Consider the following 72,089-nt stretch of genomic DNA (forward strand, 5'->3'; position numbering starts at 1 on the left):
ATGTTAGCATTAACTTCAAAATTCAGCTGGACATAGGAAACATACATCGTATATATTTAGATACATAAATCGATGCATTGTATTATATTGAGATAATTGTGGCAACTGAGTTACAAATACAAATTGTCAGTAATTGTTTATCCCGGATGTTAGCATTAACTTCAAAATTCGTTAAACGTCAAGTATTATTGGTTTGTCATCTGAACCCCGAAGCGAAGAGTATTGTTTAACATGTTTATTTATACTTCTCTAGAAAAGATGCAAATAATTAAATGGTATTATCAATGTAATTCGTTATCAGAATGTGTAGATCTATTTGCTAATACTTTCGAAAACTAGACCCATACCTTGTAGACAAACAATTGCAAATGTTATAAATAGTTCTAAAACACAATATTGCTTAAAAGATTGTACAAAATGTCACAAAAGAAAAGAGATGTCCCCGGAAATACAGCAGGAAATCGAAAGAAGGGATGAAGATATTTGTTCTACAATTGAGGTAGATAACTCCAGAACCACCAGAAGTGTCGCCAAGGAGTTGGAGGTTTCGCATACCACAGTTCATAAAGCTCTAAAAAAATATGGCTTTAAGAGTTTCAAATATTCGAGAACCCAGGAGTTATTTCCCGGAGATCATTATCGTAGAATGGAGTTTTGTCAAGCTGCAATGGATGCATCTCACGAAAATGATGATTTTGTAAAAAACATTCTTTTCACCGACGAATCGTCATTTTCTGTACGGGGTCATCACAATCCTTCCAGAACGCGGTATTGGTCTCAGGAAAATGAACATAGAAGCATTGTACATCGGACTCAACGCCCTCAAAAACTTAATGTGTGGACAGGCATTTTAGGTGACCATGTAATTGGTCCATTTTTCATTGCGAGAGTTCTGAATTCAACTAAATATCTTGCTCTTTTACAAAATAGCATTATTACAGCTATTCAGAATCTCCCAGATGTACGTTTAGAAGATGTCTGGTACCAACAGTATGGCTGTACCGTTCATAATGCGCGTATCGTGGAAAATTATTTAAGCACAATTTTTTAAGATCGCATTATAAGAGGAACAAGCAACCAAATTAAATGGCCTGCGAGATGTCCCGATTTGGCTCCCATGGATTTCTTTTTCTGAGGACATATTCAATTCACCATCTATGGCAACGATCTCGAGAGGGCACATAGTCTAGAGGATGTGGAAAATAAAATAAGATGTAAAATATAATGTATTGTTCGATTTTCAATTACTTTAAATTAATTATTTATTTGTGTTTAACTAGTTTGAATAATAATTTTTCGTTTTTCTTTGGGCTTAGTACACAATAAAATTTTTTAAAGGTTATAACTGCATTTTAATAACTTTAAATTATTTACGTAGATTTCCGTAGCAGAAATACCTCCCTCGATTCACGCGTAATAGCGTCTTTTTCATGAAAGAAAATTCTACCAAGAGTTAAAAAAATAGGCTTGGTTTCCTGTAGGCCTATTGGGGACGATCTTTCCACAATAGAAAAGATCAACGCACTGGCTAGTTTACCTCAAGTGGTGTGAAAACAGCTAGATATGTTTTTAAAGGAGAAATTTATTTTACTCAAAGGATTATGACCGATCAGAGGTCACAAGTCAAAGTATCCTCAAAATACTAGGGTAGCCACTTGAGGACACTTTTGCCTTTGACCCCTTACACGCAAAAACCGCCGTTCGTGAAGTCACAATCCTCGTTTATATTCATTTCGACTGACACAAATAAACATCAAAACATGACAATAAATAGTAGCTGAATATTTTTGGCCTGAGGGAATGAGAAAACTGTGTCTGTTTAATTTTGTAATTAGTTTTAAATAAAAAATATTTTAAAAATTAAAGTAAATCATAATATTTGTTTTTGAGATATTTATGGACATTCTTGCTTACAAATTCACTTATTCTATTCGTTGTAACAACTCTATTGCATCAGAAACTCGAACTCGAACACAAGCTTCAACTAACACAGATTAGCGCAGTTGCCACACTCAACTTAATGTACGTTGCCTATGTCCAGCTGTACGATTTACGTACTGTATATTACAATTCAGTGTGAATCTACATATTTAAATAAACAATGAATAGAAAATAAAACTAAATAGCTTTTTGACTTGGCCATTTTTAATGACATTAGTGAACTTTAATTTTGTTTTATTTATTTTTTACAAATTTGGGTGTTCAGTGGGTGAATAAAAAATTGTCAATTTTAATGTGGCGGAATTCTTCTGACTGGCCTACAATTTCCAGATTGTCGTGACATATTAATAATTGGAACGGGTTCGTTATATTGTCAGGTATGTTAATGGACAAAATACGCAACCCAAGAATATAATGCAGCAGTCTGTAACGATTATCTCTATTATTTGAAGAGCCCTTGGAGAATACACGTATGCTTGTTTTTATCGAGAAATCCTTAATGAAAGCAAAGGTGATTGGTGTGTACAATATAATCCAATTAAATATCAAGAAAAAAGAAAAACCAGTGCTTCCTGCGACGATTTGACACAATAACATTGAATTACGTGTTAAGTCTAATGACTTATTCATTAGTTTTTGTATTTCAGTAGCACATGCTACTGCATTTCAATTCTAAGTATCAGGTACAGGTTGTACAAAATTGCAATTACTGAAAAAAGTAAACCTGTGTGGCCAGTAAATTCAATACACGAAAAAAGCCAAAAATGTATAGTCAAGCTGCAGAGACAAAAATGAATGATTTTGTGAAGAAATAAAAAATATTGGTCAAAGGGTACTAGGTCTGGATCCCGCGTATAAAAAAAAGTTGATTAATAGCAAGCTGAAAATTTGTTAATAGGTTAAGGGTGTCTAGTCGGATAAACTTTGATATATGGGAACACTGGAACAGGGGCAGTTTTAATTGTGGAACAGGTTAAAAACTTGGAACGGTCAGACCACGAAAACGACACATGTATTTTGTCCGATAGAACAGACTTAAACTCTCCGAACAGAGATTAAACTCTCATGCAAAAATCAGACTGCTATTTATCACCAAATGGGCGATTTAATGAGTGGAACATGTAGACTATGTCAAATGACAGGAATTATGACAGGTGATATATAGCAGTCTGATTTTTGCATGAGAGTTTAATCTCTGTTCGGAGAGTTTAAGTCTATTCTGTCGGACAAAATAAATGTGCCGTTTTCGTGGTCTGACCGTTCCAAATTTTTAACCTGTTCCACAAATAAAACTGCCCCTGTTTCAGTGTTCCCATATATCAAAGTTTATCCGACTAGACACCTTTAAGCTATTAACAAAATTTCAGCTTGCTATTAATCAACTTTTTTTTCATACGCGGGATCCAGACCTATACCCCCGTTCACAGATTGGTCAAAGGGTACCAGAAATTGAAATCCCAGAATACAATTTTTTACGTTTTATGTGATTAAAAAAATAAGACTCAGCGCAATTTTAACCCTCCACTCCTCCTTTCCCCCACCCCCGCCGAAAACCTAATTTTTTCAAGGATCTTACTCGTAATCAAGGATTTTACAAAATATGTCAATTACATATTTATAGTTACGTAGCTTGTGTACTGAAACTAATTTTTTTTAAGAAAGCCTGTAACTTTTTAGGAGATGGCTGCAGGTATACATATTTTTTACGCCTAAAACACTGGTTTCTTACGGGTTTTGGAGATTTCCCCATTTATATACCTAGACTTCAAAATAGATTAAATTGATTGATTACGTTGTATGTGATCAAAAATAAATCCACTTCCCTTTCCCTCTACCCCACCGTCAAGAACGTAATTATTTGGTTTTTTTTAGGCGAGATGCAACCAATTTAAAAATTTCAAAAAATTCACACGCATAGCTGATGCTTTTATAGTCCAGGAACCGAAGCTTTTCACCTAGCAATTTTTACAGAATGGATCGATTTGCTTGAAAATTTGAGAATAAGTAGTGGCTAGTCCAAGGATCAAAATATATATGATGCCAAAAGGCGCTTTTACCTTGGGGGTGGTTGCCGCCCCATCTCGGAAATGGAAACTTTTTAATATATTTTGATCGCAAAAGTTGATAAAAACTTTCATTTTAAGCACAAAATGTTCTATACAGTTTTTTGATAAAACTAATAGTTTTCGATTTATTCGCATCGAAAATGTTAGTTTTTTATCGAAATAATCAATGTTTTTCGATATTATACTCATTTACGATTTACTCAATTTTTGCCGTAGAAAATTTTTTTAAACCAACGTTTTGGTGTATATGTAACCTATAATTTCGTATTGAAACATTTTTTCGTATCTCCGATGCTAATCTTTCTATTATGAAGAAAATGGCATTTTTTACCAAACTACAAAAATTCGTTATTCGTTTTAACTCCAGTTTTTTAAAAACTAATCATTCTAAGCCACTTAAACTTCTGGAATCTATTAAAAGTACATAAATGAAGAAGAATGAATAGGGCCAATGACTAAGAATACCGCTAACTTACATTATTATGCTTTCAATTGGATTTCTCCTTTTTTTTTCAAAAAAATATATTAATTTTTTAACCGTGACTTTTTTATTTTTTATCCTAGAAAATTTATTAAAAAAGAATTTTGTAGGTTTTTACAAGATCTATAAGCCTATTAATATTAAATCCTTTTAAAATCCATAGTTTCAAAAAGAGGTAACTTTGAAAGGGTTGGTAAAGGTGGTTTTTGCATGTTATTACAAGCTTTAATTGTCAATAGTTCACTTAATTTTTTACGGTAGAAAATATTTTTGCAAACTAAGTTCTTGAGAATTAAATAAGCTACAATTTTATTTTTAAATATTTTTTCATATCTCTGATGCTAATCTTTCTATTCTGAAGAAAAAGGCATTTTTTACCAAACTACAAAAATTCGTTAATCGCTTTTAACTCCATTTTTTTTTTTTTAAACTAATCATTCTAAGCCGGTCAAAGCTCTAGAACCTATTAATAATACATAAATAAAGAAGACCAAATAAGGTTAATGACTAATTTTAATTAGGGTGGTAAGTAGGGGGAAGTATCCGATCACTTTTTCGCTGAAAAAAATAGGGAGTGACATTCTTTTTATTATAAGTCACTTAATTTTTGAGCTAGAGACTATTTTTTTATTTCTTAAGATATATATTTTCAAATACTTTAAATTAGTTTGAACAAGTTATTCTCGAGAAATGCATAGTTTCCCGGCTTTTGACTTTGAAATTATAATATTTAGCATTTGACGAAGAAGAGCTAACATATAATAAAGTATAGCTTGATTACTATTGGTCTTAAAGAAAATAAAAAAAGGGTTTTGTTTATTTTTTCAAAAGGTACATTTTTGTTAAGTAAAGTTGTTTTGATAAAACGAAAACTTTTTGAGTTATTAGCAGAAAACTGGTTAAAAACATTGATTTTTTCAATATAAAACTAACACTTTAGAAAGCGAATACCTAAATCGAAAATTATTAATTTTATCAAAAAAATGTAGAGAACGTTATTTGCTTAAAATGAATGTTTATATCAACTTTTGCGGTAAAATATAATAAAAAATTTCCACCCCCGAGATGGGGTAGCAACCAGCCCCATGGTAAAAGCGCCTTTTGTCATATAGATTTTGATCCTTGGACTATCCACTACTTATTCTCAAATTTTCAAGCAAATCGATCCATTCTGTAACAATTGCGAGGTTTTGTTCTATTTTAAGCTTCATTACTTGGACTATTAGAAAACATGTCTATTTTTTGACCCGTAGGTTGAGTGTACATAATCTCAAAAAAAAAATATATTTTTTAAGCGGATAACTTTATTTTGGAGGTGGCAGAAGGGGTAATTCTTTTTTATTTTGTTGTATTTTATCAAAACCTATATTTCTAATTTTTTATCAGACTAATTTTCCGTAAGGTTCGCCATCTTCAAAAATCCAAAAAGCAGATTTTTTAGGGGTTTTGTATTTCCCCATTTTATAGACTTCAAAACAGATCAAATTTATTTTTTACGTTCTATGTGATCGAAAATAAGACTTAGCGCAATTTTAACCCTCCACTCTTCCTTCCCTCTCCCCCCATCGCCACGAACGAAATTGTTTGGTTTTTTTAGTTGAAAATCAATCAATTTAAAAATTTCAAAAAATTCACATACATAGCTGAGGCTTTTATAAAACATGTCTATTTTTTATAGATCAGTTAGTAGGTTGAGTGTAAATAACTTAAAAAAAAAATTAAACGTATAGGTAATTTTTTGAGATGACAGCAGGTTTAATTTTTTTTATTTTATCTGAATAAATTTTACCAAAAACTATATAATTTCTTTCAGATTTTTCGTGTGCCACCTTCAAAAATTCGGAAAACTTTTTTTAAGTGGGTTTTTGTGGATTTTCCCCATTTTATTGACTTAAAAATAGATCACATCAAAGTTTTTTTATAGGTTATATATAATTTGAAATAACTAAGTCCTCAAGGACATTTAAAAATGGGAGAAGCGCGTTCAATCAAAAAAATATACGCGTGTTAAATATAAAATAAATAATACAGTGCGGTTGACAAGTTGTAAGCTGTATTTCAATTTTTTTCTACTTAGAGCTCTCGCAATTCACATAATTTCAGAATTCAAATTCAAAATTTTACTAGAAAAATAATTTTGCCGAAAATTCAAAATATACCACTAAATTTAGTTTTTCATCCTCTTTTCAACTGAAAAATCCATTTTAAAAAAATTTAATGTACAGGGTGTTGTTTTTGGGTCGGAATATTTTTCAAATATTTTTTAACCAGAACCTGGATTTTTTACAATTGTAAATAAACTAATTTATTGTACACCTTATATGATATTTGCGTGCCAAATATAAAATAAATATACAGTGTGATTAAAAAGTTATAAACCAATTAAGAAAATGGCAAAATAGATAAAACACCCAGTATCTTTGTTATTAATGGAGTGAGATCCATTAACTATAGTATTTTTGAGACAGTCTAGTGTCCTCTTTCTACAGTTGACGTATGTTACTTTCCCAATGAAACACCCTGTATATTTATAAAAATTTTTGGTGAATCTATTTGTTCTATCTATCTTCTTTTATTTAGTCTTATAATTTTCTTAACGTTTTTTCTTATATTATTTTATTATTAAATAAAACATATACTATGGTGCCACAATAATGTGCGGTCTGCCGTCGCGTTTCTGCTATAGCTTGCGGTCTACCGAGGGATGCGATATAATATAACCTTTATTATATTATTACATTGCCGGCAAAAAAATATGTACAAATACATTAGCTAATTTTACTAATTAGCAAAATACAAGGAAAAGTTATTTGCCAGCAATTTTATTGCTGGAATCGAATCTTATTATTGTATGTATTAATAATATAGATATGCAAAATCCGCAGATAGTGTGCTACTTTTTTTATAAACAAAATAGCGCCCGAAAATCGTGTTTTTTTTTTCAATTTTTGCTTTATAACTCCAAAGATTTTAACTTTAGACCAAAAACATCCAAATAAAAATTCACCGCAATTAAATTCTGCATAGAGACGTGTTTTTTCCGATTTACTTCGACGAAAACTTTCCCTGGAAAAAGCGGGTTTTTCCAACAAAATCTTTAATTTTCAACTAAACTTTTAGATAAGTAGTTGTTAATCAATAATTAAATAACTTGGTAACGTAAAAGCCCTTTCCGTATGTATTATAATTCCAGAAGTCTATGGAAATTGAATGAACAGTTTAGCAACAATTAAAATGTTAATTAAAAATTTACGGTCGCTATAATAACGACAATAATTATGATGCATAAGAATAACTATGATTTGAAATTGAAATTGGACTATTTAAGCGGCCTCAGGAATATTTTAAAGTTATAAACAATTTTTTGGTTTATAAACAAATAGAATATCTCGGGAAATATTAAACTAAATTAAATTGTGAAAACGGTATTCGAAAGAAGCGGCAGGACGCTTCTTTCAAAAGAAAAAACGTTTAATTATAACGAGTGATTCCTGAGATACAACCGGTCAAAGTTGACCGGAATTTACGGCAAAGATATAAACAATAGGATCATAATTTTCAAACCATCACCTTTTTATTTTTGTCCTCTTTCTCTACACCAATTTTCATATCTTTAAAATCCTCATAACATATATTATTATAATAAAAACTATCGATAATACGTGTGAAAATTGCCAAAAATAGCAAAATTCCAATCAAAAATTAGGTTGGAGAAAATGTAACCCTCAAAGTTCAAAATTGGTATACGTTAACAAAATGAATTTTCTCGGCTTTCCATGGAGCAATTTCCTTCATTCTTTTTTTGTTCCCTAATAACTCGAATAGAGCCATCGAACTAACGCATTATTAAATGTCAAACTTGCTTTTGTTTTGTTATAATAGATTAATTTATTTATAAGAACAAAAAATTACATATTTTTTCCAGTTGTAGGCTTTTTTTAGATAAACTTACTACAAGTGTACCTTTTAAAGTTAAAAACATAAATATTCTCATTTGAAAGCTGTATAATTATTTAAACAATTTTTATTTAAACAAAATAAAATATTGTGTTATAATAAATAAATTAATTTATTATAACAAAACAAAAGCAACTTTGACATTTAATAATGCGTTAGTTCGATGGCTCTACTCGAGTTACTTGGGAACAAAAAAAGAATGAAGGAAATTGCTCCATGAGAAGCCGAGAAAATGCATTTTTTTTAACGTATACCGATTTTGAACTTTGGGGGTTACATTTTCTCCAACCTAATTTTTGATTGGAATTTTGCTATTTTTGGAAATTTTCACACGTATTATCGATAGTTTTTATTATAATAATATATGTTATGAGGATTTTAAAGATATAAAAATTGGTGTAGAGAAAGAGGACAAAAATAAAAAGGTGATGGTTTGAAAATTATGATCCTACTGTTTATATCTTTGCCGTAAATTTCGGTCAACTTTGACCAACCACTCATCATAATTAAACGTTTTTCCTTTTAAAAGAAGCGTCCTGCCGCTGTCTTTCGAATACCGTTTTCACTATTTAATTTAGTTTAATATTTTCCGAGATATTCTATTTGTTTATAAGCCAAAAAATTGTTTGTAATTTTAAAATATTCCTGAGGCCGCTTAAATAGTCCAATTTCAATTCTGAAAAGTAGATTAGATAGGTATAGTGTATTTTTATGAAAAAATCATAGTTATTCTTATGCATCATAATTATTGTCGTTATTATAGCGACCGTACATTTTTAATTAACATTTCAATTGTTACTAAACTGTTCATTCAATTTCCATCGGCTTCTGGAATTATAATATATATGGAAATGGCTTTTACGGTACTAAGTTATTTAATTATTGATTAATAACTACTTATCTAAAAGTTTAGTTGAAAATTAAAGATTTTGTAGGAAAAACCCGCTTTTTCCGGGGAAAGTTTTCGTTGAAGTAAATCTAAAAAACACGTCTCTATGCAGATTTAATTAAGGTGAATTTTATTTGAGTGTTTTTGGTCTTCTCTAACTCTTTCGGAGTTAAAATCTTTGGAGTTATAGAGCAAAAATTGAAAAAAACACGATTTTTGGGCGCCATTTTGTTTATAAAAAAAGTAGCACACTATCTGCGGACTTTGCATATCTATATTATTAATATATACATTCATAAGATTCGATTCCAGCAATAAAATTGCTGGTAAATAACTTTTCCCAAAAATGGCCTATTCTCCGATAATCAGCCCAGACTAAAAGAGAATATTTGTTGTTTGTTTGGGTTTATATGACTGCGGACACTAAATCCATTCGCCAAATTAAAAGAGAATAAAACGCGTACTTATATTAGTAGACTTATTATTTTAATTTTAGAATAATGAATACTTTGTCGCATCAATTTACCTACTATTATTTTGTTTCAGAGTAAGTCAATTTTGTGGCTTATTCCTAATAGTAGGGGAGTAAAGTATGCTAAATGTGCAGTCACTCGGGCGTTATGGGCACCTATTGGGTTGTGAAGAGTAGGTCCTAAAACTAAAAAAAGTTAAGTAAAGTTTTCCATTTTAGTGGGCGCTTGCCATTTTTTAATTTAATTTTCCATTTCCAACAATCGTTTTTTCCGATTATAACGCCATCTATCCATAATTCGAAAAAATGTTTCGAATAAAAGTTACTTATTTTTACGTAAGGAATCCAAATCTGCAATAAAAATTGGGGAATCCTATTTAAGATTTTAAAGTAACCCCCCACCCCACCTCCGTGGGGGTCGGGTTGGGTGCCATTTGACAGATTTTTCAAAAATATTGAATAAGTGTATTTTACAGTTTTTCGATCTGATGTTCATTTTGCGAAATATCGCGGGATTCGTATTTAAAATAATAAAGTTGCCCCCCACCCCTCTCAGTGGGAAGTCGTATTTGGTATCATTCGATAGATTTTTAAAAAATATTGAGCACATAATTTTTAGTTTTTCGATATGTCATTCATTTCGCGAAATATTCGCTTTTTTCTTGTGAAACTTTGGGACTCGCCCATTTTCTTTACGATGAGCTCAGCTGCGACGAAAAAATAACTTTTACCAAAAAAAGTTTTGTACTTAATGTTTTCAATGTAAATTTAGATATTATATTGCAACAACTTACTAATAGGTTTGTTGGATTAAGATACATGTATAATAGGTTTTCATGTATATTCCCAAACAGGCTGAAAATGCGAGCATTATCATAACGAAAACTTTGTTTATATACCTATTTAAATTCATAATATAGAAAATTGCTATTACGAAAAACTGTTTAGAATTAAAAATTATGTTTTAATGTGCAAGTACATCATTCTAATTTAAATGTTGTGAACTATAAAGCGAATACCTCGAACTACCTCGAATAAAATTAATAAAATTTGATTCATGATGGTTGCATCATAAATCTTAGACCAAGAAGAGATTTTTATGAAGAATAACTTTTCTTCGTCAAATTAAAAATACAAGAGTTATAAATGAAAATGATGTTGGTAGGTATTCATAATTTGAGAAAATTCGTCAAATATTTTTTTCCATTAGAAGGATGTAATTTTATATATCAGAACATACTTTTTTATTCCAAACCACATTTTAAATAACAATTTTCCAATATTGTAAAATAAATAATACATAGGTACATGATAAAGATACTTTTTACTGATGAACTTTACTTGGATCTACAGACCTAGCGAGTCTCGTAAATTCCACGGCTTTGCGCCACGCTTCACGCAACCGTATTTGCGTACTTGTGTTTTGAGTTGTGTGCGCTGGTCGCTGGTCGAGTGGAATTATAGACAATTTACCAAATTTAAATATAATCGTTTCTACTGATTCATTATTAATATAGTATAATATGTATTATTGCTTTCAAAATATACTCAAATTGTATTTTTATACATTTATTACACATATTATTTTATGTAATAATTAAATTCACTATAAAATGTCATTTATATTTTATTAATAGCTAAATAATTTAAAATTTAGTTTGACATTCACGAAGTGTCAAACTCAAATATAAATAGGTAGGGGAGCCCAAGCAGGGATTTTTGCAGTTACTCGAGCGCATCAGATTATTATATGGAAAGAAACCTGGTACCCTGTAGATGTACCTCTACCATATATTGGCTCTTAACACAGGGGAATTCGTTAAGGGGGGCCCGAAAAAAAAATCTATCCTTAAAAAAACTCGAAATTGTCAGATTAAGATAAGGTAAGTTAAGTACATGCAAAAGAGTGTATATTTCAAAAATCTGACGATTTGAGCGGGGCGTAAGAAAGTGGGTGAGTCCCAAATTTTCACAAGAAAAAAGCGAATATTTCGCGAAATGAATGACAGATCGAAAAACTAAAAAATATGTGCTCAATATTTTTTAAAAATCTATCGAATGATGCCAAACACGACTTTCCACGGATAGGGGTGGGGGGTAAATTTAATATTTTAAATACGAATTCCGAGATATTTCACGAAATGAACATCAGATCGAAAAACTGTAAAATACACTTATTTAATATTTTTAAAAATATATCGAATGGCCCCACACAAGACCCCCCACGGAGGTGGGGTGGGGGGTTACTTTAAAATCTTAAATAGGAGCCCCCATTTTTTTATTGCAGATTTGGATTCCTTACGAAAAAATAAGTAACTTTTATTCGAAACATTTTTTCGAATTATGCATAGATTGCGTTATAATCGGAAAAAACGATTGTTGGAAATAGAAAATTAAATTAAAAAGTGGCAAGCGTCCACTAAAATGGAAAATGTTACTTAACTTTTTTCGGTTTTAGGACCTTCTCTTCACAAACCAATAGGTCTCCAAAGCGCTCGAGTGACTGCACATTTAGCATACTTCGCTCCCCTACCATAATAACATTTGCTTTGCTTAACAAATTCAGATTAAAAAAGTAGCCTACTTCCTAATCAAAGATTTCAGCTGACGTTTAGTACCTGGTAGGAGATAACCGGATTGTGACGTCACATTTTAGATTTTGAGGTCGATTATCTCGAAGACGGTTAGAGATATCGAAATGCCGTTTTCATATTTGGATTCAGAAGACAAAACTACATAAGAATCCATCGATACATCTGCTCTAAGTATTGCAGGAGCGGCAACGCAATAACACACAGACTTTTGCAAATTTATAAACGAAAAGTTTTCGTTGAAAATCTATTAAGACTAACTAATAAAGAGTTATTAAAGAAAGGCCAAAATTGTTATTTACACTTATTTTAGTAATTATACTGTTATTAGTTGTCGTTATGTTTATAATACGGGGCCCACAAAAATTGTCGCGGGGGCTCCGCAATCTTCAGCTACGCCACTGCGCATACTATAGTAATAGCACCCTATGTTTTATTGGTATGATATTGTTAATTGTACACTTAATTTATTTTTATATTAAATTTGGTATAGATTCCTAAAAAATAACAGTTATAACTGTGGCAAGATGTCATTTTTATCAGTGTGTAAACGGTGTTACAAAATACCTAAAGTGCATTAACGTCCTCATCAAGTTGGCACCCGCCTTTCAAACCTCCTTAATTAGGGTTGATTAAGAAACGAGATAGAGGCCCAAAAACATGAAATAATATCTGCCCTTTCGGTCTTCCAGGCCGGTTTCCTTTATCTTATCGGCTATCAACAAACGTGCGCGAGTCAACAGTTCAGAACATCAATCGCAAGTATAAAAAATGTGCCCAAGGATAAAATATGTGGTGGCCATTTAGTGTTTAACTACCAACCAACCTTTAGGATACATTTTTGCAGAAATTCCGTAGTTTATATTATACCGAATAGTTTAAATTTGTAAATAAAAACAAAAAAGATTTTTTTCGTTATAAAAAATAAAATAGTTATTTTCCTAACAAGTGCAGAAAGTCATTCTTTTCCGCACGCGACTGCAGTTTGCCGAACGACGCGAAGCGGGAGTTCGGCAAGCAGTCGAGTGCGGAAAAGAGACTTTCTGCAAGAGTTAGGAACAATATTTTTTCTAAGAGTCTTTAAAAAATTACCAAGTCTTAATCAATTAATTTAATTAATATGAAAATACATACACAAATTAATTCTTTGGCAAGGTTGTCAAAACCAAACTTTCAATATAATTAGTTAGCATGACGACGATCTTGGTTTGCATGACGATGATTCAAAACGACTGTTATTGTCTACCGATTTGACTTTCGAATATTATGTCAATAGTACATTGTTTACCGGGTAGGAAAAGCTTAACATTCCTGGACGACTGTGAAGATTGCTAAGTCGAGGCGCAAGCCGAGACTTAGCAACACAGAGTCCAGGAATGTGGCTTTTCCTACAAGGTAAACATACTATTTTTCCGCAAATCGTTTAAAATTCGACAGATATTGATTGATTTAAAAAAAAAGCGATAATTTTATTCCCAAATAAATGGTGCTTTGAAATTCCTAATAAAATTACTTGGGTTACTATGGAAACGTATTGAGGTTGAATTGTCAAACTTGACGCTTATAAATTTAATTGCTGGTGTTCTCGAAAGTAAAATGATAAGTGATGATGAAATTTCCATTCCTGGGACTCCTCCAGAGCTGGTTGAGGCAGTGAATACTGCTTCATTAGAATTATTGCCAAAGAAATCAAGAGAAAAGTACGAAAATGCATACAGACGTTTTATGGATTATCGCATGAGTAAAAATACGAGTTCTTTCTCAGAAAATGTTGTAATGGCATACTTCCTAGACCTTTGTTTAAAGATGAAATCTTCAACATTATGGGCCAATTATTCAATGCTGAAGTCAACCCTTGCACTTAAACACGCTGTAGATATATCTACATACTCAAAACTTCGTTCTTTATTGAAACGGCAAGCTCAAGGTTATAGGGCAAAGAAATCTAAGATTTTAACGAAGGAGGAAATTGAAAAATTTATCCAGGAAGCTCCAGATAAAGAAAATTTAATGATTAAGGTAATTTACAAGGTTTTAATAGCAATGTGTTTTCTATCATTTATGTAGAACACTAACAACTGTACGGAAATATCATTTCCTTACAGTAAGGAAATGACATTTCCTTACAGTAAGGAAGTCCTGACTTTTTCTTCAAGAAATTTTGACAGGAATGTCAAAATTTCCTGGCGATTTGCGGAAAAATAATTTTATTTCATCGAATTGTCGCGTTAATTTCATTAAAACAGGAACACAATAAGATATATTTGAAATAAATTAGTAAATAATATCTAAATATTAGTTAATTGCATGTATTATAATTACTTTAAGGCCATATTAACATATCTAAATTATCACGCGTGCGGAAAAGTAAAAACCGCGTGCGGAAAAGTAACACGCGTGCGGAAAAGTAACACGCGTGCGGAAAAGTAACACGCGTGCGGAAAAGTGAAACTTTCTAAACAAAAATGCGTGCGCGAAAGTAGACTTTTTGCACGCTCGTAGAAAAAATATATATTGGTTCCCACAAAAACTTATATAGAGGTAAAAGAAAGCTCCAAACAATTATTAGAAAACTAAGTACATAATATATAACTTCTTCTTCTTCTGTAGGTGCCATCTCCGTGACGGAGGTCGGCACGTGCCGTGCTATGATGCGGCGAGGCAATCGCATCAGGCGGCATCACAAGCGGAGCGGCATAATGAGTAAAATAAAAAAATTGTCAGATTGTGTAAAAACGTCGTCAGAAACTATAAAAAAAAATTAAAAGTTAGAGACAATATGGCTAATGACCAAATAAAAATTTAATGAAATTGCAGAAAATTTTGATATAAGTTCTGAATTTCCAGCTGAAAATGAAATTAGAGCCAGGAGGAAATAGCGTTGATTTGACTACGAAAAATATGTGGAGGAGCTGTTAATAGATGAAGCTAAATTTAAAATATATTTGTTCATCTATACTTTAAACATTGCCGTTCATTCTTTGATTGATCGATTTTCGCTTCTAGAAACTCATAATAAAAATTGTTAATTTTTATATGATATTTTTAAATTGAGGGAAATAGATGATGAAACACTAGAAAAATATTGTATGAATCTTCATTCAATACTTTCAATAGAAAAAGGAAAAAAATCTGATGATATAATGATCTTCTAATAGAAGAATTGCGTGATATATTTCAAATGAAACCATACTCCATGAATCCTTTATAGGGGTTTTGAACTATTTGTGCCAAAATGACCTAATTTCTTTATACCAAAATGTAGTTGTAAACTAAGAATATTATTGACACTCCCTGTCTCAGTAGCTAGTGGGGTAAGAAGTTTTTCAAAATTCAAAACTATTTACGAAGCTCCATAACACAAATAAAACTAAAAAATTTAGCATTTATTTCAATAGAGCTCTCACTAGCTGCTACACTTGTCTCTCTCAACTAGACTACACACTACATCACTCTGATTGAGTTTGCCAAAAATAAAGTCAGAAGGGTAACATTATAATTTTTGTAAATGTTATTTAAGAGCATAGGCGCAAAAATTTGCTTGCAATGCTTTTTAAATGCATTCACTTTTTTTCGAATCCTGAAAAAACTAACAAATATTTTTGAAAAATTTAGACGCAGATTGAAAGATTACATTATTGCCGAGGGCCGAAAGTCCCTTATAATAAACAAAAGGTTTCTTTTGAAAAAGATATTTGTAATTAAAAATTACACTCAATTTTCTCTTTTTTTTTTCACCCTGTAACTTATTCAAATAATTATAGAGATTTTCACGAACGTTCGGTCCTTTGTAATAATGTAATCTTTTAGTCTGCATTTAAATTTTTCAAAAATACTAAATAGTTTTCTCAGGATTCGAAAAAAATGCATTTAAAAAGCATTGCAAGCAAATTTTGCGCCTACCCACTTAATGTAGTGTTAATATATTTCATTTAATTTAAAGTATGTTTTGTTTTTAAAATAGAAGTTTTCGTTCATTTTGTCTAGTTTCTTTTAATAAAAATAAAAGTTAGGTAAGTTTCAATAATATTTAAGGGGTGACATTTCGAAAACTTGCATCATATTGAAAATATGTACCGCACGGCTCTGAAAAGTTCATTTGATGTATATCCGTACCATTCTCTCTGGTTGCGCAGTCACGATATTCTGCGTCTCCTGTGCTTCTTTTTCCTTGAATCTTTCCCTTTATAAACAATTGGAGCAAGTTATATCTCTCTCCACGTATAACATGTCCAAGATATTCCAATTTTTTTATTTTGATGGTATTTAAGATATCCATTTGTTTATTCATCTTTCTCAGAGCCTCTTTGTTTGTGACGCGTTCCGTCCAAGATATTTTCAGAATTCTTCTGTAAACCCACAGCTCGAATGATTCTAGTTTTTTCATTGATCCAGCATTCAAGGTCCAAGCTTCCATTCCATAAAACAAAGTCGAGAAAACGTAGCACCTAGCCAACCTAACTCTTAGCTCCAACTTCAAATCTCTTGTGCAGAGCTTTCTTATTTTGTTAAAATTTGTTCTAGCCTTTTCTATTCTGATTTTGATTTCCTGTAAGTACTCTCCTGTGGAGTTGATCATTTACAAGGTAAGCATATTAGTCGACTCGTTCGATATTGAATCCGTTTATGAAGAGATTCTCGTTATTTGTTTGAGTTAACATCTACATACTTTCAATTTTAAAATTTCTTCTTATTCAAGTCGCCTGTTCGTTGCGACCGTTTGCTATTAAGATGATATTTCTGATCTTGCTTACGGCACTTCTGAATAGTTCGACCGATGTGAGATCGAATCACTTCCGCAGATTTTGGAGCAACGAATGTCTTCTCCTACCTGGCCCCGCTTACTGTCTATTTTCCTATGGATAATCAATTGCAGTAGATGATACTTATCGTGTCTCAATATGTGGCCTAGATATTCAAGTTTTCTTTGTTTAATTGTGCTCACGATTTCTTTCTCTTTTCCTTTTCTGTAGATTACCTCTATGTTGGTGTCACGTTCGGTCCAGAATATAGATACTGAGAATGCGTCGGTACACCCAATTTTCAAATGCTTCTAGTTTTTTCATGAGCGTCCCTGTTAGCGTCCAGTCCTCCACTCTACGCCATTATAAGATCAGAAAAATGTAGCATTTAACTGCAGTTTTAGGAAAAGAAACAAATTCTAGCTTATGAAGAGCTTGTTCATATTGTTAAATGCTGCTCTAGCTCGTTCTATTCTGGCATTAGTTTCTGTGGCCTGTTCCCATTTTGCATTTACGTTGGTGCCAAGATATACCTACATAAGATTCTATAATTATATGGTCAACTAGTAGATATGTTGTTTATTGATAACTGTTGAGCAGGTTGTTGCTTTTTGTCTTCTTGAAGTTGAAGCTTTAAGCCTTATTCCTTACTAACTAAATTAACCATTTCCATTGCCTGTTGTAGGCCTAATTCATCTATGCTACTGGCAAGGATCACCGTGTCATTGCCATATCTTATATTGTTCGTTTACTCACCGTTTATTTTTATGCCTCTTTTGCATTTTCCATACATTTTTTCTCTTTCTTTCTCCCCTTCCTTATACCCTTTCAGGTGTCGGATTTGGGTTTAGTTTAGCTACATATTCACCCATCTCTTCCATTCTTTTCTGTCTTGTGCTATTAGTTTCATTTCTTCTAGCGTTTTCTGTTTATTTTTTCCTGCTTCTACTATTTGCTGTATCCATTTTTTTCCTCGGTCTGCCTTTTTTCTTTTTCGTAATATTCCCTGTTTCGTGAATTTTCCTTGTTAATCTACTAGGTTTCATTCTCATCAGATGTCCATACCAGTTTAATTGTCTCTTTATTATTTAAATTCATTATTGGTTCCTGTTTAGTTATCCCTCTTATTACCGAATTTCTTATTCTATCCCATTTGGTCTTTCCGGCTATAGCTCGTAGATGTCTCATCTCAGTTGCATTTATCCTACTATTATGCTTTTTCTGTAAAGTCCAATTTTCGCTCGTATACAGTATAGTCGGTATCACAATCGTATTATATATTTTAATTTTTGTTTCGTGGGACAATTCTTTTTTCCTCAGAACTGGCGCTAGTGCGTAGTTTAGTTTGTTTGATTTTTTAGTTCTGTTTGTTATTTCGAGGTCTATTTTCCCATAATTGGTAATTATACTTCCAAGATAATCATATGCGGTAGCTATTTCTAGTTGAGTATTTTTGCATTTTATATTTACTTCATTTTCTTCCTTTTCGCCGATGACCATAATTTTACTTTTCTCGATGTTTATTTCCATTTTTAATTTCTATATTTCTTCTGTCCATATGTTTATAAGTTTTTGCATTTTTGTCACGGAATCTGCTATAAGGACTATGGCATCCGCATACAATAAGGCTTCTATTTTTATTGGCTGTATGTAATCTTTGGTATCCTATTGTTGTCTGTATTTGGTTCGTTCTTTCTCCAGTATTTCTAGTCAATTCATTCATGACTATTATGAATAGTAGCGGACTAAGACTGTTTCCTTGTTTGATACCTCTTTCCCAATTGAATTCTTCAGATCTTTCTCCTGCTATACACGTCCTTTTACTACTCTGTATATACTTTCAATTATTTTTATCAGTGTAATTGGTACTTTCATGTTCTGCAAGCATTTCCATATAATTTTTCTTTCTATAGAGTCGAATGCTGCCCTTGATCTATATGAATGCTAAAATGAGCTTTTCCCCCAAATTAATACTTCTTTCTATTATATTTCTAATGATGTAAATGTTATCGTTTGTCTGTCTTTCTGGTCTGAACGCTACTTGTTCTTCTCCCAGTTCTTTTTCTACCTCTTGTCTTAGCCTCTTCTCTACTATTTTCGTGTATATTTTAAAACATACCGATGATATGGGCCATTCCACGAACATACGCCTGTTTTGGATTACTTCGACAACGAATATTTTACTGTGCAACATAAGAAGTACGAAAGTAAATGGCGCTAATAATTGTTCTAATAAACAACAATGTAATTTGCAATTTACTTTCGTTCTTCTTATTTTGCACAGTAAAATATTCGTTGTCGAAGTAATCCAAAACAGGCGTATGTTCGTGGAATAGGGTATAAACATATTGCTCTATATCAGCGTTTCCCAAATGGTGGGTCGCGACCCGGTACCGGTCCACGAAAGAAAAATGCCGGGTCGCGTCGTCTCGCTGTCTCACATCTTGCATTTTAAGGCCGCGCTCTGACTGACGCTACCGCTATCTTTGTGATATTTTTGACTTCTTGAACAATGTAAATATGACATTACAAGGTAGCAATGTAAGTGCATTTAGAGTACAAGAGAAGATGGAAGCTGCAACATCAAAACTTAATTTGAGGACACGTCGGACGCAAGCAGGAAATTACAAAGCTTTTAAACAGCTAACAGAACTACAGAAAGAGTATAACGTGAATTCATCTTAGGATGAGATATCAGTAGCTTTCAAGGAACACCTGTTCTGGCGGCAAATCTGAAGGAATATTCCCCCATCGACAGCAACAAAGTATGGATAAGGAATCCAATTACAATGGACAGAGAATCCGAGATAGTCCTTCCTGATTTAGATGATTACCACTGATAGATTATTGCCTGCCTTGCCGCCAGGAGTACCCAGTTTTAGCAGGAAAAGCAGGAAAAAATTTCTACTTTCTTTTGTTACGACCTATAGGTGTGACGCGGGGTTTTCAATACTGGTTTTCCTCAAAAATAAATACATATAGAAATCGTTTGGAAGGACCTGAGGATAATATTAATATTTTTTTCCTCCAAACGTTAATTTTTTAGTTAACCAGAAACAACCTCATACTTCTCATTAATAAATTATTTGATTTTTATTTTGTTTTATTACATTTTTGTTTGAGCTAATGATTCTTTATTAAAATATATAAAACTATAATAAATATTTAAATAACTATATGTTTTCTTGTACACACATACCAGGGTATACAACAAAATGTGTGGGTCACGAAGGATACGCACAAAAATAACCGGGCCACAGAAAAATAAGTTTGGAAAACGCTGCTCTATATTAATTTTCGCAGTTGACGTGTTCTCCCTTTTATGACTATAAGGTTACTTTGCCAGTTTTTTGGGATTTGCTGCTTTTGCCATGTCTTTTTGTATATTTTCAACAACCAAGTTTTTTGGGATTGCTGCTTTTCCCATGTCTCTTTGTATATTTTCAACAACCAGTTTATCCCTTCTTCTCCCATCTACTTGACCATTTCCGGGTCTATGTCATCATCCCTTCTAGCTTTACCTATTTTTACGTTTGATACTTCCTGTATTACTTCTTCTCTACTTATTTGCTCTAATTCTTTGTTCTCGTTATCTTGATATGTTTCATTTCTATCATCATCTATTGTTTCATTTCTAAATTTGTTTTCTTCTTTTCATACTTTAGCTATTTGTTCTGGATTTGTTTGGATTTGGTTTGTTGTATCCCTTACGGCTGTTATTTCTTTATGTTTTCCTTTCTTCATATATGTCTGATTGTTGTCCAGAAGCTTCTATTGTTTGTTACATAGTTTTCCTGTAATTCTTCTCCAAACTCTTCCCACGTCTTTGTTTTTGCTTGTCTTATGGTGTTTTTCGCTAATCTTCTCAGCCTTTTGTATTCTTCTTTATCTTCTTCCAGCTCTGTTTCAATGTATTTTTTCCATACTATTTTCTTTTTCTTCACTGCTGTTTTAACCAACAACTGTTTTTTTTTATTGTTCCACCATCTCGTTCTTTTATGTTGTTTGTTATGTTTTCTGATTCCACATATTTCTGTTGCTGTAGACTTTATGACTACTTTGAAGGCGTTCCATCTTTCCTCCAGTGTCCATGCCTCTTTTCGGTTTTCTAATTGTCTTAATCTCTATTTGTTTCTTCTTTGTAATGTTCCCGCACCTGTTCTAATTTGAGCTTATTTACTTTTACTCTTTGGTAATCTTTTCTTTCCACCTCCTTTATTTTTTCATCTTCGAGTTTTGCAGTAGGTAACCATCCTGTGCTCTGTAGCTAGTTCCGGTTCCTTTTCAGTTAAGACGCTATGCATTTTATCTTCTAGGTTTCTCGTATAAACTATGTAATCTATCAAACTTTTCGTTCTTCTTTCTTCCGCCACGAACGCCATACATTTTTTTTTAAATATTTAATATTTTAAATTATTTAAATATGTATTTAGGAATTAATATTGAATAGAAGTGGGAATAAAATACACCCCTACCAGACAATCACTTTTCTACCAACCATATTCCAGAATTCCAAAATTTGAACCAGTACAACAGTTTTAACTAAATTGTAATGTGTGTTCCTGTATATAATTGCTGATGAGTAATGATGATGCCTCGTGTAGAGCCGAAACGCGTCCAATATTTTAACCTTTAATTGTTTTACCTTCTAACCTTTACGTGTTGTAAAACTCTCACTGGTATGGAGATAAAACATTAGTTGACAATGATATTGTCATGATTAACTTAGAAATTTTTTTCGAATCCTGAAAAAACTAATAAATATTTTTCAAAAATTTTACCGCAATAAAGTCTAAATTTTCTCTTTTTTTTTTCGCCCCTGTAACTTAAAATAGCATTTGACCGAAATTTTGCGCCATCCCACTTTAAACTCCATTGTGATAAATCCCGCTACCTACAAATATTTGTCATATTTGACCAACATCAGAGTTTGTTCTCTGCCTTTAAAACAAAGAAATATTCAGACTTCTCCAGTATATTAAATTACCCGTATTAATAAAATATTTCATCCTTGAACGCGACTACTGTTTGGGAATTAAGCCCCGGAGTATTTAACCAGCTCCATTGGGCAATTGACCTCCAAGAGAGCATCAGCAGCAACGACGGCAGCAGCGATCGCGCTTACATTATCATAAGGGGCACGCGCCGCCAATAAGGCGCGCGACGAACCTTCGAAGGACCAATGGCGAGTGGCTGGTGGCACGCGCGAAACACCCTTTCGGTTGCCTGGAGGGTCGGTGCCGTGACGCTCTATAGTGCAGGCACTATGACCGAAATTTTGGAAAAGACATAAAATTGTCTTATGTTTTATAAGAAAATTGATGTTTATGATAACAACGTCTGGATAAGACAAAAAAAGACGATATTAAATACTATAAAATTAGGATTATATAGGGTTTTGCATCAAAAATACAATAGAGTAAACAAAGAGAAAAAATATAAATAACTGGTCTTCATAATCAATTACTGTCAATCAAATAATGACTATTACATACTTACTTTACTGTTTAATTTTTTTCTCTATGTGCTACGTGCTTTGCAACGTCCATGGAGTCCGGACCCCTCCCAAAACTTCCTCGGCTTTTGTACCAAGGCAGAAAGTTTATCCCCAAGTTATTATTAATGTTCTTGAAAAAGTGAACGTAATTATTATTATTTTTTACTAGGATTATTTCTGTTTTCATTCAGTGTACGGATCAACTTATATCCAATTTAAAAATCAGATTTAGCAAAAAAAAAAACGAAAGTAATCTGTCAGCATTTCAAAGTCTTTTACGTGCATTTGCCCTCTACAGAAAAAGCCCAAATTGCTAGAACCTTTGGCTGCCTATTACTCCCATGACACTTCCCTTATAGCAATAAAAGCTGAATATAATAATATGTTATGGTGCAACTGTAATACAATATCATCTTTGGAACCAAATACCAAAGTTCTCCACCTAATGGAACAACAAAGATTTTTCCAAACGTTTAGAAATTCTTTACAACTTTGGCAACTATACCTGTCACAAAAGGATAAATGAACGAAAAATAATAAGGACAATACTGGATCAGGTTATAATCTAAAAACAAGAGTATAGAAGGAGAATTAATCAAGACATTTTAGAAGAATTAAATGGAGAAGATATAGTAAAGAAAATAAAAGTACAAAGAACCAAATATTTGGGTCATATATGGAGACAAGGACCAGAATCAGTATCAAAAGCTATGATATTATGGCAACCAGGAAGAAAACGGAGATGTAGTCGATCCAGATCGAAATGGTTAACTGAAGTAGATGAGTACCTAAGAGGGCCGGAATTACAAAATGGAAAGGGAAGGCAATAGACCGGAAGAAATGGAGAAATATTAGTGAACAAATACAATGATCATGGGAACTGATTCACCCCGTAAAATGGATTTAGAAAGCGAAAGCGACGAAACCCCATATGGGGTGTTAAGCCGTATACTATACCTGTCACAACGGCTAGTGTAGAACCTTCATTCTCAACAATGAAGCCAATAAAAACTTTACCCAAAAGCACGATGGGAAACGAAAGACTCAGTTGCTCTTTGTTCCATTCATTGGAACGTCGAAAGCCAGATATAATATAGATATCAAATCATCATTACAGATGTCACAGAGCGAATAGCATAGCTGAAGTGGAATTAGGAGGGCCATGTAGCCAGAATAAAGAACGGTGGTGAACCCAAAGAATTTCAGTGTGGAGACCACGAACAGACAGAAGAAGTATAGTTAGACCACCTACACCATGGACAGACAACGTCAAAAGGGTTCCTAGGAATTGGTAGCTGGAGGCCCAAGATCGACAAAACTGGAAGAAATTAGGGGAGGCCAGTGGCGGCTCGTGAGTTTTACAATAGGGGAGGCTCTAACTATAAAAAATCTAGACAAATTTGCACTAGCAAAAAAATGCACCAAAAAAAGTAATTTAAGGCTCCCTTTGTTTTTGACCATTTTTATTTACATTTCACCTTACGGGGAGCCTCCCTCTTACCGCATGCTTGTATTGATAACTGAGATGTAGAATAGCTTTTGTAACTAATAATAATATTATTGTTACTAAAGGAACTTTATAAAAACAGGATTAAATCTAAAATTAACGAAATTTTTCGAATTTTGAGTCATAATTACCCCACAACGATAGAAGTTCCTTGTAATTGCCGCGATTAATGGAATAATGATCACTTTCATCGTGTCTGCGAAAATCTAATTCTTGCGAAGCCAAATATAGTGTTATATCGATAAGCCTTTTTAAATTCATCCTATTCTCCAAAACCTGATTATTGTAAGTAATTATGGCCTCTTTTTGAGCTGTATCTAAAGCAATTACTATATTTTGTTTAGCAAAAAGTTTTAATTTACACAAAAAACTTTTTCCCTCTTAATAGACCCGGTTAACCAGTCCCATTTATTATACCTTCTTCTTCTTCTTGTGCCACTCCTATAGGAGATTGGAAATCATCAAGGCTACCCTGACTTTGTTTACAGCTGACCTAAAAAGTTCATTAGTGGTGCAGCCAAACCACTCTCTCAAATTCCGCATCCACCACATTCTTCTACGGCCTGGATTCCGTTTTCCTTCTATTTTTCCTTGCATTATATTTTGAAGTAATGCGTATTTATGACCTCTCATCAGGTGACCCAAATACTCGAGTTTTCTTCGTTTTATCGTTAATAAAATTTCTGGGTCTCTTCCTATCCTTCGTATTACTTCAAGATTTGTGATTCTTTCAACCCAATTTATCTTCAGCATTCGACGGTAGCACCACATCTCGAAACTTTCAATATTTTTTATGTTGTTCTGTTTGAGAGTCCAGGCCTCTACACCGTATAATAGCGTGTTAAATACGTAGCCACTTAGCATTCTTAATCGTAGAGGGATGCTTATATCTCTGTTGCAGAAGAATTTTCTCATCTTTATGAAGGTGGCCCTGGCAATTTCGATACGTCTTTTTATTTCATTGTTTTGGTCTCCAGTTTCGTTTATTAAAGTTCCCAAGTATTTATAACTTGATACTTTTTCAATTTGAATGCCGTTTATACTAATATGTGCTGGTTGTGTCATGATTTTACTAAAGACCATATACTTGGTTTTTTTTATATTAATGTTTATGCCATAATTGTTGCAAGCAATATTTATGTTTGTAAGTAATCGTTGTAATTCTTCTACTGTTCTTGCAACTAGTACAGTGTCGTCTGCGTATCGAATATTATTTACAACCTCTCCATTGATTACGATTCCTTCATTTGCTTGCAAAAGGGTACCAAAAAAAGGGCAAAAGGATATTATACCAGTTAATATTAATTGCACGATTTTGACGATTACCTGAGGATTTAATAATAGTTAAATTTGGCTGTGGTCTTTCTAAGGTTTTAATAATACAAGAGCGGATCCAGGGAGGGGGCCATGGGGGCCATGGCCCCCTCCGAGAATTTAGAATAATATAAATTTAAATATTTGCAGTTTAAATGTTTTTAATTTCAAACACATATACAGGGTGTCCCGAAAAGAATGGTCATAAATTATACCACACATTCTGGGTTCAAAAATAGTTCGATTGAACCTAACTTACCTTAGTACAAATGTGCTCACAAAAATAGTTACAGCCCTTTGAAGTTACAAAATGAAAATCGATTTTTTTCAATATATCGAAAACTCTCAAAGATTTTTTATTGAGAACGGGCATGTATAATTCTTATAATAGGCCCACCTTAAAACCAAATTATAGTGAAATTTGTCCACCCCATAAAAAATTTATGGGGATTTTGTTCCCTTGAACCCCCCCAAACTTTTGTGTACGTTTCAATTAATTCATTATTGTGGTACCATTAGTTGAACACAACGTTTTTAAAACTTTTTTGCCTCTTAGTATTTTTTCGATAAGCCAGTTTTTATCGAGATGCGGCTACTTTTTTACTATAGGTTTGTTCGTAGAACGATCAGCAACCGTTGCCAACCGTCAGACGCAAGCGCGTTCGTAGTCTACGAACTCGAACTGTTAACTGCGCAGCGCTAACTGTAAACTGCGCATGCGTCTGATGGTTGGCAACGGTTGCTGATCGATTGGATCGTACTACGAACAAACCTAATATTTACATAAAAAATTTATGGGGGTTTTGTTCCTTTAAACCCGCCAAATGTTTGTGTACGTTCCAATTAAACTATTATTGTGGTACCATTAGTTAAACACAGTGTTTTTAAAACTTTTTTGTCTCTTAGTCTTTTTTTGATAAGTCAACTGTTATCGAGATGTGGCTTCTTTTTCAAAATATACCAAAAAATTTAAGTTATAAATAAATTTTCAGATTATTAACAGGTGTCTACAATCATACTTAACCATATACAAATAGGTGGTGGATTCGACACATATTCAAAATATCTCGATAAACACTGGCTTATCAAAAAAGTACTAAGAGGCAAAAAAGTTTTAAAAATATTGTGTTTAACTAATGGTGCCACAATAATAATTTAATTGGAACGTACATAAAAGTTTGGGCGGGTTTAAGGGAACAAAACCCCCATAAAATTTTTATGGGGTATACAAATTTCACTATAATTTTTTTTTAAGATGTTGCTACGATAAAGATTCCTCATGTCCATTTTCAATAAAAAACCTCTAGGAGTTTTCGATTTATTAAAAAAAATCGATTTTCATTTTGTAACTTCAAAGGGCTGTAACTTTTTTTGTGAGCACTATTGTATATAGGCGAGTGAGGTTTAATCAACCTATTTTTGACCCCAGAATCTGTGGTATAATTTATGACCAATCTTTTCGGGACACCCTGTATAATGTACAAAACAGGGGATAAATACGTTTTCTGGACTAGAATTGAAAAATAGAAGTAACGGAGAAGCTTCAAAAATGACTTTTGGGTTTTTTATAAATCAAAATGTTGATAATTTTACAGAGTGCCAATTGTTACAACGATCTTGACAGCTATCAAAATCGTATAAATTTCCATATTCTATACACACTAAGAATAAAAAAAGAAGTGAAGCGTTACTTGGGTCACTAGCACTTAGAACAAAGGAGTTGGTTGGTATTTTCGCACAGTCAAAAGGAATTGTTTTACAAATATTGCGTTTCATTTTTCTAATGAAAAATATGGTCACAATAACGGGATGACAGCCCAAAGCCTTGTCACGCAACCTTTAACATCTTTCGCCAAATTCATGAGCAAAGACGGAGTCATATAAACCCATGAAAAAACATTATAAAACAAGGAGTGCGTTCAGGTTGAGCTGGATTTTCTAAAAAGTTATCGCAACCCTCAAAAGTCAGTCATTAATCAGATAGACTCTCAGAGGTCTAAACAGAAACAAAAAATAAAGAAAGACTACGACTAATAGTAGAGTCTATAGTGTTCTTAGGTAGACAAAATATTCCTCTAAGGCAAGCCGCACACCAACGAAACATGAAACGAAAAACATGAAACATGAAACGTAAAACACGTTTCATGAAAATTAAACACGGCTAAACAAATCTTAAAGTCCGCCTACCAATGAAACGAGTGTGATTCATGCTCATAACACATTTTTATTTTCGGAAAGTTTCATAAATGGCCGGACGTATATTTGTTTAGCAGTGTTTTATTTCCATGAAACGTGATTTACGTTTCATGTTTCTTTGATGTGCAGCCTGGCTAAGAGACCATCGTGATGATGGCCTTATGCTTCTGGACGAAGATGCTGGACCTAGGAATGAGGGGAATTGCTATGGTACTAAGGAAAAACCCGATATGTCAAAAATTATCGATTTTTCGTTTTTAATGCCAATATGTACATTGAGCGATGAAGAATGTGATGACAAAACCCTACATGGCTAAACGCATCCATTTAACCAGTAGATAATAAAATTGTTTCCTATATGTCCACTATTACAACAACACTGCGAACTTTTAAACTCATCTGCTGCAAAATCACGTTTTTTGACATATCGGGTTTTTCCTTAGCACCACAGTGTTAAGGTTTAAACTCGCATCAGGAGATAAGAGATAAAAGAACACCTATCTACAGCATCTTCCTGAGCAACATACATTAGTAGCAGCACTCAAAATCAATTAATAACATGTTGTGTGAAGAAATAATTGAACAAATAATATTTGACGAAACGACTGACGTATCCCACGTGGAACAGCTTTCTCTAAATTTGGGATACATACACAATAACAGCATTCGTGAAGACTTGTCAAATTCATTGACGCTAAGAATAAGTGAACCTAAAATTAATTAGTGAAAATCAAGAAAGAGGGACAGAACAAGTCCTGGCAGGAGAAGCATTGGAAAAAATAGTATTAAACTTGTTGAAAGAACTGCACTTGGATCCGAAGAAATGTGTAGGAATCGGTACTATGGCAGGAACGGTGAGTTTTAAGGCACTTCTCAAAGTGTGTGAAAAGTGAGTTAAAACTCACCATTGTAACCCTAATTTTTAAAAATTACCCCCGTACTTCTGGTACTCCGTCCAAAAAAAAGTTTATGGCCCCTCCCGAAAATCGGTCCTGGATCCGCCCTTGTAATAATATAAGCTTTATTATAATATACTTATTATTTTTCTCATGATCATCTTTCAGTGCGTCACAGTTTTTCGATTTCTTTCTAACGCATTAAATTGTATGTGACAGAAAAAAAGGCACGTCCATGATTACAGACATTTACAACATTTATTTACAATATTACAAATATAATCTGTATAATTTATAAGACTATACAAATCAAAGAAAATACCATTTTATAAATGCAAGAAACATTTGATTTATTTTTATTCAAAATTGAAAATAAAATGTGACAACTGTCAGATTTAACTAAAATGTCATGTTAGAATAAATGTCATAAATGTGTATTATCACGGACTTACCCTTTTTCCTATCATTTGTTACGCACTGAAGAATGCTCATGAAAAGGACAATATATTAAAGTATTAAAATTATTCATTTATATACATTTTATACATATAAACAAACAACGGTACGTAAATTGTAAAAATAACCTTACCAAGCCAATAACAACACAAATAAAAATATATCAAATACAAAAATTCACCAAACACTAATTAAAAGAAATAAAATGATAAAATCACACCAAGACTATTAACTTCCTTATAGAATATAAGTAAAACCACAAGTGAGCCTAATTCTGGTTTTGCCTCCCTTGACATATATTTCTGGGTAGTTTGACGTGAAGCGACATAATATTACGTTTCTCTATCGAGTATTATTGTACGCATAGGAAACTATATCGCTGGTTTCGAGACGTTTGTCGTAACTTAGAACACAACGGAGTCGAGTCTGGCTTCTACCTCCCTTGGTAGGGATATGAGGAGCTGCTCACACCACACAGGTGGGCATATTGATGCATTCCAGATGCGTTTAGTTACAAAAGTGTTCAATAATTTACTTTCTATTAGTACGAGCGCTTGTTGTTTTTCGTGATTCCAAATAAACAAAACAGTGACATTTCATCAATAATTCTAGAAATAATATGTCCCAGATATGACATAAAATGTGTAAAAAAATTATGGGGAGGCTAAGCCTCCGTTGCCTCCTCTGACGAGCCGCCACTGGGGGAGGCCTATGTTCAACTTTGGATGTAGAAGGCTGGATAATGATGATATATCAGATAACCAAAAATTATTGGGTAGACAGCTGAATAGAAGACCAGGGGTCTATTAAATAAAAAGAAGTATTTGCTTTTACTTACAAGTATTTAAGTATTTACTTAATAGTAATTGAATAAAGTCATTTCTTTAATGCATTATTTAATTACTATTAAGTAAATACTTAAATACGAGGAAGTAAAAGCAAATACTTTTTTTTATTCAATAGGCCCCAGGTGTACTATTTTCTACGGAATCCTATATTTCGTTAGTAGTATAGATATGTCCCATCATCAGGGACACTAAAATGATATTAAAGATACAATGGTGAAATTAGGTATTACAAACAACCTATTTTACTAGGGTGAGATTATCGTCATACGAATGTTATATCTTAGTAAAGCAGCAAACACTTGTTATTGCAATTTTTTAAATATTAAATTAGTTGTTTCAAATTTTGCATATGGATCTAAAATTTATTCTGAATATAACGTCTGTTTTGCATTAGGAATATACGACAGATGGTGATAATCTAAAGTGTCGTACAATTTGTGGAGCACTTGTCGTGTGCCTTACTATGTCATAGGCAGCTGTCAAATCTACCCAAGTAGCCCCTATTATAAGTTTTTATTCACCATTACAACTGTACACATATAATATTGACATTATTATTTTTGTGTACTAGACAGCACCATAATATGTACTGTCTATTGTAATTTCAGTATTTAATTTTGATGTACAGGAGACCTTAGTAAATTACAGTAATCGAAACCGGTCTTTTGTGGTAAAATAAAGTGAGTTTGAGCAAGTCTTTTCATTTATTTCACTTTATATACTAAGGATTTCCACAGGTTTCACTGTATTTCTTTACTCAACCGTTCTCGCCAGCTCTTTCTGTCTTCCCAGTCCCCTTCCTGTAGATTTCGTCCCTCCATTTCATCGTCCACTTCATCTCTGAGGGATCTTCGGTGTCTGCCTCTCTTCCTTTTTCCTATCGAGCTCCACTCTGTATATCCAACGATTTTGGTCTGCTCTTCTGACATGTCCGTACCAGGTTAATCTCTTCTGTTCGATGTAGTCTATTATGTCTATTTATTCTATTTTTCCTTGTTACTCTGCAGCTTCTTCTTAGGAATTCCATCTCTGCTGCTCTTATTTTATTTTTGGCTTGCTTATTTATTGTTAAATTTTCACACTCATAAGTGAGAATACTTCTTGCCATGGTATTATATATTTTCCTTTTTGTTTTTTTGCTGATGTTCTTATCCCACAGTATCGGGTTAAATTTTCGTATGCAGTCTCTTGTTTGTCCTAGTCTATTTTTTAATCCTTCCTCAGTTGTTCCTTTGTTTGATATTATAAAACCTAAATACTTGTACTTATCTGTTCCTCTGATTTGTTTGCCTTCGTCTATTTCCAGTTGTTGTATTTCTGTATTCTCAGTTGTTAGGTATTCAGTTTTCTTTAGGTTCATTTCCATCCCATTCTTTGTATATTCCTGTTCCAGTTTCCTCATCATAAAGCTGAGGTCACCTTCGTCTTGTGCGATCAAAAATTTAAAAACATTTCCATAAAAAATAAAAGAACATCACCTGAAACAATAATTCGTAAGCAGCAATTAACGTTAGAAGACAATGTTTTACCTACAAGAAACATTCCCTTTAATTCCAAGCAGCAAGGTACTCTCAGAAATAAATACCATACTTTAAAAGTACATATGGCAGGTAATACTTTGGGCATAAAACCCGAGTGTTCTGGTAGAGGACAAGAATTACAGATGGTGACAGCCTATGAGTACTTGGATCCGATTATATGTATACAACGATAGAAAGCTAGACCTAGAAATTGCAAATAGGACAAAAAAGCATTGAGGATATACTATGCAATAAATAATACGATTTTGGGAAAATTGCAAATCAACCAAGAACGACTGGATATACAGACGACTCCTAAAAATAAGCTGGGTCGACAGAATTAAAAAAGAGGCGGATAGATCCAAGGTGAATGAGGTCCGGGTAGAAGAAGAACACCATAGCTGAAAAATCTAAGGTAAAGGTATGTAAAATCGACTACATCGCTATTCAGAGCTGCTGCCAATAAAGTCACGATAGCGAGTAGTGTAGCCAACATGATATTCAACAATAAATTACGGTCATGGTACTAGAAATATAGTCTAAGAGCTGCGAGCGGATTTTGTGCGTGATAAGTAATATGGAAAAACTATACGTGGATATGTTGAATTAGTTGTTTACATGACTTTCACCAACGGCCGGAAACCAGAGTGGGGGCCGAGGGTAGTTATAAGGGGTCAAAGTCGCGGTTTTTATTATTTTTTTATGACGCTCATGATTGAGATAGTGCACCAAAATTTGGGAGTAAGTAGGTCAACGCGTACCTAAGTAAAATCTTCAGGGGCGGAACGCTGCTTGGGGTACAAAGGGGTGGTAGGCAGGGGTGAGTATAAAAATATATGGGGGTTTTTTGCCGTTCGTGATCGAGATAGTGCACCAAAATTTGGGAATAAGTAGATCATGACATTACTAAGTAAAATCTTCAGGGGCGGAATGCTGCGTGGGGGACAAATGTTGTGCCAGGTCACAAAAAAAATAATACACACTGCGACTTTGACCCCTTAAAACTACCCTCATCCTCAACTCTGGTTTCCGGCTCTGGGGATTTTACTTAGCTAAGTCATGGTCTACTTATTCCCAAATTTTGGTGCACTGTCTCAGTCTAAAACGTCGCAAAAAACCCCTTATATTTTTTATATTCACACCTACCCCCACCCCTTTATCGGCCACGCAGCGTTCCACCCCTGGAGATTATACTTAGTTACCTCATGACCTACTTATTCCCAAATTTTGGTGCACTATCTCAATCATGAGCGTCACAAAAAAAATAATAAAAACGACGAATTTGACCCCTTATAACTCCCCTCGTCCCCCACCTCGGGTTTCCGTCTCTGAGGATTTTACTTAGTTATGTCATGGTCTACTTATTCCCAAATTTTGGTGCACTCTATCAATCACGAACGTCGCAAAAAACCCCTTATATTTTTTGTATTCACCCCTGCCCACCCCTTTGTCGGCCACGCAGCGTGCCACCCCTGGAGATTTTACTTAGTTACGTCATGACCTACTTATTCCCAAATTTTGGTGCACTATCTCGATCATGAGCGTCACAAAAAAATAATAAAAACGGCGACTTTGACCCCTTATAACTACCCTCGTCCCCCACTCTGGTTTCCGGCTCTGAAGATTTTACTTAGTAATGTCATGGTCTACTTATTCCCAAATTTTGGTCCACTATCTCAATCACGAACGTCGCAAAAAACCCTTTATATTTTTTATATTCACCCCTACCCCCACCCCACAAATACTCTATAGGGTTAATCTCGGGTGAGCAAGCAATCCACTACAAACAAGGGATTCCTTCTGCTTCAATGATGTCTCTAGTCACTCTAATGGTATGTGGAGGTCCATTCTCATGCATGAAAATTAAATTTGCTCCTGTTACATCTCTTCAGAGCCTAACTACAGGTTATCAACATACCTGTGAGCAGTTAAAGTTGGTTGGATGAAAATTAAAGGAGTTTTTCTACGGATCACAATCCCTCTCCAGAACATTATACTTCCCCTTGTATATTTGTGAACAGATCTAACAGTTTTCGTTCTTGATTGTCTTTCTTCGACCTCTAAGTACACGATTTCGTGGGTCATCTGATTTTACACCAATTCTGACTTTTTCTGAAAATAGCACATTTTGTCAATTCCCAATGTTCCAGTTTTGGTGGTGAAGACACCAATTTAGGCGACCAATCTTGTGCTGCCTGGATAACACGGGAACTCGTAACTGTCTCCTGCTGTATACTTCTTGGCACGAACTCTTCTTCTTATCGTTTCAACTGAAAAAGTTACACCTGTAGCTTCCAAAAGCTGCCTTTTGAGCTGCAGGTGAGAAATGGTTGGGTGTTTTCCCAGCTGATTGGACAATTAAACAATCGTGGCAAGCCGTTATTACTTTTTGGCGACTTTCCCTTGCTTTATTTTTAAGCTTTCCTAATTCCTGTTACCTAGCATAGGTTTTGGACAGAACGCCCTGTGCTACTACAGCTATGTCCCTCTGAGAACATTACTTTCTCTACAAGACCAATATGTTTCCCCGTTGTAAGTTCTATGACCGTTGTAAGCCCGCATGAGGCATATTTTCGTTTTTGAACGCAAAAGTTAGTTTATTTATTTTCGTTCAATTTGCACCTCAAGCAAATAACCTATACCGTACCAAGCTGTACTATCTGATTGTCTGATCGATTTGTTTATTTTCAATAAAAACCTTCATTCTTCGGAACAATAACCAGTTTTTTCAAAAGAAATAAATATTGCTTTGAAATACATGGTGATTCCATATAAGTTTGGGTGTGTGTAGTAGGATCGATATATTGTTTGTTCTCTATATACTTTATCTTCTTAGAATAATATACTATAATTATAATACAACTGTGGTGAGCTTTACAAAAATGATGCTAAGTTGACTGTACTAACATATTCGCATTTTATTTTCGGGCTCTCGTTTCGCTGCTAAAGGACGCAGACGCTTCTTGGAGTCTTTCACACTGTCGTTGTCTGTTCGGAAGGGGATGGCAGTTAAGGGCGTAGCCAAAAGTAATATTGATAAGGGATACTTTTCCTGTGTTAAGCGCTCAATTTAGAAAAGTGTTATTTATCCAATACGATCAATCGATTATTTCGTAACAACGGCTAACAGTAATTTTTTTGGACGTTAATAATTGTGTGTCGTTCGTGTTAAAAGAAATTAAAAGGACAATGTAGTAGCGGTAAATAGCAATTATTGCTATGTAGAAAGAAGGTCACCAAATTTTCAAATCAACAAAAATTATCTGAGGAATATGAACACAATTTATGAGGAATGTGAAATTAGAAATATGCTTTATTGTCACAGAAAATAACAATTTTCTTCGTTAAGTACGGTCTCTCAATCGGAGTTTGGATATCATCGCTATCTTTACTCTATCTACCGCTGCTCTGAAAGAACTGCATACATACCAATCCCTTAAATTCTTCAACCAGGACACTCTCCTTCTTCCTTTACCTTTTCTTCCTCTTATTTTTCCCTGCATTATCAGTCTTAGCAGTTCATATCGCTGTCCGCTGTCCCCTCATTGCGTGTCCCAGATATTGTAACTTTCTTATTTTTATTGTGTTTAACATTTCGTATTCTTTACCCATTTCTCGCAACATTTTCGTGTTAGCTTTCTTCTGCGTCCAGGCTATTCTAAGCATCCTCCCTTACTTTTCTTCAAAGATCTGGGAAGAAATAATAGAAGTAATGGGAAAACACGTTTTGAATACATTTGTTAAAGAAATTAAGCAAGCCAAATACTACTCCTTACGTGTCGATTAAATACCAGATTTGTCTCATATTGACCAGTTGACTATTTATTATACAGTGAGCACGTAAAGGTTGGAATAAATTCATTTTCTCTAGAATGGACGATTTTGGAAAAAATCCTGAAACAGGTCAATTTTTATTTTTAAATTACGACTTTTTGGCATATATATTATACTAGTGACGTCACCCATCTGGGCGTGTTGACGTCATCGATGATTTTTTTAAATGAGAATAGTGGTCGTGTGATAGCTCATTTGAAAAGTAATTTAATTCTCTATTCAGCAAAATAAACATTATCATAATCATTTATACAGGGTGTCCAAAAAATTTTTTTTAAATAATTTTATTGACAAAAAGAAGAATGTGTGTAATTTATTTACTTCAAAATACATTTTACTGCTATCAGAAAACAGGAAAAAATGTTTATTTGACAAATAAATATTGTTTTTTGCTTAAATTCAATATCAAAGCAGCCATCCAGGCCTCTTGACAGTTTGAACATTTAATTTAAGCAAAAAGCAATGATTATTTTTCAAATAAACATTTTTTTTCGGTTTTCTGAGAGCAGTAAAATGTATTTTGGATTAAATAAGTTACATACATTCTTCTTTTTATGACAATAAATTTAATTCAAAAAAAAAATTTTTGGACACCCTGTATAAATAATTGTGTTAATGTTTATATTACTGAATATATAATTGAATTACCTTTAAAATGGGCTATCACACGACCCCTATTCTCATTTAAAATATTATCGATGACGTCATCACGCCCAGATGGGTGACGTAACTAGTATGATATACATGCCAAAGAGTCGTAATTTAAAAATAAAAATTGACCTGTTTCGGGATTTTTTCCAGAATCGTCCATTTCTGAGAAAATGAATTTATTCCAACCTTTACGTGCTCACTGTATATCTATAATACTATAAGATATCGTCGTACTAGAACAATACTAAGACAACTTAAAAAATATAGTTTCGAGTAAATTTAGTTTTAAATTTCCTCCATAGAAAGTATGAAATAAAAATATTTTATATAAGTTTATTGCATTGTTTCTTAAATGTTATGGTGTCCTATTTGTTCTTGAGTGTGTTTAGAGTTCAACTGAAAATTTGAAATAATAAATAATGAGAATAAACTGAGATTTTGTAACATGTCCTCCTCTTACACTTTAAAAATTTGTGATATATACAATTTATCTTTGCTTAGTATTGAAGTTGTCCTAGTATTGTATTTATTTTTTGTAATATTCTTTAAAAATATCTTTAATTTGTTTCAGCTTATCCTAGTATTTCACCAATTCTATTGTTCAACAATTAATTTTGTTACTATTATTAGCATTTAAAAATATCCCACTGTTACACTATTTTTTGACGCACTTGACCACTTTGTCTTGTTTCATTGATTTTTCAAGTTATCTTTACACAATTATTCTCAAAAAAATACAGTAGGTATTGTCATTTTTTATTTTTTACTGAAACTTCAAGAACTAGCAAACATAATATTATTACATAAATTTATAAAATGAAAGCAAATATTAACAACTGGTTAAATCATTTATACTAAAATTCCACTCAATAAACAATAATAAATTGAAAAAAAAACTTCCGCGACCATTTTTTAAATCGCTAACTTCTTGATCTTGTTGTTGACCTTTCTTGTACGATTTTAGATTTAAAAAAAATCGTGATGTTCAGCAGGGATATGTCGGATGAAACTTAAAAGATCTTCTTTTTTCTTAAAGGGAATTTTAGGGTGTTCCATATAAGCTGGAGCAATATTGTCAACTTCATTCATTCGAACGTTAATTTGTTTAAATGAATCGGTACCAAAGGTTTCCTTGTAGAAAATAATATTTGGGCTTTCTTTGGTCACTCGCAATATCTTAATATTGCTCCAGAGTATTTTCTCTTTTCTCTCCAATTGAATTTTTAGAAAAACTTGCAAAAGTCATGCTAAACTTTTTCGAATACATTTTAATAAACAGAAGACACGTGTTTTCCGAACGAATTTAAGAAACGACTTTTAGCATCCCCACTCTATTGCAGTCGGAGAGACAGAGGCGGCTTTACCTATTGTGCAGGGTGTGCGGTACACACCGGCGCCGTGATGTTAGGGGCGCCGAGCACCAAAGAGCGGGTCCTTTACTTTATTCCAACATCAAATATGAAAATTTTTTAAAAAGGACTAGCAAAATAAGTAGAGGCAGACCTCAAACAAGATAGACTGATGACATCAAGTAAATGGCTGGTCACGAATGGATGCAAAAAACAACAAACAGAAATTAATGTATACGCCTAAGGAGGGCTTCCTTCTGGCGATGGATGGAATAGCTGTTGATGATGAATTTTCAGTGATAAATTATTTAGTGGAAAATTCTACACAATGTATTCTAAATTACTTGATTACTCAAAAAAGTTTTTCGCCTTTTATCTGATAATCTTGACCACGCTAATTGGGCCATGCAGGTTTCTACAATTAACGATTGTGAATTAGATGCCATTTTTTCGCAAGATATTCAAAAAATATTCGCACGGCACAAGTATTAGACATCAAAACTAGGAGAGAATTGAACTATCGACCGATAAACAATCGTCGTGTGTGCGCTCGACGCTAGTTAGCTCACACTGATTAAACTGTCGGCCGATATTTGGCCGACAAATTAGTTTGAAGGCAATTGGGAAGTCCATCAAACTTTTTATCGGCCGATATTAAATCGGTGCAATGTGCACATATGCATTCCTCTGTGTACTGATTAAGAAGCCGAACAAACTATCGGCCGATAAAAAGTCTGAAGTCTGCGGGGCTCTTTTGGGTATGTTGTTCTGACGCCGTGAATACCTATTGGCTACCGACATCATTTAATAATGGACTATTTACATCTGGATTTTTGTTTACAATATAAGCGAACGTAATACCCTTTAATACTCCATGTACTAGTACTAGGTAGGTACCTATTCGACTATTCCATTTTGACTGCGCCTCTACCAAAAGGCGCCAGAGCATCGACTGCACAAGGGCGCTACATGGGCTAGAGCCGCCTCTGCGGAGAGCAACTTGAACTGACCAGTGAAAATGTAGCCAACCCTACAGTTGTAACTGTAGATCTACAGTTTTCTGTAAATTCTCTCAGTTTTTAGTTTAGGCATCAAAATCTACAGTTTTTTATTTAAGATGCTAGTTGCTAAGTTCTGTTAAGCACAAAAAAGTGACTTAAACAAAAGGAAATTTGTAGAAAATGTATAGTTATTTTTTTATTTAGATTTTGAACTTACAGTTGCTTTTTTGTATAGAACTGTATTGGTTAAATAAAACTTGTTTCTCATGTTTTCTCCTAGAGAAGATATATTTTGATCTAGACTAGAATTAAGTTTTTTTAATTATTTTTTTAGAAGTTTCAGTTATGTTGTTTTATGTTTCTATAAACTATGTATTATATTTTTTAAATAAAACTAAAATAGTTTTTGTTGTTTTCGCCAACTTTATTTTGACATATAACAAAATAACCTGTCATCTGTCATTTCTTCTTCTTTTTTGGGCTGTCAAGTGTCAGAAGATGGAGATGTATTTGTTGTTTTCACCAGCTTTATTTTGACATATAACAAAATTTCCTGTCATCTGTCATCTCTTCTTCTTTTTTGGGTTTTCAAGTGTCATAGAAGATAGAGATGTAGAGTTACTGTTTTTTAATTTGATATTTACAGTTTTCTACAGTTTTTTTCAAGTATATCTACAGTTTTGCTCTATGCTGGGGTTGGCAACTCTGAGTGAAAATGAACAACTTTACTGTAACTGACCGACTCATCCACAAATTCGTAGGTGAGCCTGGGGATATACTCCGACATTTACTCAAATAATCCTTATTTTTGAAGCTTGGTTAGGGAAATACAGAGAAAACTTAAAAAACAGGTTAATTTAAAATTTTCTTTGCCACACTCGGTGAAATAGTCGGACAAGTTTGCTAGTAAAATACTAAGAAAACTTAAAAACACAGATATGTTAAAAAAATCATAATGCAGATGTGGGGCTAGACTAAGACATGTGGGAATGTCCGGGTGTTTCACCACAACTATGATTAGAAAAGGCAAATATTAATCGGATAATAAAAAGGTATTTTAAGATATCTTCCTTTTAACCCAGGTATTTCCAACAAATCAATTAGTGCAATATTAGGATATTGCTCATAAACACCACAAAGCAGCCGATTGAACAAATCTTAGTATCTCTCCAGATAGCTTATGAAATTTTACATCAGATAGAGCAGATAACTCAAAAGTCAAATATTTGAAGATATCCTAGTATTGTTCTAGTGCGACGATATGTAAATCCAGCTGACGGTAAAGTGTATGAGGGTTTTCTCACATTCATACGTCCTGTCGCCAGGGGGGGTACAACGGCCTCTTGTATTCAGATGGACTTACCCAAGTTTTTTTTATGTATTTTGACCTGGAGAACACGAATTTTTTGGGTAACAGTTGATCCGGATGTCGATAAGATTGTTATAAACCAAGAAGTTGAGGAATCACATAACAGCGATTTCTCGCAAAACAAAACAGTTTTTTGTATTTTTTGGGCCATTCTAACCAAAAAATGTTCCTACAAATTTTTTCGTAGGATGCATAGTTTTCGAGATAAACGCGGTTAAACTTTCAAAAAATCGAAAAATTGCAATTTTTGAACCCGAATAACTTTTGATTAAAAAATAAAATAGCAATTCTGCTTACCGCATTTGAAAGTTCAAGTCAAATTATATCGGTTTCAATTATTTGTATTGCTAAAAATTTATTATTTTATTGTTAAAAAAAGCTATAAACACCTAGTACTTGAGTGATGTTTTCAATGATTTCTCATTTAAAATCGAACGAGTAGGTAGAAGAGGTAAAAGTGCAAGCGGGGCTATTTCTACGTAGCATGCATTAAAACGCATGTATTAGCCACGGGAAACACTATGTGTTTATAGCTTTTTTTAACAATCAAAAATAAATTTTTAGCAATGCAAATATTCAAAACAGATATAATTTGACTCAAACTTTTAAAGGCGGTAAGCAGAATTGCTATTTTATTTTTTATTCAATAAATACAAAGGTTATTCGGGTTCAAAAATTGCAATTTTTCGATTTTTTGAAAGTTCAACCGCGTTTATCTCGAAAACTATGCATCCTACGAAAAAACTTGTAGGAACATTTTTTGGTTAGAATGACCCAAAAAATACAAAAAAATGTTTTGTTTTGCGAGAAATCGCTGTTATGTAATTCCTCGACTTCTTTGTTTATAACAATCTTATTGACATCCGGATCAACTGTTACCCAAAAAATTCGTGTTCTACGGGCCAAAATACATAAAAAAAAACTTGGGTAAGTCCATCTGAATTAAGAAGGCCGTTGTACCCCCCCTGGCGACAGGACTGGAGAAAATCTTTCTTTTGCTGTTTTAATCGTTTTAAACGATTGGCATTAATGTAAACGACATGAGGGGACAATCATTCAGCAAACATGTCAGGCAAATATAATGGTATCCAGACTCATTTACCTAAGATTAACAAACTTGCAATTTACATTCCTTTTGCCGCACACTCGTTTAATTTAGTTTTAGTAAGTGCTGCTGAAAGTTGCGTTGGAGCAATATCGTATTTGGAGTTTGTTCAGTCCGTGTACAATTTTTTTTTCAGCCTCTACCAAATGTTGGAAAGTTATGATCAAATGCTTAAATAAAACTCAACTAAGCGATCCCATTCGCCACGATCTAGTCATTAAAAGAATAAACAGCATTAGATGGAATGCAAGGGCTAACGCAACAAGAGCTTTGTCCAAAGGTTACAACGTTTTTAAATCTGCTATCCATTCCCTTGCTGAAAACACTAATCAAAACAGTTCAAGAGGCTAAGTGTTTGTTGAAAGTAATGTCAAAAAAAGAAACATTCGTAATGAATAAGTTTTGGGCAACAATTTTAGAACGCATCAACGCTGTCAGTAAATCATTACAGAGAGAAACTAGAAACATTATAGAGATTAAAACTGCAGATGGAGGATGGAGATGGAGGGGTTAACCGAGGTGGTTTTGGGACCGTTCAAGTATTACGTAACGCAGGTTGGGGGGGGATCAAAAATCTTCAAAAATTGCGTTACGTAATAGTTAAACGCCCATTACAGTTCGTTACGTAGGGTGGGGAGAGGGGGTCAAAAATCTTCAAAAATCGCGTTACGTAATACTTGAACGCTCCCTTGGAGAGAGAAGGCAGAGGCCTGAGGCTACGGCTCCACGGGCTGGAAATTGACGCTAGCAGTAGCCGCAAAACGAACTTAAGGTTCCGCAGAACGGAATAGGAATAGCCGAACTGTACCGACTACAGGACTTGTGCGTAGTCGGTTCAGTTCGGCTATTCCTATTCCGTTCCGTGGAACCTTAAGTTCGTTTTGCGGCTACTGCTAGCGTCAATTTCCAGCCCGTGGAGCCGTAGCCTTAGCCTATTGGCCTCAAAATTCTTAATCCGGGACTGCATCCTCCTGTAACACCACATTTCAAAGGACTGTTAGCTTATTTATGTTTTCTTGATTCAATGTCCAGTTTTCAAATCCATATTGCAGTATCGAAAACACATAACTTCTCAAAGCTCTTTCTCTCCGTTCTAATTTAAGGTTGTTATTGCAGAGAATTGTTTTCATTTTTAAAAACGTATTTGCTATTTCTGTATTGTCCCTTATTTCTGTTCTTAAATATCAACAATTACAATTTACTTAAATTTCATAAATCGTCAATTTTACCTACAAAATAAAAGATACTGAAATAAAACATAAAACAATCTATTACAAAATTTAAACAAATTGCAAATTGTATATTAAAACCAACTCCCAAAGAATATAGACATTAATAGAAGAGTACTACCCTGTAACGTTTCAGCATAGGATTTTGTGTTCCTACTGAGTAGGTGAATGTGGCCTGACAACGACTACGGTATTTTCAAGGCATAAATAAACGTGACCATCTGCTCCATTCAAACTCTTCTTCTAGTTCTAGGAAAGTATTTATATTCTTTGCTACTATAAACCTATTATTATTATCTGCTTACAGCGTTCTCCGACGCTTTCCGACTCCTAACCGCCATTCTTCTCTTAACCATAGACCTGGAGGGATTTCTCTTTCTTCTAGTTCTTTTTAAATTTCCTCTTTCTATCTTCTTCTTGGCCTTCCTCTTTGAAATTCCCCTATGTGCTGTCCACGTCAAAATCTGTTTAGGAATCCTATAATCCGGCATTCCTTGTACATGGCTGTACCTGGCTGTACCATATTAGTTGTTTTGTTTTTATGTCATCAATTATTATTGTATGCGTGACTCACATTATTTCTCGTATTCTCTCATTTGGTATCCAATCTCTCCTTGATTTGCCAGCTGCTCTTCTCCAGAAGTACATTTCTGTTCCTAATAACATTTCTGTGTTCTTTGTTTGATTTGCCAAACTTCTTCTTCTTATGGTGCCTATCCGTTCCGGATGTTGGCCATCAGCATGGCTATCCTAACTTTGCTTTCTGCTATTGGGAATTGTCCCATTGTCGACGTATTAAACCACTTTCTCATGTTTTGAAGCCACAGAACAAATTATAATTCAATTTTAAATGAGCTACAGGTCAGTAAACGGATTTCCAGTAGTAATTGCACAAGAGCTGTAAAATTCTACATTAATTTTAGAGATCGAGTGCAATTTGTTGCGATTATTTCATGAATAAAACTGTTCAAAACCAAAATTTTATTGTAATTTATTTATGTAAGTACAAATTAGTACAATTAAACACAGTTGTTATAAATATTTGACGGTTGAAAGTCATCACTTTTATAATTTTTAAAACATTAATTGTCATTAATGTCGCTGAATGTATTTTTTCATAGCAACGAAGGGCATCTGACGTAATATACTTGACGACGGGAAAAAAATTATCAGTAGTAATTGCACAAGAGCTCTGAAATTATTGAATTTTTCCCGAGTGACACTTTGACAATTTTAATTTAAATTATGTCAAAGTGTCACGAGAGCAAAAATTCTATATTAATTTCAGAGGTCGAGTGCAATTTGTTGCGATTATTTCATGAATAAAACTGTTCAAAACCAAAATTTTATTGTAATTTATTTATGTAAGTACCATTAAACACACAGTTTTTATAAATATTTGACGATTGAAAGTAATCACTTTTATAATTTTTAAAACATTAATTGTCATTAATGTCACTGAATGTATTTTTTCGTAGCAACGAAGGGCATCTGACCATAGTGCTGTAATTTGTCAGTCAAGATGTTATGGTTTATACAATTGAATGCTTTAGAGAAATCACAGAAAATTGTTGCTGTAGTGTGATGGTTGTTTAGACTGGAGTAAACATGATCGAAAAGGAAGAACATAGCATCATTCGTGCATTTGTCACTCAGGAATCCAAATTGATGTGGAGTAAGCAATTTGTATTTCAACAGAAAAGATAAGATTCTTTTTTTACCAGACTTTCAATTATCTTCGACAACGTGGGCAGGAGTGCAATAGGGCGATAATTCGAAGCAAGATTTTTATCGCCTCCTTTGTGTATAGGAATAATTATCGCTGTCTTAAGGCAGCTTGGAAAAACTCCAGTTTCGAATGACCTATTTATTAAGGTAGTAAGATGGTTTAAAGTGAAATCAGGTAGAGCAGAAAACATTTTAAGAGTGAGGCCATCAGTCCCAGATGACGATTTATTTTTAATGTCATTTATTGTAGAGCGTAGTTCACCTAATACTATGGGTGTAAAAAAGAAACTATTTACATTCTTATGCGAAAGATATGAAATCGGATCCTGAGAAGGAGGTATAGTATTTGTTAAATTTTTTGCCACATTTACAAAGTAAGTGTTCAGGGTCTCAGGAGAAGTCGGGATTGTGGTGGGAGAAGAAGTCTTATCTCTCAGTTCATTTACGATAGACCACGTTTCCTTAGCAACATTACCTGATTTAGCCAGCCTCGCATTATAATAAATTTCCTTGGCGGCCTTTATGGCTTGATGGTAAATTTTCCTGTAAAGCCTAACGTAATCATGGAAGGATATGTTGTCGGAGAATTTTTTTAGGTACGATAATGAGCGCATGTTCTTTGCAGATATACGTAGACCTCTAGTTGACCAGGGTTTACGATGTTTAGTTTTGATGGGCCAAAGAGGAAAGGATTCGTATGCCAGACCAGACAATAGCTTTATGAATCTAGAAAACTCGATGTCGACATCAACAGAGCGGAAGTCCCAGTCAGTTGTTTGACATAGGTGTTTAAATGTTAGAAAATTTTGTTCTCCAAAGACACGGAACAATTTTCGTTGCGTATTTTCACTATTATTTTTTGATTTTAACCAAAAATCGTGAAGAAGAATGACACCAAAGAATATATACTCTCCTAGAACAAGAGTTTGAATGGAACAGATGGTGATGGTCACGCTTATTTGTCAATAATCGCGTATTTGAAAATACCATAGTCATTGTCAGGCCACATGCACCAGTAGGTGCACAAAATCCTATGCTAAAACGTTACAGGGCGGTACCCTTCTATAAGGTCTATAATCTTTGATGGCACCACGTGAGAATTTCCCTGGACGTTTTCGTTTTATTGCTTGATGGATTGTTCAAAGTTTAATTCAGTTGCAGATCTAAACATTTGCCTTGATGGAACGGAAAATTTGATTTAGGGGGAAACTTTCAATGCAACACCAAGCAAAAGACATGAAGACGGTAAACTCAAACTACGCAAAAGACATGAGGACGGTAAACTCAAACTACGCAAAAGACATAAGTAATAATTGATATGCATGAAGTGCCCTTCATTTTTCTAACTCGCCTGTATATTGGTTTGAATTTGTCTGCCTGTGGTGTTTCATGTCAGCTATTAAATTTTTATGATTCAACAATTCTTTTTTATTATTATTATTTTGGGCCTTCTTAAGGGGAATTTTCCTCATTATTCCTCTCCGTAGATCCGCCACTGGTTTCATTATACAGAGTGAGTTTTATGTACGGAAACGCTCAATTATCTCGGAAACGGCTTGCAAGATTTTTATAGATTTTGGTGGGTAAGGGTTTTCTAATGCGGCTGATATTATAGTGGTACATTGTTGTCAGATCTTTTGTTTTTCTGGAAATCTAATAAACTTTCTTATTTCAAATGGAACCCCCTGTATATCTTTTACGTTTTGAAGTACTTAAGAAATACTGATTATGTTTCATGTTATATTCCCTATACCTAAATGCCATAGTGTCAAAATTATTGCTACATTTATTTAAAAAAAAAATAAAACAAACTATAAAAATCAATTTTTTTGGCCCAAGCAAACATTATATTAGATTGTTTCGATCATTGGGAACAAAAAAAATCTTTTGTAATTTTTCTCTAAAGTTAATAGTTTCCGAATTATAATTAATTTTAAACTGAAAAAAAAACGAAAAATGACGATTTTCAAGGTTCAAAAACGCAAATAAAAAATAATATTTTTGAAACTACGAAGTGCCAAAATCCAAGTTAAAACTTTATTTTATCAGTTACCGATAAGTAATTTGGGTTTATTTAATTTTAAAACATTGTTTTTTAGTTGTTAATGCAGGCCGGTCTTCTGTCCTCTCATATGCGCTTCATTAGCAATTAAAAAACAATTAATTAAATAATTAAATATTTTAGAATAAAACGTGCCAAAAATTCTTATGGGAAGCTGATATTTCTTCTATCAGCTTGAATTTTGGTACTTCAATAATTTCAAAAATTAATTTTTTACTTGTGTTTTTGAACCTTGAAAACCGTTATTTTTCGTTTTTTCAGTTTAAAGTTGTTATAACTGGAAAACGATTAACTTTAGAGACGATTTACAAAAGACCATTTTTATTCCGAATGATCCAAAGAACCTAAAATAGTATCTACTCGGCCCGAAAAAATTGATTTTTATAATTTGTTTAAAATTTTTTTTAAAATAATTGTAGCAATAACCCATAAATTATGGCATTTAGGTATAGGGAATATAACATGAAAAATAATCAGTATTTCTTAGGAACGTCAAAACAAAAAAATATATAGGGTGTTCCATTTAAAATTCGAAAGTTCATTAGATTTCCAGAAAAACGGAAGATCTGACAACAATGTAATTACCAACATAATATCGACCACATTAGAAAACCCCTACCCACCAGAATCTATAAAAATCGTGCGAGCCATTTCCGAGATAATTGAGCGTTTCCATACATAAAACTCACGCTGTATAGGTTTACGCTGATATTATGCACTCTAGGATTTGTAACATCTACGAGCAAAAGTTCTTCATGGTCGAAAAAAATATTAAGAATGTTGCCTGCAGAAGGTTGAACTTTAAACCCTTTAACCCTTGAAGTTTTTTGGTGGCGCAGAACTTGCGTGTTTCCATTGCATCGATGACAGATTACTGGATGGATCAAAATAATCACATCAAGATTCGTCGCCAACAATTTTTTTAAGATCCCATTTATTTATAATCTGTAATAATGATTACAACAAGTAAATTGTTTAATTAAATTATAAAAGACTTGCAGGAGACTTGCCAGGGACAATAATTTAGCCAGAAATATGTGTAATAAATTTAAAAAAAAAATCGAAAATTTAAAATGTTGTTGGAAGATCACTTTGAGTGTGGCGCTTTACACTACATTCACATATCAAATTCCCAACATAAACAAACGCACGTGTTAACGATTCGTCCACTCATTCGTCAAGAAGCTATTAAATATAATTTATCGCCCTAAACGAGGCGGTTTCTCATTTTACAGGTCCTAACTTGTCAGTCTGCATCTGCAAATTCAAATTGTATTTTTTAGCGTGTTAGTTTTTAAGAAAATATTATTTTGTGTTATGTACTTTACAGTAGTTATTGTTGAGTTATTAATTAAGACTGGTCGTGTTTTATAGTTTTATGTTTTATAATCGTGACATGAAATTTGACAGACATATAGCTAATATGTCAAAGAAAAAAGTAATACTGTGCCGATGTGTGCTTTGGTCCTGGCAAAAAAATACACGTTCAAAATAAGCCCGGAAATGGATAAATTGATTAATTCTAAGCAACTTTTGTTCTATAGCGGTTTTTCACTTTATTCACAAAGTCAATACTTTTCGAGTTATTTGTGAGTGATTATGTTCATTTTTCAACAAAAATAACCACGTTTTTATACGGTTTTTTGCAAATATTCCAAAAAGTAAATATTTTATCGAAAAAAAAAAACATTCTTAGCAAAAACATAACTTATAAATAACATAACCTTATAATATGATGCTACTTTATTGAAAATGTTCACATTGTTATGTATATCTCAGTTAATGAATATTTTATTTTATCACATTTTTCTTAAGGACATAGGCGCAAAATTTCGCCTGTCAAAATGTTCAATGTGTTTTAAATGTATTCATTTTTTTCGAGTCCTGTGAAAACTAATAAATATTTTTGAAAAATTTAAAGGCAGAATGAAAGATTACATTATTATTGAGGGCCGAAAGTCCCTGAAAACTTCTATAATGTTTATTTTAATAAGTAAGTTACAGGGGTGAAAATAAAAGAGAAAATTTAGGGTGATTTTTAATTGCAAATATTTCACTAAAAAGAAACTTTTTATTTATTCTAAGGGACTCTTGACCCTCGGTAATAAGGTAATATTTTATTCTGCGTTTAAATTTTTCAAAAATACTTATTAGTTTTCTCAGGAATCGAAAAAAATTAATACAATTTAAAACACATTAAAAATTTTGACAGCCGATATTTCGCGCCTTTCCCCTTAAAAAGAACAAAATTTTGTTTACAATTAAATTTCAAGCAATTCTTACGGTATTAGTTTCAAAAGTAACTATTTTTAAAAAACATATGATACACATCAGTACGGCCCTGTTTAGCTTCCACGTGCGTTTGTTTACAGTTGGGAATTTGTAAAGTGAATGGACTGTAGTCTTTTGTTTGCCTGGGGCCTCATAAGGTTCTTCGTTAGCCTGTCGGGTTCGTTTTGCAGTCCTATGTCGTATTTTTGACGGGGATAACTGGCAATTTCTTCATTGACAGTCTTCATTTGAAGATCACGATTAATGTATTCATCGGGCATGTACCACGGTGTATTTGTGATAATGCGTAAGGTATTCGATTGGAATCTCTCCAGGATGTCGATATTGAATCTCTACGCAGATTTCCACACATGGGTACCGTAATAACTCCATATTGGCTTTATCACTGACTTGTATAGTAAAATTTTATTATACAAACTCAGTTGTGACCTTTTTCCTATCAGATCAGCCAGTACATTTTACTGAGTTTCACACCCAACTGTTTTCTTTTCTATGATTAAGTTGAACCCTGGGGACTTTTTAGTATTCAGAGCTGATTGGATTTTGTTGAAAACTTGTTTGGCTGTGAATTTCTCCAATGGTGCTTCTAGTGGGTATGAATATTATATCTATAATAAATTCAATTGAATATTATCTTCTACATCAGGGTTGTTATTTGTTGTTTCGCCTTCCATAGCGAGTATTCGGAGGTTTCCGTGGCAGACAGATTTTGTAGATATCGCTTTGTGTCGTTGTTTTTATTGTTGTTGTTTAACAATGGTTTTAGTCGTGCTGTAGCTTGGTTTAATATATTTTTATGGAGGTTCTTCGTCATATTTTCCTTAGTCTTCGTTTTCTGCGATTTTTTTTATTTCGTTGGGTAAGTCTTTTTGTAGAATTGCTTTTGTTTGTGTTGACTGCCAGCCAGGTTCCTAAATCATCCTATTTAATTGATATACTGCTTCGTCAATATCAGATTTTAGTGGGATGTTTAGATCCAGTCTGTCATAAAAAATAGCCCGGAATTGAATCCAATGGGTAATATACTTTTAGATATGGCGGAGGTTCTGTTCCGAAGATATTCGTGAATATCATGACCAAGACAGGAGAGTGCTCGAATGAAAGATCAAAACAAGATTGTGCTGTCTGGGATTCGAATGGTGTTCCTTTGGTCTCACAGAAATCGCCAAAGCCTGGAATTTTGTTTGTGTCTGTAGGCCAATATGTGGGTTCGCCACTCGCCAGTGGATATGTATTTAAAACTTGTTGGCTCAACAACTCACAAGAAATAATGCATTCAACGCAAAAAGATAATAAATGTAATATCAATAAAACTAATATCAATAAAAATGTTAATTCAGACAACAAACGCAATACTTAAAATTTGTCCAATTCTTGGTTTTATTGAAACAACAAAGCGATGTTCATCAATTCATTATTTTCGTTAGTTGAGCCAATGTATTACGTTTATTGAATGGATGAACATTCATTATGTATACCATAATATCACTTTATTGATATTACGAACTCTGTTCATTGAGTCAACGAACACTATTCATTGAAACAACAACGTAGTTAATTGACCGACGAAGACTATTCGTTGTGTCAATAACAGTGTTATTTCTCCTAACGTATTTCGTTTATTTCTACAATTATTTCCGTTTACTCTTACAATTAATTCCGTTCATTCCCACAATAAATACGGTTATTCTTACAAGCAATTGTATTGATTCTTACAATCAGTCTCGTTTATTCCTACTATGAACGTATTTTATATTATCCCCCTTTTTTGTCCTAAACCTAATGGACTTTACACTGTGTGATTTCTCATAATTCATAATATGAGAAATCATATTATGATTTGACTTATACAGTCCGCTGGAATAAGTGTTACACTCTCCCCCCCCTATTAACTTATTTATTTTTAGCACATAAGCAAAACGCTCAGACAGGTCGACTTTTAAAATAATCAAAGTATATTATAACATCAATGTTTCGAACTTTACAAGATCCCTCTTCAGGTGACAGGCATAACTTTGATTTTTTTAAATGGGAAAGTACATCATGTGACAGCTCATTTCAAAGCGTTTCAAATAGTGATTCCAAAAATGTATATCACTTAAATCCTTTTTGAGAGCGCAGATGCAAAATTTCGATCGAATTTTTTTTAAACGCATTCATTTTTCTTGGAATCCTGAGAAAACTAATAAGTATTATTGAAAAATTTAAACGCAGAATAAAAGATTACATTATTACCGAGGGCTGAAAGTCCCTTAGAATAAACAAAAAGTTTTTTTTGAATGGTATATTTTAAATTAAAAATCATACTAAATTTTCTCTTTTTCACCCCTGTGACTTATTAAAATAATCATTATAGAAGTTCTCAGGGACTTCAGACCCTCGATAATACTGTAATATTTTATTCCGCGTTTAAATTTTTTAAAATACTAATTAGTTTTCCCAGAATTCGAAAAAAATTTAAAAAGAATTCGACCGAAATTTCACGATAATAGACACACGAAAACTTCCTTCTACTACGGACTACACTTGGAAACGAAATGAAATTATTATTCGGCACTTCGGCAGAGGTAACAGCATTGTTTAACAAAGAATTATTTTTTAAACAGTGGTAACACACTAGGGGTATCACGATTAGGAAAAGCCGTTACATTTCAAATGGTCAAGCAAAACATTTATTGACTCAACAACTACGTTTATTGTCACCATGAACGCATTGATTGTGGTTGTTAAACGCAGTAGTAGATTGATTAATGCATTCGTTGTCACAACAATCAGTTTACATCTATACAATAATCATATTATTACTCTATATTAACAACATTTGTACATTGTTTTAATGAAATATGTACGTTATCACGATAAACCAAGGTAATTGCTTGTCATCTACGAAATCAAGAAAGTGAGTTGCTGCCAGAATTAATATTATTAAATATACGAAACTAAGTTATTGGCTGAATAAATTGAGTGTTATTGATTAATGTACGCTAGTTATTTTCACAATTATTATTCAATCATTTTGTGACAATAACCAAATACATTCGTCAATGTCTAAAAGTTCGTTGAAACAAAAAATTAAATTGTTGTTACAACTTACGAACTAAATTTTTTTGAGTGTGTGTTCGTTTGTTACTGTAAAATAATGAAGACGAGTGGTAAGGATCCGAGCTTTGCAAAATATCTCAAATAGTGCCTACATATAAAAATAAAAATATATTAAATATTTTTATCTATAATAACTCAATTCAATCATTTTTGATAGTCAAAAAGGTATCAAATGTGAAAATAAACATTTATTTTACAGAATTAAAAAAATGTTATTTAAGGAAATATTTTGTCTATTAAAAATTGACAAATTAGTTTTTAAATACGAGTATATATGGCCGTAATATTTTGAGTTTATTTTTTCGTTTTGTTTTTATTCAAATTAGCAGTTAGCAGTTAAGACGGCAAGGTCAAGCTTAAGATCATGGTGGGTAATTTAGTCCGTGAGTTGACACAAATGACTCTCGCAAATTCATCATCGCCTATAAAAAAGATAATTAACTTTCCGTTACAGAACTACCACTGGCATACCCGGAATGACCGCATCGAAAACGATGAAGAAGAACCGGTGGCGGTGTCTCTTCGCCGGCACGAAGGGCTGGCCCATCATCGAAAAGGGGCGGGCTGATGGCACGACCCTCTCACGCACACGTTTCCCTGACACGCTTATTCCGAATCCGAAGAAGAAGACCGTTTAGAATATACCGTGGACGTCACACCGATCGCCGGGTGCCCTCCGTCGCGCATACACGACACCGTGCACTTCCTGCTCCTGCGGGCCGTCCTGATCCTGCTCTTACGACGTCGAATCCTGCTCTCGCGCTTTCAACCCGCCGACTTTCGCCTTGTGCTACTGGTGCTTTGTGAGCTTTATTGAGGTGAGTCTATCAATTTATTACCGCAGTTACTTACTTTCACTATTATTTGATGTAATCTAGCTCCTACGTTTTAATTGAATATGGGGGGATAAAAAGAGAATAAATAGAGTGTTAACCATTTGACACGTTATTTATAATCAATTATTATTTGTGTAGTGACTCTTTAGTTGTACATTGTTTTGTGGCCTCATTTTTTTAAACACCAATAAGATACTTAAGGGGAAAGACGCAAAATGTCGCTTGTCAAAATGTTCAATGTGTTTTAAATGTATTCATTTTTTTAGAATCCTGAGAAAACTAATAAGTATTTTTGAAAAATTTAAACGCAGAATGAAAGATTACGTTATTGCCGAGGGCCGAAAGTCTCTGAAAACTTCTATAATGTTTATTTTAAAAAGTAAGTTACAGGGGTGAAAATAAAACAGAAAATTTAATGTGATTTTTAATTGCAAATATTTCAATCAAAAGAAACTTTATTTATTCTAACGGACTTTCGGCCCTCCGTAATAACGTAATCTTTCATTCTTTAAATTTTTCAAAAATACTTATTAGTTTTCTCAGGATTCGAAAACATTTAAAACACATTGAAAATTTTGACAGGCGACATTTTGCACCTTTTCCCTTAACATTAAAATCTCATCAAACCATAATGAGCAACTTTATTCTAGCGTAAATTACTACTAAAAACTTAAAGACGAAGGGCAAATTCACTATTTTTTATAGTATCCTTTAGGTTATGTTAATTTATTGCACAAATATTAACCTGTACCTTCATTTGCACTATATTTTGCTTTTCACTTAACTAACTCAAAAGGTTTTTTCCTCTTGATACTTTTGGTGTTTTGAGGCACAAATGAAAATGAACATAAGAATAAATATTGGCATTATTTTATTTTAAAAGTTATATTACTTACAATTTTGTTAGATTTCTCTTTTCTTAGTTTTGGCCTTTACGTCCAGTGCTTCTTTCTTCTTCAATCAAGGATAAATTCCTTTTAACCATGAAATTTCCGGGACACCATTGCGTTGTCTCTAATAATTTGCGCATTTTAATTATTTTTATTTTTAATATAGTGACTATACTGCTTTATTTTCTTTCTTTAATACATAATTTTTTTTTGTCTATTTTGCCTATGTTGCTTACTTCTCTAACCTGCTTTTGTCGGTTACTTTTCAACTGCATTAATTAAGTTGATATAATATAACGTATAACTTTTCTAACAGTTATAAACGAATAAATCAATAATATCCACCTGAAATTAACTATTTAGATGGGAAATAAGCCACAATTAATTTGAAAAAAATAATTTTATTAACGTTTCGACGCCCAAATCGGGTTTCGTCAAAATACAAAATACTACTAAATTATAAATAATGGCAATATCATTTTAAAGTCTTCTACTTTAAAATGTATAATATATGTCTAAATTGCCGATATACATGAGTCAGATTAAATAATTAGAAGAATTTTTTACTAAGCAACAACATTTTTGTTTAATTTAGTAGTATTTTGTATTTTGACAACGACACCCGTTTTGGGCGTCGAAACGTTAATAAAATTATTTTTTTCAATTTAATTGTGGCTTATTTCCCATCTAAATAGTTAGTTATAAAAATGCCACAAGGAAATAGCTTCAGATCCACCTGAAAATTAAAAATAGGTTAAAAGTGGGCACGGAAACAGCATATCTAATCCTGGTAATCCTACTTTGTTAACAAAACACGATAAAAATTTAACAAATGGAAAGGAACCCTCATTTTTCAGTCGTGAAATTTTTCAGCAGTCAGATCATTTTTCGTTTTCTTTTTTTGGTTTATAATCCGTTTGAAAATTATTGATAGCACAGCTTCTACGACGCAGGTAATTTTGTATTGTATGTTGCATTGTATTCGAAGTTTATGACTTCAAGTACAATGTACAATATAACATATAATACAAATGAACTGCGTCCTAAAAAATGTGCTACATATCAATAATTTTCAAACGGAAACGGAGTATAGCTAAATTTTATCTTGAATTTTTGTCCCTATATGACAGCAATACTCCAGATTTGATTTAAATAGTTTAAAACTTTTTTCTGTCATTTTAATTTTCTTGTCATTTTCTAGTCTTTTAAATATACTAACCTCTTCTAGGAAAATGTAGGCATTCTTCTTATTAAGTAATTCTATTAAGAAAAATTATTCCTTTATCCTTCAGTTTCTTTTCAAATAGTGGTCAGGTTATTTATTTATTGTAGTACTTAAGTATTACAGTCGAACCCGCTTATTAGAATCCCTGTTATAGGAATATTCCGGTTTATGGAATATAAATTCGAGGTCCCGAAACGTTTCCATTTACTCCTTAATAAATTTATTCGTTTATTGGAATATGTTCTAATTAGATAATACCGCTTATTAGGATAATTTTGCAGGTCAACGAATATTTCTTTTTTACAATTTACTAAAAATTTAAATTATGTTTGGTATTATGGTTTGTCGTCAAGGGCCTGTAGTGCTGGATTAGATATTATTAAGGTAATAAATATTTATTACTTTGTTACGAGTACCAATTCGTCTTTAACCGACAAATGCATGGGTCATAAAGTAATTTTTAATTTGTCTACAAAGTTCTGTAGATATTCTCACCCACTGTTGCCTGTTATAAAATTGTTAGAAGCAGTTTATTTATAATTTACCTAGAAAGTACCTACTTGTTTGCAAGATGTGAATTATGGCTTTGTTAAATTCGAAAAGAAAAGATCTTACTTTAACCCGACGTGAGGTTGAATAGTGTAACAATCCATTTCTTGCCGCCAATAAAACTTCGATTCAACCAATGGATTAAGGATGACCACACGGATTAACAACAAAAATGCTATAATTACCGATAATTTCTCAAGAAAAAATAAGTAATTTTGTTATATATGCATTTTAATAAGAAAATATTTACATATCTACATATTGCATACATTTCATATTAATTACCTACTGTATTCATTCACATACATATAATGTAATTTGATATTTAACACATAGATAAGTAGTAGTTACACTACTGTATTATTGACATAAAAAGACCCAAAACCATTTACATATACTGATTATGTAGGTACATAAGTATGATATATAGTCTGTTCGCTAAACTCAGACGCAACTTTCTAGATATTTTAGTCGGTAATTTTGCCAATTTTAGTAAAATTGGCAAAAAATAATTACTAAATAGTTAATAATCACTAAATAGTTAGTAATTTTGCAAATTTTTGCAAAATTGGCAAAAAACAAAAAAATTATCGACTAAAATATGTAGCCAGTTGCGTCTGAGTTTAGCGAACAGACTATACATATATTGGCATAGTATGTAAAACTACATATTGGCATAGTATGTAAAACTACACATTGGCATAGTATGTAAATACTATTATTACGTATATTCGGTACACTTATTTCGACTAGCCACCAATGATCGGTTATTAGAATATCCCGGTTATAAGAATATTTTTGCCTGGCACAAAGGCTATTCCACTAAGCGGGTTCGACTGTATATATTATTTTTCTTTCCCGCATTTTTTAATAATTGATACTTAATATCATTTTTAAATATAATATTATTATCTTCCTTGAAAATTAAATTTATCAATACTTTTTATTCACTCTAATAGCTTTTATGAAATTTTCAAGCGTTTTTAGCTACATATGTATTACTTAGGTATACTTACCTAATATTTATTACCGGTTACCTATGTCTGGGAAATACTGTCGAGAGATTTCTCTACTCCGTCCAGTGTGACATTTCCGACTTTTATACCGTCATCCTGTATATATTTTGTTTGCTATCATATTATATTCAGTTTTCTGAAAGTAGAGTTTGAACCCCTACTGATCAGAGCTCTGGTTCATTTTCTTCATTAGATTCTGAAGGTCTTCTCCATAATTAGCCAACACTAAGGTAGGGTCGATTCATCTAATATTGTTTCCGGATGCATATTTACACATGCTAGCGTGTGTAGACACCAGGGTGTTGAAATCAGTTAGGGTTTGGAAAAACAGTACATTTACAGATGCTAGCGCGTGTTGTTAAACGTTGTTGGGATATAAACAATAATATATTAACACAAAAGAACAAGATACAAAATAATGTTGTTCTTAGGCTATTTTCTTGTAGCACTTTTATAATTAACTATTTAGATAGGAAAAACTAGGAAATAAGCCACAATTAAATTGAAAAAAATAATTTTATTAACGTTTCGATGCCCAAATCGGGTGTCGTTGTCAAAATACAAAATACTACCAAATTAAACAAAAATGTTGTTGCTTAGTAAAAAATTCTTGTAATAATTTATTTAATCTGACTCATTTATATTGGCAAGGCTATAGTAATTTTGTTAATGGCAGCTCGGTAAAGGGATGCAGAGGATCTGTTAAACCATTCTCACAGGTGTCTAAGCCATGACGGTCTTATTTGACCTGGCCTATCTTCTTCCGTATACCTTGCCTTGTATTATTAAATGGAGTATATTACACAGACTGAGTTTTATATATGGAAAGCCTCAATTATCTCGGAAACGGCATGCACGATTTTTTATAGATTTTGGTGACAAAGGGTTTTCTAATGCGGCCGATATAATAGTGACAATTACATTGTTGTCAGAACTTCCGTTTTTCTGTAAATCTAATGAATTTTCTTTTTTCAAATGGAACACCCTGTCTATTTTTGCGTTTTGAAGTCCTTAAGAAATGCTGATTATTTTTCGTGTTATATTCCCTATATCTAAATACCATAATTTCGTAGTTATTTAGCTACATTTAATAAAAAAAAATTAAACAAATTAAAAAAAATCAATTTTTTCAACCCGGGTACATTATTTTAGTAGGTTCTTTTGATCATTGGAAACAAAAAAGGTCTTTTGTAATTTTTCTTCAAAGTTAATATTTTTGAGTTATAAACAATTTAAACCTGAAAAAGACGAAAAATATTTCATACTTCCTTCTTCCATTCAATAATCGTATTTTAAATGTTACAGACCTCCTTCATCCACTAGAATATCTCTTATTAAGCTTTTTAGAGATACAGTATAAGTGTCATATGATAATGAAGTAACATACCACCTTCATTCAATAAGAAACTCAAAATTTTAGAAAATGTTACATACCCCCTTCTTCCACTTAGGTCTTCATAGTATATTATTCAACGAGCATGCATTTAGAGGCAGCTACTACTCACGATGAAGTTTGCGGTACGAGCCGAAGGCGAGTGTCGTAATTCATCAGAGTGAGTAATTGTCATTACATGAAAGTAGAATACTATACTTTTTCTACGACCTTTTTTTATTTTAATTAGTAAAAAAATAATATTGTCAGCTAGGTACTCGACATTAAAATTATAATATGCAAAAATAAATGTTGCTTTATAAAATTTAAAAAACGGCAAATACTGTTTTATGTATTGTAAACATACAACAAAAAATAGTCAATTCAAGTTCTATTCATTTACGAAAATTTTAAGCACTTTGTACCTATTGTCAATGTAATAAATATGAAATGGCTATTATTGGTGGACGTATGTTATAAAGTTTTAATGTACGTTTTTAAATTTAACTATATAATATAATATAATAATATGACTATGTTATAATATATTTAAGACAATATAACTTTATAACATAAACACAATAAGTGTAAGTTATAAATTCCAATAAACCCAGCAAATGCGCTAATGTCACTCTCACTAAAAATGATAAAGGTCAAAATGCATACATATTAAACAAGGTATAAACGTAAAAATATACTCAACCATTGTTACATTTTTTATAATTCTGTATAATTTTAATCTCGAGTAGTTGATAATCATGTTTTTACTAATTAAAATAAAAAAGGTCGTAGAAAAAGTATAGGATTATACTCGCACGTAATGGCTATTATTCACTCTGATGAATTACGACACTCGCCTTCGGCTCGTGCCGCAAACTTCATCATCGTGAGTAATAGCCTTCATTACATGATGAAGCTCGTTGAATAATATACTATTATCTGCGGTTTATATACAACTAATATACTAAAAGTGGCATGCACTACTTGAACATTACTTCAGCCCGTGAGTAATGACCCGTGAGTAATGAAGTAGTCCTCACGGGTAAAGTCTTGGGTGTTATTATCTATCTCAGAACAACCTTATTTTTTATGTTGTTCTTTTGTGTTAATATATTAATGTTTATATCCCAACAACGTTTAATTATTTATTAATACCTAAATCACTTAAATATTTTTCCACAGCAGTAGGTATATAAAATCAGTGTCAATAGCCGTTAGCATATATGCATGTATAACCACTAAAAAAGCTAGCTGGTTTCAACACTCTGGTGTCCAAATCTGTTAGTATTTGTAAATGTACCGTTTTTCCAAACCCTGACTGATTTCAACACCCTAGTGCCCTAGTGTAAACACACGATAGCATCTGTAAACGTACTATTTTTCCAAAACCGAGGCAACAAAAGGAAAATAAGAAGCAGAAACCTGATGAGAAACATCACAGATAACCCACTTAAAGCGAAAGGGCATGGATCTGCTCATTAATCTAATATTATTTTTTATAATTAACTATTTGGATGGGAAATAAGCCACAATTATATTAAAAAAAATAATTTTATTAACGTTTCGACGCCCAAATGGGGTGTCGTTGTCAAAATACAAAATACTACTGAATTAAAAGAAAATTGAAGTTGCTTAGTAAAAAATACTTTAAAATGTATAATATATGCCTGAATTGCCGATATAAATGAGTCAGATTAAATAAATTATTAGACGAATTTTTTACTAAGCAACAAAATTTTTGTTTAATTTAGTAGTATTTTGTATTTTGACAACGACACCCGATTTGGGCGTCGAAACGTTAACAAAAATTATTTTTTTCAATTTAATGTGGGTTATTTCCCATCTAAATAGTTAATTATAAAAATGCCACAAGGAAATAGCTTCAGAACAACATTAGTTTTTATGTTGTTCTTTTGTGTTAATATACATATTATTGTTTATATCCCAACAAAGTTTAATTATTTATTAATACTTAAATCATTTAAATATTTTTCCATAGCAGTAGGTACAGTCGGAAAAATGAAAGAATACCCATGAACGAACATATAAAACACGCTGTATTTTCCTGTCACCGTGTCACAAAGAAAATTGTCCAGTGCAAGTACATGTAACAATAATTATTACATGTACTTGCGCTGGCCAATTTATTGTGTGACACGGTGACAGGAAAATACAGCGTGTTTTATATGTTCGTTCATGGGTATTCTTTCATTTTTCCTACTGTATATAAAATCAATGTCAATAGCCGTTAGCATACATGCATGTATAACCACTAAAAAAGCTAGCTGGTTTCAACACTCTGGTGTCCAAATCTGTTAGTATTTGTAAACGTACTGTTTCTCCAAACCCTAACTGATTTCAACACCCTGGTGTCTACACACGCTAGCATGTGTAAATATGCTTTCCGCATACACCTTCTTCTTCTGCTAGTGCCGACTCCACTAATGAAGGTTAGCTATAACTATTGCAAATTCATCACTATCTTCTGCTTTTTTTGCTCGGTGCAAGGTATTTTCAAAATTGTCCTAAAAAGCCACACCCTCAAAATTTTCCAGCTTTCTCGTTAAGTCAAAATTAACAGTCCAAGCTTCGGCACCATAAAGAAGAATAGAGTGAATATGTATAAAATTTTACCCTCCGATATCGCATTTACAGATTGAGTATTTGGTTATTCACAACACTTTTGATTACTTATGGTTACATCATTCATAATAATACCCATCTGTTGTCTCTTGTCTCCATTAAAAATATTTCCTCTGAATACAGTTATAGAGTACAAGAGAGAGTATACAGACTTGTTTCACTTCTCTTTTTATATTTATTTCATCTGACAGTTCTTGTTCAACTTTTATTTTTGCCACTCGATGCCACTATAGATTTATAGTTATTCGCAAATCTTTGTCCAGCTGTTTTCAATATTTCTAGCATTTTTTATGTCAGACCTTGGCAAAAGTCTTTTTAAAATGGATTACACAGTATACATTTGAATACTGAACTGATGGATACTTTCATCGTGGCTTATCAGACTTATTGTCCGATAATCACTGCATGTCTTTGCACGATATTTTTTTGGTATTGTGACAAGTGAGATCACTTCTTGCCGATCATGTTTTGCGGTTTGTATTGACCATACAACCTCACTTAGCGTAGCGACAAGCGACAAGGAAGTTATAAAAGTTGTTTTATTTCTTTTCCGTCAAATGTTTATGACGAGAAGGGTCTTTCTCCGCTTTCTAAATATAGTTTCCAAAGTCCTCACTCCACACCAGCTATGAATATTGTTCGCGAATGGTGCCCTTTTTGCTTCCCAATTTCTAAATTAGTATTAATGTTTATAGATGTTTTTTTACTTCTTAGAATATAACTGAGGTATTAACCTTTGTATTTACTCAATTTTCTAGTACCTACTTATTAGTTTGTGACGTAATTCTACCCTGGGATTCCGAGGAGTCTTCATAATATCAACATTTTAATAGCCTATATAAGCGGTTCTGTCCCTTCGCCATTCTTGGAAGAGTTGCCTTCCCTTTTTCTTTTTTGTTGTTTTGTATCTATTCTTTCTTTTGCTTTTCTCGAGCAGCGATGAGTTCGAGCATATCGGTGCTCTAAGTTTCTATTTCTGCATACTCTAGTCCAGCGTTTCCCAACCGGTGGGTCGCGACCCACTAGTGGGTCGCGGGCGGATTTCAGGTGGGTCGCAGCGTAGCTCTTACAGTAGATGAATATGAATATCGTACATATATTAAAAAAAAGACTGGAGGCTAAGTTAGACTTCTACCAGCCTAGAGAACAAGCTGGATTTAGATCCGGATATAGCACTAACGACGACTTACTGGTAATAAAAAAACTTGATAGAAAAGTCGGCGGAATAGAACAAACCATTGGCACTGATATTTCTGGGCTACGAGAAAGCGTTAGATATCATAAACACAACAGAAAATGCTAAAAGCATTGACAGAATGCCGAATAGACCATCGCTAGACTAACATGATAAAATATATCTACCACAATGCAACGGCTAGCGTAAGACTCTGTGATCAACAAACTAATAAATTCTGTATACAGCGAGGAGTACGGCAAGGAGACACCATCTCACCAAAGCTGTTCACAACCCTTTTAGAACACACTTTTAAGAAGGCAGATCTGAACGAATATGGTATCAATATAAATGGAGAGAAGCTCAGTCATTTGAGATTCGCAGATGACCTCGTCCTTATAGCCGATCGTATGGATGATGATGCAATAATAATGTTGAACAAGTTATATCACGCTTCCTTAGAGGTCGGACTAAAGATTAACATCAACAAGACGCAAATAATGACTAATCTGGTGCTAAATCGTAATATTGTTGTTGATGGAATGGATATTGAGCAGACTGCATCTTCTAAGTACTTGGGACATGAAATTCGGTTGGGAAGAGATAGCCAGACGTGCGAGCTCCCACGTCGCATAGGATTAGCCTGGGTAGCGTTTGGTAAACTGAGCTATGTATTTAAATCGGACTTACCCGTTTGCCTGAAAAGGAAAATCTTTGACCAGTGTGTATAGCCTGTACTCACTTATGGAGCGGAAACATTAACACTCACAAAAAAGGTAGTGAACAAGATTCGCATAACTCAGAGAGCTATGGAACGCCAGACGTTGGGTGTCTCCCTGAGGCACCGAATCCCAAACGAAGAAATACGTCGTAGAACAAAATCAACGAACGCCGTCGAAAGAATCGCGTCGCTCAAGTGGAACTGGGCAGGACACGTCGCCAGATTGTCAGACAACCGATGGACAAAACGTATTGTCGAGTGGAGGCCACGAGAAGAAGCACTACGGAGCAGAGGACGGCCACCAACCAGATGGGCTGACGATCTGAAGCGTATTGTCAGCAACTATATGCAAGCCGCACAAAACAGAGAAAGATGGAAAGAGCTGAGGAAGACCTATGTCTAGCAGTGGACGAGTACGGGTTGATGATGATAACATATATATCATCATGGGTTAGGGATGGGTCGCGAATATGAAAAAACATCAGAAGGTGGGTCGCCAGATATAAAAGGTTGGGAACCACTGCTCTAGTCCAATAGGTAGGTATGTTACAAGAGTAATCATAAAAACAATAGCCACATGTTTAATTTCTGAAAAATTGGATTTTTTTATTCTACGGGTTTCCAAATATTAACTGAGACAAAGAAAAATGAAAATGGAAACGATAGATTACTATTAATGCAAAAAATTTTGTCAAAATAAAATAAACTAGCTTAAGTCGAACTGGAGATGAGCAATATGAAGAAAAAAGCAGCTTTAACAAATGCCATAAAAAACTAGCCATACAATTCAACGGTATCGAAATATATTAATATTATTGTTTTGAGACGAACTTCTTGTTAAATGGCCCGATCCAAATAAAAACACGTAGCCATAAATTCGATTATATCAATATTTAATTTAATTAGTAAAACAAGTTCGTCGTTGATTAACCAAACCAAGAGTACCTACATTTTGATAGCTTTCAAGAACGAGCCTAAAAAGCACGAACCAATATCGAGATGTAATTTATTCGAACGCCGCGGTGTGATTTGCAGCTTGTGGCGCCTCACGGGACTTTGGTAGCAGGTGTGTTGGAATTTCGGCCTGAAAATTATTGAAGGAATTAAGTAATCTTTCTTACCACTGAAAATTGGTGATATTTTTGTTTTAAATATTTATGTCAAATTAGTACAGATTATTTCATAAAGTGAAGTAAAAATGATAACAATTTTGTCGACATGTCGACCAAGACACAATACGATAATTAGAAGACAGTAAGAAACGAAACCCATACACTTGTAAGAAGAATAAAAAAAATGATCAGTGGGAACGTTTGTCGAAATAAATGGAACATGAATCTTATGTTCTGCAAAAGGAAATATGACACTTTATAGAAACTGTATGTCACTTTAGAGGTCAAAGATCGGAGGTAAAGGAACTAATAAAACCAAAACACATTGAAACAAATTACATTGACCAAATTCGTAAAACCATGGTAAATAAATAGAATGTAAACTTTGTAAACGAACCAGAAGTAATTAATTATCAGCCACAGTATCAAGAGCCCCCCTGCATCTTCTGCCATCTATCCAACCTCCAGTCCATTTACATCCAAATCCTATCAACGAAAATGTAGATCCAATGATAGAACCTGATCATCTTGATAATGAACTGGTACCCATTAATGAACCTGCTGCGGTACCCATTCAACCTGCTGTTGAAGAACGTAATGATCTTCTGCAGTTATGAAGATCTGAACGGATTCGACTTTTCAAGTCAAGATTTTAGATTTAGGCTTTTAATTCTTTTCTATTTTTTTAAGTTCAAAATAGCGTGGGAGAATATAGTATCCTCCTCTATTTATAGTAGTTGTTTTATGTGATGTTATATATAGTTGTCAGTTTATATTTTATTAGTTGTCAAAATATATTTATCGAAATGTCCTACTTATTCAATCTGAAGATATAATATAAGGCATCCTGCCAATCTATTTGCTTTTTGTACTTGATTTCTCACGTCTTTGTCTAGGTCTCCGTAACTTGACAATGTAATTCCAAGGTATTTTACTTCTATTACTTGTTCAACACTGATACCATCAATTTCTATTTTGCATCTGATTGGTTCTTTACTGATTACTATTGTTTTGGTTTTCTGAGATGAAATTGTCATATTGAATTCTTTTGCTCTTATGTTAAATCTGTGGACTAATCTTTGCAGACTATCTTCATCTTGGGCTATCAATATTGCGTCGTCTGCATAGCAGAGTATTTTTACTTCGTTGTTTCCCATTCTATATCCTCTTCCTTTGTTGACGTTTTTGATGATTTCATTCATGATTAAATTAAAAAGCATAGGCCTCAATGAGTCTCCCTGTCTTATTCCGCTGCCTATATCTATAGGTTCTGTAAGTTGTCCGTCTATTCTGACTTCTATTTTGTTATTTTGGTAGATATTCTCAATAGTTTTTATGATATCTAGAGGGACTTCTCTATTATACAGAAGATGGATTACATATTTGAGTCTTACTCTGTCAAATGCTTTCTTTAAGTCAATCAGACATAGAAATGCTGGTCTATTATAGTCTAGTGATTTCTCAGTAATTTGCTTTATGACGAATATTGCATCTGTACACAATCTTCCAGTACGAAAACCCTTTTGTTCATCTGCTAAACTTATCCTCTGATTCATTACGTGATCTTTGGTGAGCTTTCGAAAAACTTTCCCAGTGATCATTTTTTATTCTTCTTACTACTGAATGTGTTTCGTTTCTTATAGTCTTATAATTATCGTATGCCTCTTGTGTTTTAGTTGACATGTATTTTAGGTAAGCTTTTTTCTTCTCTTTACATTTTTCCTTCACTTCTGTACAAAACCATGGAGTTCTTCGTCTTGGAAGCGATTTATTTGTATTAATGTTTCTTTCACCAAGAACTTCCTTGGCTAAGGCTAAGATATTGGACTTAATTTTTGCCCAGCTTTCTTCGACTTTGTCACTTTCTGTGATATACATGTTGCTGCTTTTTTCCGTTAGTCTTTTTTGGAATAGGTATCTTGTGGAGTCGTCCTTTAAGCTTTAGACTTTAATCTTGGTGGTGTATTCTGCTGTTTTGTTATCACATATATGTATTTTCATTCTGATTTTGCACACTACCAATATGATCGCTTCCCATTTCTGCTGATGTTAGTGCTCTTACATCTAAGATTAGAGACGGGTGTAACTCTCTATTCGACAGAATATAGTCTATCATAGATCTTTGTCCTCTAATGTTTTCAAAAGTGTATTTGTATTGTTCTTTGTGAGGGAAAAATGTATTGTTAATTTGTATTTCATTTTTGCTGCAGAGGTCCGTCAGAAGGTCTCTGTTTTCATTTCTGATATTGTCATTATATCGCTGTTTTATTCCCGGAACTGTGTCATTGCCAACACGGACATTAAAGTCCCCATAATGATTATATATTCATCATTTGGAATCTCGTTTATTCTCGTTTATTACAACAGTCTGAAGGTGTTCATAGAAGTTTTCTCTTATGGTGGCATCCCTGTTGTTCTCAGGTGCATGAATCGCTATCACGTTCACAGGTTTGACATCTAGTTTGACTTTTACACTAACTATTCTTTCGGCGATATATCGGCACTCTTGTACTTGGTGTACAAATTTTCTGTGGACTAGCAGTGCGACTCCTTCCTTGGCTCTCGTATCTTTTGCAACACCACTGTAAATCATCAGATAGTCATCCAGCATAATTTGACCCTTTCCTTTTTTCTTGGTCTCTTGTAGTGCACATATGTGTATATTTTTTTCTACAAGCTCTTTTGTAATTTCCTGCTCTCTTGTGTTTAGAGACTTCACATTCCAAGTACCGATGCGAAGTATATTTTTCGTTTTCCATAAATTCGTTGTCCTTTTTCTCGCGTTGGTCGTCGTAATGAAATCATTCCTGTTCCGAGGCATAATCCTGTTTCTATGAGCTATGGTTTTAACGTCTATCAGTAGGGTGCTGTTGTGCATGGACACAGAGGAAAAAGAACACGGAAGTACTGCGAGAAATGGGTAAAGAATGCGAAATAATAAACACAATAAAAATAAGAAAGTTACAATATCTGGGACACGTAATGAGGGGACCGCGATATGAAATGCTAAGAATGATAATACAGGGAAAGATAAGAGGCGGAAGGAGTATAGGAAGAAAGAGAGTGTCATGGTTATTAAAGAATTTAAGGGACTGGTTTAGATGCAGTTCTATAGAACTCTTTAGAGTAGCGGTGAATAGAGTAAAGATAGTGATGATGATATCCAACCTCCGATTAGGAGACGGCACTTGAAGAAGAAGAAGTAGGGTGCTAACCTGGCTGTAGACCCCCTCCTCCTTTATCTGGGGTTGGGACCGGCAACAGTTCTGTCGAGCTACTCGATCACACCAAACAAAACTGCAGGCTAAATACACTAAATAAACATGTACTGTGTTGGAGATTTAATATTGTATTTGACTTTGTCCCTACATAAAATTATACCTCATTATTCTTCATTTTCAATTATCGGTGAATACCGATCCTGAACTGATTATCGAATATTTAAAAGTATTTAAACTGGTACTTTATAGCCACTAAAATTTCTTTGGCTCTCTTACTTAAGATTTTTATTACTTAATAAGGACATAAGTGAAAGAACACAACCTCCCAAATTCCTTCCTTTAATTTTATTAAGTATGCGTGTTTATGTAAATTCAAATTCCGATTAATAATTCAAGATGGCAAGTTCGATATTAAATCGCGATCATGTCGTTTAATTTGTGGTGGTATGTCTTCAGCAAGTTGTTTCCATTATTTAAAACATCACCTGTTTGGTTGGTAGTAAGTAGTTACTGAATATTGTGCGAACATTACTATATCGTTATTTATTTGTTTACAATCAAGAGAACTGTGTTAATGTATACAGCTGGTAATAAGGGAGGCATTAATAAAGTGAATAAATTAAGACAGTTGTAGTAGGATATGAAGTGGGAGTTTATTTCCTTTTACTTGTTTATTATTTCACAGTTGTAACAATAATTTAGTCTCAATATCGTTATAGAGACCAACTAATTATATTATTTAACAAAATATATTTTTTTGTTATAAACTAGGGATATATCAAACAACCCTACAAAAATCAGCTGTCAGGGTATAAATTTTATGACTCCATAACTTTTGCTGTATTTAAGGGTGCGTACGCGCCAAAACACCCCCTTTAATTTTCGTTTTTTTACATAAAAAATATCCATCATCATCACACAGCCAAATCTGTCCACTGTCGGACATAGGCCTCCTCAAGATGTCTCCACCCTTATGTGTCCTGCGCAGCTGCAATCCAGTTTGTCGCTATTCTTTTAACATCGTCGGTCCATCTGGTAGGTGGTCTTCCACGACTTCGCTTGTCTGCCCTTGGCCGCCACTCTAAAATATTCTTTGTCCATCTGTCGACTCTCTGTCTTGCGACGTGTCCTGACCATTTCAACTTCAACTTCGTAATGCGTTTTATGATGTCTTCCTACTTGTAATTTTCTTATTGATGCTTTAGTCAATGTCAGTGTTTCAGCTCCATAAGTGCGCACCGGAAGTACGCATTGATTAAATGCTTTTCTTTTTAGCTTTATTGGGATATTTTCCTTGAACACGTCTCTGAGTTTGCCAAACGCTGCCAATCCTAAAGCTATTCTTCTAGATAATTCGCATGTTTGATTGTCTCTACTTATTTCTTATTTGTATTTCGTTGCCCAGATAGATGTATTTGTCAACTATTTCGATTAGGCAGTTTTCTAGTTTATAAACAGGCTGGTTTCCGCGCTGGAAGGACTTGTAGAGATAATGTCTTCTGCCTAAAACAATTATTTGAAAAAAAATCAGCAACCAATCAAGAGACCCATCTCATATTTGTTGACCCCCGTAAAGCATACGACAGCGTTCCTGTGACTAAATTGTGGAAATCACTACAAGAAACTAACATCGGCTACACTCTAGTCAAAGCCTTAAAAAATCTATATGAAAATTCTACATCACAAGTAAAAATTGGCAACACACTGTCTAAAAAGTTCATAGTTAACAAGGGTCTGCGCCAGGGCTGCTGTATTTCACCAACTTTGTTCAAGATATATGTTGCAAAAGCACTAAACCAGTGGAAACGTAAATGCCACGGTATGGGTATAAACCTCGGAGAGGTTTGTTTATATACCTTACAATTTGCTGATGACCAAGTCATCATAGCTAATGATAAAGACGACCTACAGTATATGGCAAGAAAACTAAAGGAGGAATATGAACAGTGGGGCTTGAAAATTAATGTGGAAAAAACTAAATACCTACCCATAGGAGCTGAGCTATCCAATATCGAACTAGAGGATAATGAACAAATCACATCCTGTAGTGAATACACTTACCTGGGAGTAATCTTCGATAGAACGGGAAAAGACGATGAGGAAATAAAGAAAAGGGTAACACAAGCTAGAAGAATAATTGGCTGTCTAAATGGAATACTTTGGAGCTCCGAAATAGGAATACAGCGAAAATACAATATCTATGAAACACTTATTAAAAGCAGCCTACTTTACGGAGCAGAAACTTGGAGAATAACCGAGAACAACAGAAAAAAATTAGAAGCTGTAGAAATGGATGTGTTTAGAAGATCGTTAGGTATATCCCGTAGGGAAAGAGTTCGCAATGAGGAAGTAAGACGACGAATTGGAATAGATGGTCAATTAACAGCAGACATTGAGAGGAAACAGTTGATTTGGTATGGTCATGTCCAAAGAATGGAAGACACAAGATTGCCCAAAAAGATCATGCAGTGGGTACCACCAAACCGCAAAAAACGAGGAAGACCCAAAAAGGCATGGAAAGAAGGGGTAACCAAAGCAATGAGTACAAGGGATCTTAGAGATGGCCAATGGGATGATAGAAGGACGTGGAAGTTAGGCATCGGACAACGTCGAAAGACGTTCTAAAACCGATACATACGTACAGTTTTCTAGTTTCAATGATCGGCTAGGTACTAAATTGGTCATCATTTTAGTTTTCCCAAAGTTTATTTCCAACCCTACTTTTTGGGAAACTCGTTGTAGTTCTTGAAGCATTTCGTGGACTTCCTTTAAGTCGTCGGTTATTAGAGTTATGTCATTTGCAAATCGTAAGTGGTTCAGCCTTACGCCATCGACATTCAAACCTCTGTTTTCCCATTCTAACATCTGAAATGCATGCTGCATTACGGCATTGAATAGTTTTGGTGACATGTTGTCTCCTTGTGTGACTCCTCTTTTTAGTTTTATTTTTTGAGTTAGAAAAAAAAACATCCGATTATCAGGAAATATTCATTGAGGTCATAAATTTTTTGAATATGTACATCAAATCGACGATTTTTCACTGACAAAAATTTTCCATATTAGAAAAGCCGACTCGGCATGGAATAAACAAGGTCTCATGAAGCAGGTAATCATTTTTTTAAGTGTGGGCCCAAGGTCTATTGTCTGCATTGTTCCATTGAGAAGGGGTTTCTCCTTAGTAGATACATTTGGTGAAGAGTTTGACCAAAACCTAGATTATTTTATTTCCACCTTGTTTGATCACTTCGATCCCTACTCAGTCATAGTCAGGCATGATCATCAGGGGATCTGTTATTTTTTATTATTGCACACTGCACCTAGAGATGGTCATCGAACAATTTCAAGAGGTTATAATCAGCATTCGAAGACAATTGTCTGAAAATAGTGAAGAATTGGAAAGTGGCCTAGCAGAATGAAAAACTTGCAAATTAAAAGACAGAAGTCAGACGATAAGATTAAGTGAGGCAGGTCAATTAATTCAAAGTGAAATTTAATAAAAAATGTTCTTCTTGGTAAAAGGTATATTAGTTTAAAAAGCTCTAAAGGGCTACAAACATATGAACAAAACGTTTTCGCTCTGTAAGAAGAGCATCATCAGTGTTACAAGAACATGGTGAGCCAACCAAAAAAAAAACAAAAAATACAAAGGTCAAAGCATTTCAAAGCTCTTCTTCTTCTTTTCTTATATTAGGCCTCTTGGCCTGTTCCTAACCGATTTTGAGTTTGTATTCGCAGCTGTGATGTTGACTGCCAGCTATCTCGCCACCTTTTAAAAGGCCTTCTTGCCAGTAGGCTTCGAATCCCTGGCTATACGGGCTATTCTCTAGCTGTCCATTCTCGTCACATGCTGGCTCCACTCTCGTCTTCTCTGTCTTCCCCACCGTACTATATTTCAAAGCTCTGATTTATTAAAATAAGAAACATATAAGGGCAAAAAAATCGTAAAGAGAGCATTGCGAAAAGATAGAACAGACTGCAGAAATATCAAGGCTTCATAAAGTTCTCTCAAAGAACCTAGTGTAAGTAATCCCTTTCTCCAAAAGGAGTCAAATGAATACACTAAGAATGGTGTCTTGTATCTACACGCTAGCTTAGGACTGAGATATATACCAACAGCATGAAGGCTTATAAAGCTTATAGAGCCTAGCAAAACTGGACAGAAGAAGTGCAAGAAACAGCTAAATCTAATATCATTCGTACTGGCGACTCCAGAAAAACTGCTCGAAAAAAGGAATTTTGTATTGGTTGTAAGTCCGATACATCAGACACAGTATACGTATCTAACATACCTCTAAAGAAACGGCACCGCACTATCTTGTACAAAGGATAAATTAACTTCTGGAAAATAAGAGGTAATGCTGGGAACATTTTGTATATATTGATATAGCATTCGACAACGACTCCTACGAGCAATCACAAGGTCACAAGGACGATTCACATAAAAAGAATCGACGAAACAATCTGCAGATGGATATACTACCTGCGAAGGAGTTTCATGTTAAGGAGCGGTGTGATAGGTATAGGGAAAGTTACTGAGTGGTATAGTTTTGGACTAGGTAGCAAAATGTTGTCATGGATGATAAATAGATAGCTAAACGCTGCAACGACATACAGGCATCATATCCTGGCCTATGTTTTTCATCTTTCTTATGTAGGTAATGTCTTAATTTTTTTATTCTCTATTATATTTATGTTATTATACTCGTAATAATTCTTTTATCAAAACCTTTTGTTCAAAATTTTTTCAAGTTTAATTGTCTTCTGATATTAATCGACGTATTCTGTATAATAAACTGGCAGGATATCTTAATAACACTATACGGCGAAGCCGACATATTAACACTGAGATGAAGTCAAGAATTTATAAAGCCAGTGTAAGACCAATAATGACATATAGATCAGAAACAAGACCCGATACAGCTACAACATGCACAAAGACTACCGGAAACGGCAGAGATGAGAGTACTGAGAATAATTATAGGAAATACGCTGAGAGATCGAAAGAGGAGTGAATACATAGAAGACAATTATTAAACGTATCTGTATCAGGAATACAACGAAAGCCAAGACCGAGAAATTGCGGACGAACTACTGCACAGTTTGGATGCAGCCGACGACAAAAATGGATGGAAACTGTGGAAAAACTAGACTTTAGTAAATCAAGCAGAAAAGCATGGTCCTTACTTAGAAAACTTGGTAGTAGCCAGACAATCAACTAGAGACAAAGTACCAATAGTTCCCAACAGAGTGGCCTCCCACATTGTAGCAAACTCAAGGGCACCTAGAGATCGTGACCACACCACCAAAGTAAATCAAGGACTAAAAATACTAAAGTCTTCATGCCCGCATACATCTAAATACTCTGACGAGTTTACTCCAGAAGAAATTACCTCAGCAATATCAGAAAATAAGTCTGGAAAGACACCCGGCTTCGATAAAATACATCCAGAATTTTTACTCCATTGTGGCAAATATGCTAGGAAATGGCTGGCTGATTTCTACACAGATATGTTAAAATCAGGAGAAATACCCCATTCACTAAAAAAGGCCTCGATAATAGCCATATTAAAACCAGGGAAAGCAAATGATCAACCCCAAAACTACCGACCGATTGCACTGCTGAGCTGTGTTTATAAACTGTTGGAACGCTCAATCCACAACAGAATTAGAAACAACATATTTGGGTTGATACCTATTGAGCAAGTAGGGTTCAGACCTAACCGCAGCTGTACAGATCAGATTCTATCTCTAACAACGCATATTGAAGCAGGTTTTCAAAGAAAGCAAAAAACATCCGTTGCTTTCATTGACCTATCAGCTGCATACGACACCGTCTGAAGACCAGGACTAATCTGCAAACTGATCCGTGCCAAAAGGTAACCAAACTCATTGATAGCATGCTCACCGACAGACCTTTTCACGTCACAATGGGCAACTTAAAAAGTGTCCAAATAAAGCTCAGCAATGGACTGCCACAAGGATCTGTTTCGGCACCCTTACTCTTTAATCTATACATCGCAGACCTACCTAGGACAACTTCGCAAAAATTTGGCTACGCTGACCATTGGGCCATTGCAGCAAGACAAAATAACATGGATATTACAGAAACAATACTGACGGATGACCTTGCTGTTATGGGTGAATACTTTCGCAAATGGAGGCTACGGACCAATGCAACAAAAACTGAAGTGTGCTGTTTCCATCTGAATAATGCCCAAGCCAACAAAAAACTCTC

Source organism: Diabrotica virgifera, chromosome 1, assembly GCF_917563875.1.
Source record: "Diabrotica virgifera virgifera chromosome 1, PGI_DIABVI_V3a".
In the NCBI taxonomy this organism is placed as follows: Eukaryota; Metazoa; Arthropoda; class Insecta; order Coleoptera; family Chrysomelidae; genus Diabrotica; species Diabrotica virgifera.